The sequence below is a fragment of the Gobio gobio genome (genome assembly GCF_949357685.1).
Source record: "Gobio gobio genome assembly, chromosome: 19".
NCBI classification, from domain to species: domain Eukaryota; kingdom Metazoa; phylum Chordata; class Actinopteri; order Cypriniformes; family Gobionidae; genus Gobio; species Gobio gobio.
In genome coordinates, this window is record NC_137112.1 from 29,458,504 (window position 1) to 29,530,592 (window position 72,089).

At 39.0% G+C, this 72,089-nt stretch overlaps 1 protein-coding gene across 1 annotated transcript; it reads left to right on the top strand.

Moving 5' to 3' along the window:
• Positions 1-4,872: 4,872 nt before the first annotated feature.
• adamts9 (ADAM metallopeptidase with thrombospondin type 1 motif, 9) lies at positions 4,873-44,738 on the top strand (the record flags this gene model as incomplete). Its single annotated transcript, XM_079845304.1, has 28 exons — positions 4,873-4,969; positions 5,663-6,042; positions 9,114-9,273; positions 14,380-14,663; positions 18,346-18,429; positions 18,579-18,703; positions 19,125-19,165; positions 19,298-19,403; positions 22,196-22,342; positions 22,628-22,769; positions 23,031-23,135; positions 24,744-24,889; positions 25,161-25,342; positions 26,206-26,342; positions 26,479-26,596; positions 26,768-26,863; positions 30,458-30,624; positions 31,097-31,226; positions 31,442-31,568; positions 32,747-32,957; positions 33,081-33,242; positions 33,369-33,530; positions 34,581-34,700; positions 38,386-38,493; positions 38,707-38,874; positions 40,940-41,215; positions 42,380-42,541; positions 44,550-44,738. 28 exons carry the CDS (start codon positions 4,873-4,875, stop codon positions 44,736-44,738), a joined length of 4,332 nt encoding a protein of 1,443 aa, XP_079701430.1.
• Positions 44,739-72,089: the final 27,351 nt, after the last annotated feature.

Here is a 72,089-nt window from a genome sequence, read left to right on the forward strand (position 1 = left end):
TGATTAAAGGAATATTCAACACAATACGCTTAACTGACAGCACTTGTGGCATAATGCTGATTACAACTACATCTTTTTACATTGAGGCACTTATAGTTATATTGGAAATAAACGTGACAAATATGTAAATGTTGAAGTCCCGCTGTAGTCAGTCATTTTATCCCTTAAAACTCATCTTTGATCACCAAAATGACACTTTTAAATGTTTTTTCCTGTGGAAAAAACTGTATACCTTGAGCTTGAATGTAACACCCTTGCTTCATTTAGTATACGCGGCCCATGAATATGCAAATTAGCCCTGCCTCCACTCACTCACACCAGCTCAGAGATCCACTCTGTCAACTTAAATGTAAACGCTACACCGTGGTATCGCTCTTTACAACGTCGGACACATAGCAGTAATTAATATGATTAGCATTTTGTTTGACTACATTATCAAACAGCTAATAATGTGTTCAGGGGTGCCGCTAGCAATTTTGGGCCCTATGAAAGAATTTGATGTTGGGCCCTCTACCACACCAACCTAGCTATCCAAAATCTTTGTCTGCAATTTAATAATACTGACCAAATAAGCTCCGCTCGCTCAACCCAGAATGCCCCAATTGGCTGATGAAACATTGATTAAAATTAAGATACAATTTATAGAAAACAAAACTTAATGAAGTGGTCACAATCATGTCTGATCAACTCCATTCATCTTATGATGTGTCCTATCTCATGCTGTTCACTTTTCATAATCGACATAGATTGACAACATAGACATAAAAAAACAAAACATTATAATATTTAAACATAAATATAAAAATAAATACCTTAATGGCTGCAACAATTATAGTGGGATATGAGTGAACGTAGTTTTACCGGTGAGCGTGAGCGGTTCATGAGTGGAGCGTTTTGCTGGATTTTGCCGGAAATGCGGCATCATTTTTTTATATTTGTAACTCTTTGGTAGATTATACATTTATAATACATTACTACTAGTACTGTTACTACTAATAAAACCGATCTCTGGGGGCCCCAAAAGTGTGTGGGCCCTTAGAATCGTCTAAAAAATATCTCTTTTTTTTTATATTGCTATGATAATGTACTGCCTAAAACCCTAAACCAACCATAAAAATGACGAGAACAACTTTAATTCTTGTTATAAGTTTCAGTATTGTATAGTATTGTAGAGCATATAGTTTATTGACCGTGCATTTTCAGTGGCTGTGTTTTTAAATCAAGGCTAAAAACTTACCTTTTTGAACAAGCATATAGCCGATAATGTATTCTTGTATTGTATTATGTGATTATATACATTGTTGTAAAGCACCCTGGTCAACTGGTGTTGTGTTTAGTTGTGCTATAGAAATAAAAGTGACATTGACATATTGTGCTTTTAAATGTATTTGCCTCACTGTAACCTGGAAATGAGTTTTTTTGTTGTTGTGGTAATTAACATTATCCCACAAATACTGTCAATTATGCTTAACTTATGTTAAACCCAGAATATTCCCTTAAGAAGTGGTATCAGTTTATTTGCATTTATGCCAAAACATTTAATAATAAGACATGAAGTTGGCACTGATATGTTATGAGGAACGTTGCATTCAGTATGTTATAATAACCCACAAAGCAGGCTAGTCATGTCTAATCATAAGCATTATGTCATTAAATATCTCCTTATCAATGACTCTCTGCATTTGTCATCCTTGATCATGAGACTAAATGTTTGGTGTAAGGAACAGAACATAAAACACAAGGTGTAGCTAAAAAAATTGTTTGCCTGACATGACAAGTGATTATGCTGTGGGTCCTTCTCATTCATTTGCCCCCCTCCCTTCTCCCTCTTTCTGTCCAGCTGCTTTGTATCAGCGTGGAGGCTTAAGCAGTTTGGGCATTGAGTTATCTTTTTCAATTTCTCTCACAGCTGAGAGTGATTAGGTCACCATGTTGTCTTTATGTTTGACACGAGAAGATATGTGAGGAGATGGGTCAGGCAGTCGTAATGCAATGCCATGAAGGCTCAGATCAACAATATAACCACTTGTCTTAAACCATCTGTCACATTTCATTTTAATCAAAGTTTGTCTGACTCCATCTGGATGCCCGATCCCACACGTTTTCATAAGTTACACAATGAGAATGATTCAGTGCGGCCATTCTTGGTCAAAAGAAAATGTCTAAAAAGTCTAAACAAATTACTTTCTGGAAGAGCAGAGAAGTTTTAGGAACACAGATGTGCTTTGTTATGAAGTGGCACGAAGAAGGTCTTTCTAACCTTAGCAAGTTTAATCAGTCTATCTCTGTTTGCACATCTTGATGGATCCCTGCTTTGCTTAATCTGTAGTGTTCCCATTCCATGGAGCAGTATACAATTTGTAAGAAAGTGTCTGGATTTGGAAAAGACCCCAAGCAGCTGCTCTAGATCTGGGAAAGTGTCCATGTTCAGTTTAGCTGCGTCAGCACTCTGACCTGGCTATGCATTTGATATTTAAAAGCTTATTAAGACAAAACACACACAATTTTCCCCAAGGTAATACAAGACTCAGCAATTATAAGCACTAAATGAAAATCAAGTTAATATAGGCATATTTCTACACCTAAAAATCAGCCCCTATTTTCTATTTTGACAAAGTTCCCAAGAAAGCTTTTTGTAATGCAGTATTGTGGGAATTTATTCTGAGCACACAATCCAGAGACCACTGTGGCAGGAGGGTATGACCTAAACATAATTTAGTTTGAGTTCAACATAAAAGACTTAGCAAGACATTGCTATGGAACCTGTTTCTGCCACTGAGTTAAAAAATTGTGATAAAGTGTCTGCTAAATGAATAAATGTAAATGTTGATATCTCATAAGGTAGCTATATCTCACTATATCACTAATTTGATATTGATGTTTCACACAATTATGACTATTTCTCGCAAAGTGATTTTATCATTTTTTACTCTGAAGGGGAAATAGGTCATATATGTCTAAATGACTGCTGAGTTGCAAATTTATGCAGCATTCTAGAAATCAAATTGTACTTGTGTGTGCAATCTATTAGCAACCTGTCTTCAAATGGAACTCAAAAATTTCTCTCCACCCTATTTTTCTCATCAGAATGCATGCAATACTCTGCCTGAACCGCAAGATGAAGAAAAGAGCAATCCAGAACCTGGGAATTTAGACGTTATATCTTATTGCCAGTTGATGGCGAGGTAAAGTTCAGCATGGTGGTTCAGGGACATTCGGCGTCTCATCTTGACCCTTCTTTGAACACTCAAGCCAACAGCATCCATTCAAGCTTTCTAGTTCTTATCATCTCATCAAAGCCAAGAGGAAGTGAAGTTTACACTGACTTGAGGTCACCCTTGATACACGATAACAAGTCCAACACGCCACAGTCAGCCTCTCTCTCTCTCTCATTCATACTTTCCATTGAGGAGCCCTAGATGGTGCACAGTAAAATCCACATTCACTCCAGGAAATCCTACAGTGTCGATAGAATCTCCAACTCCTTTCATCTAAACCTAAAACATAGCTGTAATGGAAAACCGTTTGTACTCTGCTTTGTCCAAATCTATAAGCCAATGAATCCCATGAAGTGGCAGATTTATAGTCAGTTCAGAGAAGATACTGTAACTGTAAATAGAGAATAGCAACTGTAAAGGTGATGATACATGGGGCAACTTTTTTGAGCAATGTTGCTGGGCAATGTTACAAAGCAATGTTGCTTGGCCACTTTCCCATTGGGAATGGGCAACGAATTTCTATCTGGATACTTTAGATCGGTCATGGGCCCTGTGTCTTACCTGGTTGCCCGTTGACGGCAACATTGCCTATAGTTAACATTGCTCAAAAAGTTGCCCTGTGTATCATCACCATAAGAGTGTGTGGCTGTAAGCAGCAATGTGTATCGACCCAAATATATTTATAGTGCACATGCAGTGATTTAAAAAAATCAGCTCATCAAAGCATTCTTAGATTGTTGCCTAATTAGTGCAAAGTAACATTTGTTATTGATATTTAAGTGAACAGAGGGATGCATCATAATTACTTTAAGTTATAATATCACAGTCTTCGACCACCCTGCTAATCACCGATATCAGCACCGGCCACTGAAAGACACTTGTCAGTCATATAAAGGCTAGTAAATGCATATAAATGCACATTTCTGGTACATAGGTCTTGGGACAGACATAAAAACATAGACTAAAAAGAGGGAAATTACCAAATACAAGGGGTTGTCCTATAGGAAACCTCAGTGGACTTCACTAGTAATGTCATATTCTATTCATTACTATTTAAGGTCAGGTGTTCATATTTGCAACGCTCCTCATTCCTTAAACGTCGAAGTTTACTACTTAATGACTATGTTTTACTTATTTTTAAGGCTGTTTGTATTAACGTGAGCATGAATTAGACTAAGAGCTAACTTCAGTGAGAACTTAAGCAACAGTGTGCTTATCTAACTGACTGTCTGTACATACAAAACTGCACAATCTAAAGTTGGAACAAGAACATAAAGCACGTGTGGATGAACATTATGAGTAATATGTTTAGTGATTTTAAAATGAAGTTTAGTCTGCACGTTACGACACATGGCAGGAGTGGCTTTCTGAGAGAGGGGTGTCTCTTAAGAGTACGCCCAAGTCTCGGCTAAAGTAATCAGCAAACTGGAGACCACCACAGTTGCATCGACCCCCTTTCTAGTATCATGCATGCAAACCAAGAGCTCCGACCGAGCGCTTGTTAGCGACATGGAAGTCAGTTCTGTAAAGTAGAGGAGAAACGCTTTGAATGTGGCAACCGTACGGCAGAAAGCCCGGCTGAACGCGGCTTCAAGGGACAGCGGAATACTGTATTCGGGCTTGCTTGCATTCATTTTTCTTAACGTGGACAATCATGGTTTTGTTCTTCTGGGGACTAAGTTTTTTTGTAGTACTCTCTGATTTCATGAATGCACTAACTTCAACAGGGATACCGCGAGATTCAGAGAAAGGTAAGAGCTGTTTTCATGAACTTTTACTCTCTCGTTCAACTCAGTACACTGAGGCGCGGAGAATGAATGACTTTCCTTGCTTGCTTCAGAGCTCATAGCGCGCAGTCTGAAGAGTCTTCGAGTAATAGTTTGAAACGTCAACTGACTGACACATGATTCATCTTTTGGAGTCTGTTAGAATAAGGCAACAGTTAGCAATTTTTTGTTTTGTTTTTGCATATGAGTGCCTACGTTAATGAATTATTAAAGACTTGAAGTATTGTTAGGTTGTGCATCAACACTGTTACCTAATTCATTGTTTTGAGTAGCCTAACACATAATTCAAAAAAAAAAAAAACGTGTTCTATTTTCCAAGAACAAAAGTATGAAAAAGTACCCTCTTTGAATCCTTTTTATGTTTATCAGTATGGAAGATTGTACGATGTCAACCCTGTTACCATAATTATTGCTAACTAACAAGCATATTTTTATAGAAATATCAACATTAAATTGTATTTCAATGGATTGTAGTTACACTATCTTGTATGTTAAATGAAACTGTACAATTGTCAACCCTATTACATTTCAGTTTACCTGTTAGCATGCGCGATTTACGCTCATTTAGAGCTCATTTATCGACATCGCAAACGACATTCATAGAATAACCCACTGTTACTGAGTTTTACTATTAAATATCTGTTCTCGTCCATACAGCGAAATTACCGCAGTTTGGCGAGTATGATATTGTAACTCCGGCCAGAGTGAATGAAGCCGGTGACAAACTGCCAACGGGCGTGCACTTCAAGAGGAGAAAGCGGAGTACTGACCCAATAACCGGCAATATGTCCCATCATTGGACCTCTCCGCACGTCTATTATCAAATATCTGCCTTTGGGCAGGACTATTACCTTAACCTTACGCTGGAGTCGGGATTTATTGCGCCAGTTTACACTGTCACGATACTCGGAGCATCCAGTGAAGGTCATAATTCAGAAGAGGGGGAGGAGGACACGGAGTATCAGCACTGCTTTTATAAAGGACATGTGAACGCTGGGAAGGAGCATAGTGCATCAATCAGCCTCTGCTCCGGTTTGGTGAGTTTCAAAGATGAAGCTAACACATTATTATTCTCTTTATCATAGGCTAATTTATGCAAGTCAGGTCGCAGTAAGCATTCATAAACGTTGCAAATGTTAGGGCTACTTCAAATCTTTCCTATGTGATTAGGCTACATAATTACTCACAAACTTGAATAGAAATGTTGTGCAAGTTAGTCGGATACATGCGCACCAGTTTTGAGGCTCAAACTTGATAGACCATCGATCGTACAAAATTGCACTGTAAATGAGCCGGGTGACGCACACTCATCAGTGGCATAAGCAGCAGAAGTAGTGCGCTGACGTCAACGGCAGTCCATATATGGGACTCGGATGTCATATACTGATGTGAACATAAGTACGCGTCGTTTAAATGTAACTGTCTCTCACAGATCAAAAGCAGTCCTGGGAACTACTGTAGTTATTCGAATAGTTTGGGTAACACTTTACAATAATGTTATATTAGTAAATGCTTTAGTTAACATGAACTAACCATGAACAACACCTCTGTTCAGCATTAGTTTATCTTTGTTAACGTTAGATCATAAAAATACAGCTGTTCATGGTTTGTTCATTTTAGTCCACAGTGCATTAACTAATGTTTGCAAGATTTTAATAATGCATTAGTACATATTGAAATTAACATTAACAAAGATAAATAAATGGTTTATAAGTGCAGTTCATTATTAGTTCATGTTAAATAATGTTAAAGCGATAGTTCACCCAAAAATGAATTTTTTTATAATAATTTACCATAATTTACTCACCCTCAAGTCATCCTATGTGTATATGACATTCTTCTTTCAGACGAATAAAATCGGAGTTATATTACAAAATTCCAGGCTAATCCAAGCATTAGAATTGCATTAATAGTTGCAAAATAGTTTTTGGAGTCCATAAAAAGTGCATCTGCCCATCAAATAACATGCTCCACGTGGCTCTGGGGTGTTAATAAAGGCCTTCTGAAGTGAATCGATGCATTTGTGTAAGAAAAATATCCATTTTTAAAACTTTATAAAGTAAACTTTCGGCCGACCGCCTTCCCTGTTCAATTTATGGAAGAATTGTTGAAAGTTCCCCTGCTGATCGAAAGACTAACGCGACCAGGTAGGCTCATATCTTGAGTTTCACTTTCAACATTCAACACTTTTCCACGGAAGGTGGTCGGCCGAAAGTTTCCTTTGTAAAGTTTTAAATATGGATATTTTTCTTACACAAACGCATCGATTCGCTTCAGAAGGCCTTTATTAACACCCCGAAGCCGCGTGGAGCACGTTATTTGACGGACAGATGCACTTTTTATGGACTTCAAAAACAGTGCCACTATTACTCCAATTCTAATGCTTGGATTAGCCTGGACTTTTGTAATATAACTCTGATTTTATTCGTCTGAAAGCAGAATGTCATATACACCTAGGATGACTTGAGGGTGAGTAAATTATGGGTTTTTCAAAATTTTCATTTTTGGGTGAACTATCCCTTTAACTAATGAACCTTATTGCAAAGTGATACCATAGTTTGTTTTTCAGCAGTTCTTTCGTCGTCACGTGGTCCCTGACATACCAGCAATGCATGCTCTAAAGTCTAAAACATTTAAATAAAACTAGTTTTTTGAAGTAATTTCATGTGTCACACAGCGATGATTTAGTTCTTTAAGAACCATTACATGTGATAATACTGCGATTAATTTACATCTCTCAGCGGAAATGTTTTAGCACACTTAATAAAAAAGTAGGCTAATAGTTGCCTCACTTCCAGGAGCATTTGTGATTTCACTGATCTTATGTTGCTGCAAACAGAAAATGACAATATTAATAATAGCCTAATAGTAATTTCACAATATTAGGAGCCCTCCAAAACAATTTGTCACTGCTATAACAGAATGAAAAACTTTTGTAAGAGAATGTATGGTTACTTTTGAATGGTCGTTAATGGGGAAACATAACATTTACCATCATAATGGTGGCATTTACCTGCTAATATTCATTGAAAAGATTAAACATTTAAACATTAAAAGAATGAATGTTCACAAATCACTTTAACAATCGAGTGTCGATGGAGGACACAAAAACTCACATAAATTTAGTTAGGCCTATATGTCCCCTCAACAAGCCCCCAATCCTGGCTAGATTTCAGAAAACAATGATCAATATAAATCCATTGTTTTGAAACATGCTGTCATGAGAGCTGTAGATTTTCATTGAAAACATTGAAATAAAGAAGGAACTGTGTCCCTAATTAACTGGATTTTTAATTAGTCTGATGTTTGCAGACTAATTAATATTAGTTCACAGTGCATTAACTAATGTTAAAGGTTTTAATAATTTATTAGTAAATGTTGAAATTAACATCAACAAAGATTCATAAATACTTTATAAGCTAATGTAGTTAACTAATGTTAACTAATGAACCTTACTGTAAAGTGTTACCATTGCAACGCACATTTTGGAGAGATTGTCACAAATCTGACAACATATCATTCATGTATGGCTCCTTTCAGGGTTTGAACCTATGATGTTTGGGTTACCTGTCTAGATAACAACTACACAACCATCTCCATTAGATTACAGTGCCTGTAGCAAATATCATGTATTATATGGTAATTAATGTCATAAACATTTATTGCACAGTCATTCTTATGCATACAATATTTTAAGTAAATTAAGTCAAGCTTGTTTGTGATGGCCTTTTTGTATGCCTTCATACTCAGGTGTATACAAACAATTTGTCTAAAATCTGTTCAGTATGTTTCTTCTGAAAATAAGGGGAGCATTTACCATCTTTTACAACTATTAGAAAAGTCACATTTCAGAACATTATATTTTTTAAGTGTAGCAGAATGTTCTGATAGTTATCAACCACATTCTGCATTCATTACCCCCCAGAGGTCAGAACACTGATTTGCATGCGATGTATGTTTACTTTATCACTCCATCAGCCACTTAGGATTTGTACGTAAATAAAAAATTAGGGGGAAGTTTTAAGGGCAATTTACAGTCACACACAGAATGTGTATATAGATTTCACTGGCCATGGACCAATTTAAACATTGTTGTTGTTTGTTTTAGCTTGGCACTTTCAGGTCACCAGAAGGGGAGTTTTTTGTGGAGCCCCTTCATAGCTACAATAGTGAACATTATGAAGAAGAACACATCAAACCTCATGTTGTGTACAGAAAAGATGCCTCAAAAAAGAGTGCAGATGATCCGACTGTATGTGAAACTTCAGGTAAGCAGGAAGACACCCAAGTCTTACATTTTGACTGGGAAAGTTTTGAGATGACTAACTTTAGATATATTTTAAACATTAAAGCAAACCAATGATGTAATAGTCACAATAACAGAAATTCATCATTAGATACTGTACTGGATCTTGCATTACAGGGGTCCTATTATGCTTTTTTACATCTTCAACTTTCTTTAGTGTGTTATCTTGCAAAAGTCTGCAAAGATACAAAGCAGAAATTTCACTCAAAAGGGAGCTATTCTCTATATCAGTAAGCACATTTTCTGACCTCGCTGAAACGCCTCTATAGTATTCTTTCGCTAATGTACACCCATTTAAAGGGGTCATATGCCACTTTTTACAAGATGTAAAATAAGTCTTTGATGTCCCCAGAGTGTGTATGGGAAGTTTTAGCTCCCACAGATAATTTTTATAGCATGTTAAAATTGTCACTTTTTGAGGGTGTGTCACTTTAAATGCAAATGGGCCAGGCCCCCTTTCTAGAAGAGGGCAGAGCTTTGAGAGCTTACCTCACGCAAACACACACTGAAAGTGTCAGATACTGTTCAGCCTTTTATGTTCAAACCGCAGTCTGACAATGATGGAGAGACTCAAGAAGTGACAACATGTTGAATGAGACAGGATGTTTCTGAATGGTTAGTTGATGAATTTATGTAGCTGCTGTGGAGTTACTATTTACATATGATATGATTATGATAATCTAGAGATCGCTTGTGTGGGAACTGTTGTAAGATGCCTTCAGAGCCAGAGAATATATGCAGCATGAAGATAGAACAGGTGTAGTTTGGTTTAATTATGGTTATAACTTATGTTGTCATTTTGCTTTTATGACATGCTATTGCATTTGTGTTATGTTCGGATGCAACAGCTTGAGCAGACTCCCAAACATACTACAACAACTCTTTCTCTTCTTAACATGGCATCACCCCTTTGTTGTGTGTTCCTGGGGGGCAGGGTTTATGTACATTTTAAGGTTAGTGATGTCACTAACCCATGAAGAAGCTTGTTGTAGTCCATACCAGCCATTTGTTGTAGTCCTTAAAAAGCGATTTCTTTAAAAGAAAATATCTCCCTTTTCTTTGAACATTGAGCATCGTAACTTTGCAGATGTTGTTTCTGCTATGCAACATTACACACTAACTAAAGTTTAAAACACGAAATCGTAATCAACCACCTCTTTAAATAATTTCCGCCCCAAGGCATACAAAAAAAAGGCGAAGCCTGGTTGATGTGCGTTAGTAGTGTGTTGAAACTTGCGGTTATGTTGCCATTGGCATTTCCGAAACATCCTTTAAGTAGTTGACCAATGATAACACCTGCTTTCGATATACGCAATATGCTCTGATTGGTGACCAGCTGACCAATCAGAGCACATTGCGTATATCGAAAGCAGGGGCTTCATAGAAACAGGAACTAAACAGAGTGTTATGACAGTCTGGGAAGAGAGGTGCTTCAACAATGTAAAATATGTGGAAATTAATGGGGGTTTTTTACATTCAAGCATGAAAACCTATTTTAGTAGACCCTAAAATCAGAATTAAAATGTTTAAAAAGGGCATAATAGGTCCATTTTAAAAATAAGAAGCATTAAATTATTACCATATTGTTTTTTGCGTGCTATGCAAATGGTATATGTTAACTCATAACTAACTTAACCAGTTATAATTCTGTAAATCTAAATATGACTATGTTTATGAGTGTGGCACAACCTCACTATGGAAACGCTATCAGTATATGAGCTATGTTTCCATCCACCTATTTGTATGCGCATTTTAGGATATTGCATTAAAAATGCTGGATGGAAACACCAAGATGCACATAAATTCCAAAGATGTGCATAGAAAACTTATGCGCTCAGTTGAGGCATGCACATAAACTATGATAGAAACACATTTACCGAAAAAAATCCCTCAATGCGCTACAAAAACGTTCCCTCAACAGTGGATGTGATTGGATGACTAGACAAACTAGCGGACACATTTTATTGTACAGCATCTCAAATATTGGTTTGGTCATCAGTATGATTTGGAATAATGACCTCCCAGTAGTGTCTCAATTGATTGAATTCACAAACACCAGACATTTATTGTGTTTCTTCTGTGCACTCTGAGATGCAAGTCATTTATGATGTAGAAAAAAAAACACAGTGGCAATACTAATAGTGCTTTTCATGGTATCTTTTACTTCCTTTGCTTTCAAATGTCATTGAGTAGAATTCAGTGGAACAGGAAAAATCATTGGTAGTTCTTGGTATCATTCCAATCTTAGTTTACTGCTGCAAAATCCTGTTGACTCTTGCACTTCCTGTAGCCTGAAGATAAGGAAACGCAAGAGGCACAATACCATAAAAGCCACGTGGTGAGCTGCATTGTAGTAAAGTAATGCCAGTTTAAATTGTTTGGAAACTCAATGTTATAAAAATAAATTTAGAAAGGACTAATGCACACTGCGGCTATGTATCAATAACACTCAATGGCAGCTTTGTTTTTTTAATTTGGTATTGTGTTATATAAAGGAAACGTTTGGCCCCTAAAAGTGCTGCGAGGAGAACTTATTTTAGATTTTTATTGAAAACGTCATTGTGGCATTATTTTTTTCTAGTAAAAGAAATAGGATTCATTTTGATTCCCTACACAATTTTTTTGCATAACCAATACCTATTAATTGATGTTCTAGGTCATTGCCGTGTTGAATTATTGTCCCATTTTAAGCTCAGGAAAATTAAGACTATCCTTTTATTGCTTTTATGTTGTCATCACAATTAAGTTCTATAAGCGTCTAATGCAACCCAAGACTTGAATGTTCATTAATGAAGAGACTTTATTTAACTTTTAGTTTCACCAGGTTGCCTTCGTTCAAAACTGCTGTTCAAAAGTGTCTGAAATATTTTCGTAAGAAAATCTCTTATGCTCAACAAGGCTGCAGTACATTGTACAATAATATTGTGATTATTAAAGTGCAATTTAAAATAATAGTTTTTTAATAGATTTTCAAAAGTAATTTATTTATAAAAGAATTTTCAGCATCATCCAGTCTTCAGTGTCACATGATCCTTCAGAAATCATTCTAATATGCTGATTTTGGGGTTCAAGAAAGATTTCTTATTATCAATATTGAAAACAGTTGTGTTGCTTAATATTTTTGCGGAAACCGCAATGCATTATTTTCAGGAGTCTTTGATGAATAGAAAGTTTAAAAAGAGCCTTGTAAGTTAATTTGATGGAGGCTCACCACTTTCTACAGTCCATCTGATCATCTAATATAGATCATGATAAACCCTCCTTAGATTCATAATCACTTGTTGGTAATCACTGGACATCACCCTGTGATATAGTGATATTATAGTTTTCTCTGGCTTCATTCATTATTTCCTATATATAGAACATATTATACAACCCCAAATCAGAAAAAGTTGGGACAGAATGAAAAAAAAAAAAAAAAAAATGCCCCCCCAAAAAAAGAAGTGATTTCTAAATTTACTTTGACTTGTATTTCATTGCAGACAATATGAACACAAAATATTTCATGCTTTGTCTGGTCAACTTCATGTCATTTGTAAATATGCATCCTTTCCTGTCATTCAGACTTGCAACACATTTAAAAAAAAGTTGGGACAGGAGCAATTTAGGGCTAGTAATGAGGAAAAATGGTTAAATAATGATGTTATTTGAAACAGGTGATGTCAACAGGTGATTGTAATTATGATTTGGTACAAAAGTAGCATCCAAGAAAGGTCTAATCCTTTAGGAGCAAAGATGAGCCGAGGATCGCCAGTTTGCCAACAAATACGTGAGAACATTATTGAAATGTTTAAAAACAATGTTCCTCAAAGAAAGATAGGAAGAGATTTGGATATTTCACATTCAACAGTGCATAACATAATTAAAAGATTCAAGGAATCTGGAGGAATTTCAGTGCGTAAAGGACAAGGGTACAAGCCTAAGCTGAACAACCGCGATCTCCGATCCCTCAGGCGGCACTGCATCAAGAATCGTCATTCATCTATAAGAGATATCACCACATGGGCTCAGGACTACTTTGGCAAACCTTTGTCAAGTACCACAATACGTAGTTACATCCACAAATGCCAGTTAAAACTGTACGGTGCCAAAAGGAAGCCCTATGTTAACAGTGTCCAGAAGCGCCGTCAACTTCTCTGGGCTCGGAGGCATCTGGGATGGACCATCACACAGTGGAAACGTGTACTGTGGTCAGATGAATCAGTATTTGAGGTATTTTTTGGGAGGAATGGACGCCGTGTGCTCCGGACCAAAGAAGAAAAGGATCATCCAGACTGTTACCAGCAACAAGTCCAAAAGCCAGGGTCTGTCATGGTATGGGGTTGTGTCAGTGCCCTTGGCAAAGGTAACTTGCACTTCTGTGAAGGCACCATTAATGCTGAAAAGTACATAGAGATTTTGGAGCATAATATGCTGCCTTCAAGAAGACATCTTTTCCAGGGACGTCCATGCATATTTCAACAAGACAATGCAAAACCACATTCTGCACACATTACAAAGTCCTGGCTGCGGAGGAAGAGGGTACGGGTACTTGACTGGCCTGCCTGCAGTCCCGACCTGTCTCCAATAGAGAATGTGTGGCGCATTTTGAAGCGCAAAATGCGACAACGAAGACCCCGTACTGTTGCCCACCTTAAGACTTGTTTGCAGGAAGAATGGGACAAAATTACACCTGAAACACTTCATCACTTGGTGTCTTCAGTCCCTAAACGTCTTTTAAGTGTTGTGAAAAGGAATGGCAACATTACAAAGTGGTAAATGCTTTACTGTCACAACTTTTTTTGAAATGTGTTGCAGGTCTGAATGACAGGAAAGGATGCATATTTACAAATGACATGAAGTTGACCAGACAAAACATGAAATATTTTGTGTTCATATTGTCTGCAATGAAATACAAGTCAAAGTAAATTTAGAAATCGCTTCTTTTTTATTTTATTTGCGTTTTCCATACTGTCCCAACTTTTTCTGATTTGGGGTTGTATAATAAAATATATAATAAAATGTTTTAAATCGCTACATTTAAGTAATATTTAACATATATTATTTGTATTGTTCTCCTTCATTCCAGGACATTTAGAGCCACACCGCAGACACAGGAACAAACTGAAGAGAAAGTCGCCCTCAAGCATGTTGTCCGACCTGGAGACTCTTAATTCCAGACTCTTCTCTGCCCCCTTCCCCTCAAACAAGCACAACTCTGCTAATGAAAGCAGTGACTCCAAGCCACACCGGAGATCAAAGCGTTTCCTCTCCTACCCCCGTTTTGTTGAAGTCATGGTTGTGGCAGACAGCAAGATGGTGGAACATCATGGAAGCAACCTTCAGCACTACATTCTTACACTGATGTCCATAGTAAGTTACACCCAGTTATCGATAGTCTTCTGCTTTGATGGGTCTGTGTCTGACGCTTTAGGTCTATGTGACAAATCGTCAGCATGGGGTGAATGTGTCTGACAGACTTGATGAATGTGTATATAAAACAAATAAAATCAGGTATGTTGCATGCACAGCATGCTTTAGATGCTTTTTTTGTTGAAACTCACAGGGAGGTTAGATGACCTATATTTTGATCTTGGCAAAGGCTGCATTCTCAGCAGGATCTGGCAGCACAAACTATTTCTCAATGGCCAAGAAACATTTTTCAACAGCCGAGGTTAGCGTCACGTGTTCAGCACTACTTAATAACGGAGATCGAAGAGGTCTGTGTATTTGAGCTCAGAAAAAAAAATCCTACCAAGTACTTTCATATTTTTAGAGTGAGAAATGTGTTCCCTTTTGAGGCAACTCCACACTGCTTCGATGCTATGGGGAATGCCTCAGCGTGACCACATCTGAAGCACATGTGCAACTATTCCAATCCTGATTGGTGCAACGCCACCAAGTGACGTTGCTCCACAGAAACTATAAAGGATACCCGGAACAAAGCAGCGTTAGCAAGTTAGCACTTCAATCAAACTCGGGGCACCCGCTTCTTCACCGAGCCCTCAGGATCAGGAGCATGAAAACTTCTGCAAAATGTGTCTCAATGGGTCCTGCGTACAGTAGAAAAGGGGTACAGAATCCAGTTCTTTCTTGACCACCAAGGTTCAACTGGGTATTATCTATGGTAGTGGGCCCCAAGCAGGCCCAGGAGCTGGAACAGGAAATTCGTATTCCTCCTCCTGTGAGAGTCGGGGTTCTACAGCCGGTACTTCATAGTTCCAAAGAAGGATGGGGGCGGGGTGAGTTGCGTCCCATCATAGATCTAAGTCAGTTAAACCATGCTCTGAGGATATACAGGCTCAAAATGTTGACGATTCCTTTCATTGTGACTCAAATCAGATCCTGGTTTGGTTTGTCACAATAGACTTAAAGAACGCATACTTTCATATTCCCATTTTTCATCAACACAGGAAGTTCCTGAGGTTCGCTTTCGGGGGTGAAGCTTACCAGTATCGGGTTCTTCCGTTCGGTTGTCATTGTCTCCCTGCACCTTCACAAAGTGCATGGATGCAGCTCTGGCTCATTTGAGACTCCAGTGCATCTGGGTAATCAATTACATTGATGACTGGTTAAAGCCGCACTAGGTAACTTTTGCTCTCGGGCTCCCCCTACAGTTGTGAAACAGTATTGTCCTCTACTACTGTCGTAAACGGTCACTCTACATCAGGGGATGCATCGCACGTGCATTTGTTGACATGACAACTATGATAGCCCTGAACTCTGCAGGAGTTCACATGCAGGTGTTCTGCTTGCGTCGCGTGTGAAATGTCTTCATCCCAGGTACAGTGGCATATGTTTCAGCATGTCATATGAATACAATTTCATGGGTTTTATTTTTTTCAAACGCCAAATGATCGCGATGCTCACGTTTACAAGCCAGCGTCATTATAGTAGCCTAGTCTATTGGTTCCCGTTTTACAGAATCTATATGATACTTCAATTCAATGTTTGAGTGGTAGGTAATAACCATATATCGTCAATATTATAATATCAAGCTACCATAGATGAATCTGCAAATTCGAAAAATCGATTTGCATTAAAGCTTGAGGAAAGACAAATGAACCAATATCACAGACATGTTAGGTATCCTAAAATATGATTTTGTATTTATTACGTATTTACTTGCAAGAATGTAGCCCCTCCTCCTCCAGCTCACGTCAACGAGCAAACGCTGCCCAATGTTGATCCTCGTCCTGCCTTTAATCCGATCACTTTCACGTTTTCTCTTTTTGCTTTCCTCAGACAAAACCTTTGCTTTCTTATTTTTCTGTGCTGCTTCGGCCATGACTATAACATTCGGCAAACAAATGATTTGCGAGCGATTTTTTCACGCACGTCCGAATTTAAGGAAGTGGGGATGGTGGTGGAAGTGACGTATATGCCGTAAAGCAGTCTAATTTTGTAGTTCTTTTTGTTCTCGGGTTACTACCCGAAACCCGAAGTTTAAAAGTACGATTAAAAACGATACAGACCCCGTCAGGCTATGGCAGACGTGTCATTCAACCTATTGTAAGTCGATGTATCATCACAAGAGTTTTGAAAATATATTATGAAGGTTGAAAAGTTACCTAGTGCTGCTTTAATACTAGCTAGGCTTGTTAGGAAAGTCGGTATTGACGGAGTTACTGGTGTTCAGACGCAACACCGGTTACATCACTTTCCCACCGTGGCACCACAGTCATTTTTGTTTAGTAATAAATTCATTTAGTTCAGTTAGAGAACACACAATTAAAAACTGAACGCATCTGCTCAATCAGAGTGAGCCGAATGAGAGTCACAGCACAGACCAGCAGCAGGAGTCAGATTTAATTTATCACGAGATACGCAGCGCCTGAAAATAGTCCCCGGCATGCTCTCTGTGCAAGCAGGTTGTCACGTTGGTTATGTTGATGGAAGTTAGCCTATTTTCAGGCGCTGCTTAATATCATTGCACCCATGGTACGGCAGCAAAGTTCCTTTATTATTACACAGGAATGAGAGTATAGTTCCTAGCCATATCGGTATAGAAAATCGCAACTTTTAATTTTTTGTCAGTCTTTGTACACAATGTAACTAAACACATCCCAACATGTAAATAGGAAAATGTTGGCGTTATTTTGTCACTTATTGAGCAGTAGGCTAGATTGAGCCGTTTACCTCCAGTCTTTGTGCTAAGCTAGGCTAGCGGTGGTTGTTTCAGTTATGGCACGCACAGAGATGAGAATGGTATGTATGGACTTGTCTAACTCTGGGGGAAATGGCGAATAAGCTAAAGTCCCAAAAAAGTCGGCGTGTTCCTTTAATCGGAGGGAAATGTCCTCACCGTCACATCCCTAATACTAGCTCAGTCGCAGGAGATGGCAGTTCGGCGTGGCAGTTGTTTCAGAGGACAACTTTTCTAGGAATAGATTGGGACTCGGTTACCATGCAGACATGACTGTCTCCTTGATGAGACACAGACGTGATCGAGTCATTTCTCTCAGACCTTGGTTTCTGTCCCAAGGACTTGTGCTGGGGGCCTTTTATCATCGCAATACGCTTACGACAGACACTTCCCTCACAGGCCGGGGTACGGTCCGAGAGGGCTGCTCGACTTGAGGTCTATGGAGAGGGCATCATCTCTCTTGGCACATAAACTGTTTGGAGATGATGGCTGTATTTCTAGCACTGAAGTACTTCCACCCAAGCTATCATGTCCTTGTCCGTACAGACAAGACATCAGTAGTCTCATTGCAGACTGGCAAACTAAGTCCTCGAGTCTACATCCCTAGGTACCTAAATCAAGGAGCAGACATCCTGTCGAGACAGGGGCTGAGGCCCAGGGAATGGAGACTTCACCCTGAGGTGATGGAGTCAATATGGGGGCTTAGGGCGAGAGTGTATATTTTAATGTCATATATAAAATTACAGTATACTGTAAAACTGTATAATAAGAACTATGGGATAAAGACCAAAACCGGCCAGATGTAAGTATAAACTGTTGAAACTCTTGGGCCGGTAATTTGAGGCCTCTGCTATTAAGTAATTAGAAGATTTGTCAATGAATTTCAATTGTCTGTATTCTCTCACTCAGGTTTCCTCCATCTATAAGGATCACAGCATTGGAAACCTGATTAACATTGTTATTGTGAAATTGGTCATTATAAAGAATGAGCTGGTAAGTTCTTGTGCAGTGTGGTAAATAATGGCTGCATTAAGTGCTTTTTAAATGTGCTTAATCCGTTCTTTACAATCAAGCTCTAATTATTTCTGTAAGGGTAAATGTATTCAAATGTTTCAGTATCATCTGTCTCTATTCTTCTGCAGGATGGTCCCACTATCTCTTTCAATGCTCAAGCCACGTTGAAAAACTTCTGCATATGGCAGCAGAGTCAGAACCACCCAGATGACAACCATCAATCACATCATGACACTGCCATCCTAATCACAAGGTGAGAGACATTTTTTTAATGGGAGGGTTTAGATTTTGTATTTTTATTTACCTAGTCTTATTGCTCACAGTTGTTGTAGAATACATACGTTGTTATGTGATGTTTTGTGTCTTCTCTATATAGTATATGATTTCAGTGCCTTTCATCTGACAACACAGAAACTTTATACTTGGCGGGCCGGGGACACAATTTAACTGAACGTTGGGCAGAAAATGCCAAAAATCTTTGCTTGTATGAGTTACTTGAGTAACAATTTGAGTAACTATTTATGGTGCAACAACTTGGGTTACATTTTTCAAGGCTACAAAGGCAGAAAGTAGAATGCAACTGACAGCAAACACACATGTAGGCCTACTGTAAAATACAATTATATCCAAGTACTTCTTAAATTTGTAAAGCCTTGTCGTATTTTTCTTTTTAGGCAGGACATCTGTCGAGCACGGGACAAGTGTGACACTTTAGGTAAATCTTTGTGTGAAAAGAGTGATTATGATTATACTGAAGCTGACAATGAGGATGATGTTGATGATTGCAATTACAGCAGTAGCTAATATTGATATTCCTTTAGTTTTGTGGTCTCTCATGCATTTTTAGGTCTTGCTGAGCTGGGTACAGTTTGTGATCCCTACAGAAGTTGCAGTATTAATGAGGATAATGGACTCAGTACTGCTTTCACCATCGCTCATGAGCTTGGCCATGTGTGAGTACTACTTTTTCATAAATGTGCTTCACAATGATAGTTTTTAAGTTTTAAATGTGGCTTAAGTGTTCAAATACGTTTTGGGGCTGTAATATCTCCTGCATTATACATTATCTTTGCTTGAGAGGAGCTTTTATTATACCCCAACTAAATTGTCTTTAAAACATTTATTTACTATTGTATTCTACATTTTTTTACTGCTTTTAAAATACTCAGCTTCTTCATGGTCCAACATTCTGCAAGCCCTCTTCACTATGTTTTTTGCTTATTGTTTAGTAGTGTTTCTTTCATTCTTGGATGTTTTGGGGAGATGTCATTGCCTTTTGTACAGTTCGATAACATTGTGTATGTGTGTGATATGCAACTTCTCAAGGTCTTCTGCAGAAATGACTAAACTACTCAGTTATACTCTGTGTTTTTAGCTTAATAGAGTCTTGGGGGTAAATATTAAAGGGGTGGTTGCATGCGATTTCACTTTTTAAACTTTAGTTAGTGTGTAATGTTGCAGCTTGAGCATAAACAGTATCATAAGTTACAGCGCTGAAAGTTCAATGCAAATGGAGATATTGTCTTTTAAAGTTATGGCAGTTTATTGCCTTCAAAAACAGCTGGTTTGGACTACAACAAGCTTCTTCCCGGGTTGGTGACATCATAAACCCTTGCTATTTACATAAACACTGCCCCCGCGAACACGCAACAAAGTGGGCGAGGCCACGTCACAGTCATTACGAAAGAGAGAGAGCTATTGCAGAACTATAAACTACATTTGGCAATCTAACCAATCTAAGACCATTGCGTTTTTCGGAGGGATGGGCTTCATAGAAGCAGGAAGCAAACAAGCCGTTCAAAGGACAGTGGAGGCAGCGGTGTGGAATAAAGATAAAATATAAGAAAAATACAGCGTTTAAAAAAAAAAAGAAGTATTAAGACATGTTATACTGCGCCCCATAAACACAACCAAGCCTAGAAAAACCCCACGGAACCACCCCTTTAAAAAATTCTAAATAAATATCATGGCACATACAGCGGTGTCAACGGTACCTATTTCTGTCATAGCTTGGCTAACATCCTCATTTAAAGGGTTACTTCAGCGATTAGCATTAAACTTTGTATCAGTAGAAACACGGTAGTATATTCGAATTATCGTACTTTCCCCTTGAGATGAGAGAATTATGCATTTTATTTCTGGAAAAAATCCTCCGATGATGCAAATATCGTCATTTTGCGTCATCGGAGGATTTTTTGGCCAGAAGCTAGAGACTACAGCAAGTAATAGGAGCTAGTTCCGCATGTTATCAACCCACCCATAGGGGCGGGATCTCACTCACAGAATGTAAATGCGCGGCCGCACGGCTTGGGCATTAATAACGGAGCAGTGCGGAGCAAAGTGAGTGTTTCAACTTTTCAATGAATTCCTATGAAAGTTAAGCTTCCATTGGCATGATCTGAAAACGCGCCAGACTGGACACGCGACGTGAATGACTGCCGTGCTTACCTCAGCTCTACTCAGCTCTTCACTCTCGTGATGAATAAAATCTGACTCCTGCTGCGTCTGTGCTGTTACTTTCGTTCGGCTCACTCACACTTTATTTAAAAGACACGTTCAGTTTTTAATTGTAGTGTCTATTCTCTTACTGAATGAGATGATTTTATTACTATGCAAAGCAAAATGATGGTAGGGGCGGTCATGGTGGGCAAGTGATAACCAGTGGCCGTGGCTTTGGGAGCGGCCTCGTTGAGCAGCGAAGCAAGTGCATTCTGGGAGTTGTTGTCTTTCATCCACATGAGGCAAAAATAAATTTTCTGTCTTTTCTCAGTCTAGAAGGCACCAAATTAAAAAATAATTTCACATTTCTACTACATAAATGACAGTTTAAATACACATTCATCTTCCCAGCGCTGAAGTACCCCTTTAAAGGCTAAAGTTTATCCCACAGTATTGGCAAATGCATCTACACCAAATTCGCATGTGCAGTCATATGAAAAATTACCTCTAAAAGACCTTTAAATGAACTCCCCTTTTGAATTCCATTCTTATCCGGTGGCAGATGGTGACATCAGTGCCGTGTGCTTGAGTGGGGATTTAGTCCTGGTGCTGTACAGTGTAATGCAGCACGCACCACCTCTCTCCAATATACTTTTACACTATATTTACTAAAGATTTGCTAAAAATATTTCAAATATATATATTTTTTATCCTTTATGGTATTGAATAAATGAATTGTACATGCTCATTTCCTCTATTTTTATATTTAGATTACCCTTGCTGTGATTTAATTTTTTTTATAACTACAGTTAATCTTTAAAAACGCTTACATTTCTAAAAAATGTAATAACACTTAAATGTAATCATTAGCAAATCTCGAAATGAATATCCATTCTTCTTACTGTACATCATAATGTTGTGATGCTTAAATTCACTTGTAGAATTTAAAATGATTGATTTTAGTTTTTAATGGGGTTTTTTTTCCATTTATTTAGAGGAAAATAGTGTTGAGTTTTATTAAATTGATTAATCAGCCATTAATCAGTTATCCGGCATAACATGAAAATAATTTTCGGTTTATTAGTAGCTATATTTTTTATATAGCTCCCCCCCTTGACTGCCAATTAATCAGCTTGGCGAATATATCAGCCTGTCACTACTTTTTCCATAGGATCGTAGTACAAATATGAAAATACCTTTTGGTCAGCCTTACAGATACTGTATGGATCAGAGCACATGTGTCCTGAACCTGCTCATCGTCTTGTTCTGTTTGTGTGTGCATGTGTGTTTTCAATCATGCCCTCAGGTTCAACATGCCTCACGACGACAGTAACAAATGCAAGGAGGATGGAGTCAAGAACCAGCAACATGTGATGGCCCCTACACTCAACTATTACACCAATCCTTGGATGTGGTCCAAATGTAGTCGGAAATACATCACAGAGTTCCTCGAGTATGTAAACCCCTTTTACACTCTGTACAGTGACAGGATGTTATTTAGCCTGTGATGTTGGCTTTGACTCTTGAAGTTGAGCACTACTTAATGATTAATGTCCAGCGTTAGCATGCATTTGTTTTCTTCTAAAAATTCTCAATTACGATAGAAATGACTTCATCTGCAGCAAGCGTAACAAATTCTCTTTTTTTTGTGTTCGGTCACCTACTGAGAACATTTCTGTTGTTTGTCTCTTGTTTGTTTTGTTTTCTTTCAGCTCATTCGTTTATCATTTCTCATTAGCACAGGGTATGGTGAGTGTTTGCTCGATGAGCCGGTTTCTAGGCCATACAGTTTGTCCCAGCAGCTGCCTGGACAGATATATAACGTCAATAAACAATGTGAGCTGATATTTGGTCCTGGAACACAGGTGTGCCCATATATGGTGAGAAGATCCCTCACGGAATTGCATAACATACTGACATGGACATCTTCTAGTGTGTATTATCTGGTCTGAAATTATTTATGGACCTGTTTTTAAATGAAAGACCATGATGAGAATCTGTTTTTTGGTTACATGAAGTAGAGGTTGTTATCCAATTACATTCAAAGCATGTTACACATGCATGAAAACAGGCATCGCTACAAATTTTGTGTGTAAGAGTTAGATGTTAAAACTAACATTAAGTGTTTGGATGTTGTGCAGACACAATGCCGGAGATTGTGGTGCACCAGTCCAGAAGGAGTCCAGCGTGGCTGCCGGACCCAACACATGCCATGGGCTGACGGCACAGAGTGCTCTCCAGGAAAGGCAAGGCAACTTCAGAAAACTACATTTACAGCAAGATTCACAACAACAAATGATATCAGTTGTGTCGAATTTTATTAGAACATCCCCCATTTCCCTGATTCAATGAAACAGAATGAGACCCCAGCAATCCACCCATGTCTACAAAAATCTGTTGTTAAATGACAAACATAAAGATCCGAAATTGACACAGATCCCCTCATTTCTTGGGACACATTTGGTATTATTTTAAGGCATAGTTCACCCAAAAATAAAAACGGCCATAATTTACTGACCATCATCTCATTCCAAACCTGTTTGACCTGTATTTCTTCTGTGGAACATACAAGAAGATATTTAGAAACAAATGCCTCAGTGTTTGTTTTGTCTGTACAATGAAAGTCCAGTGTTGATTGGACCCCATCATTCTCCAAAATATCTTTGAATACCTTCCAAAATATGTTGCTGAAGAAGAAAGAAAGTCATACAGTTTTGGAACAACATGAAGAAATCATTTTAGTTTCTGAAGTTGAATGATTTCATTTTTGGGTGGACTATCCCTCTAGCCTTTTCTATCATGAAACAACAATACACTTGGCTGGTTGCTGTATGTTATAGTTTTCTGTAGTTTTAATACCCTGACAGATACTCATTATGTCTCTTGAAAGAACTCCATGGAGTTAACACATTATATTTCTGCACATGTTGCAGTTGCAAAGTAGATGAAAAGCAGATTCTTCGATGTGACTTCAAGCACATATTTCCTCCAAATAGGGACCAAATCACTTCCACAGTGACACTCGTCCACAGTGATATATTGCTTTGTTTTTGCCCTCGTCTCAATGTTTCCCAGATTGTGAACCCAAGTCAAAATTGTGTAGTGATTATGATTGTGCATTACATCTCTCATGACCTCCATATGAAAAGCATTGCAGATAGCGTCACGAAAGGGCAATTTTCAAGGTTGCTTGGTTTCTCAACACTAACTTGCTGCAAACGCATTGTTTTTTCTCTGAATGTCATATGGCTGAATTCATATGGAATCCCCTTGCTGTGGTATCATGCAACTCAATGCATCTAGATACGCACAAGATCAGTCTCTCGCATCTTGTTTTGATTTTAACAAATGGACCACCCAATATATGTGGATTGTCTGGTAATCATTGGGTGAAATTGTTTTACATCAAAGCATTGCATCACAAAGCTTGACCCACGTGCAACTTGATGCTTCGCTCCGTAAAGTTTGTTGCACCTGAAAATTTTGACATGAATCATGTGAAAGGGATTTGTATGATTCAGAAAAAAGGACTTTTCCTGTAGCTAAAATAGTAGATCACAGTGCTAGAAAAGGGCAAGATCAATGTGTAGCTTGAATACAATGCAAGACTCATTGGTCTGCCAAATGCATAAAGTGTAATAAGTGTAATTTTGTCCCAATTGACCAAACAGTTTGTTGAAATTAAACAACTCTGCTGGACAAGGAGTTTACTCTTTTTGAGTAAAACAAAAGAGACTTTGAATTGAATCATGTTGTCTGTGTATTAACAGCATTCTTCATCATTCTAGTTGGTGTACTTTATAACAAACAGGCAGCAATGATCTCATCTTTCTCTGTTTTCTCCTCACTTTCAGCATTGTAAACATGGCCTGTGCATCCCTAAAGAGCATGATTCTGTTCCAGTAGAGGGGGCCTGGGGCGTGTGGAGTCCCTTTGGCACATGCTCGAGGACCTGCGGAGGGGGAATCAAGATCGCTGTGCGCGAGTGCAACCGACCCGTGTAAGCTGCCGCTCTTTGTAGTCTAGCATCCTCACTGGACTGTGAATTGGCACCAGGTTTCTCAATGTTCCTTGACAAATGGCAGCAGCAAAGCCATCCTAAAGAAGAATATTCTTCAAAAGAAACTGCATTCTCAGTGCACTTGGGTAGACAGGAGGCTTTGCAGTCAGACAGAAACATGATCAGGAAAACAGTAGGGACTTTCTAAGAAAGGATTTTGTAGTTTTCCCAATGTGACCATGTACTTTGTGTGTGTTTTTATGACATTTAGACCCAGAAATGGGGGAAAGTATTGTGTTGGACGAAGGATGAAATTCCGTTCCTGTAACTCTGAGCCATGCTCCAAGCAAAAGAAAGACTTCAGGGAGGAACAGTGTGCCAGCTTTGATGGGTTACACTTCAACATCAATGGTCTACCTCCAAATGTCCGCTGGGTGCCAAAGTATAGCGGAAGTAAGGGATTTAGTCCAATGATTGCAACTGGCACATGGTGGGCTGTATAACAAACAAATGAATGGGAAACAAACAAATTAATCTGTCATTAATTTCTCACCATCATGTCATTACAAAACCTTTCTTCTGTGGAACACAAAATGAAATGTCTTGAAAAATATACATGCAGGTCTTTTCCAAACAATGACAAATTATGATGACTATGTCCGTTAAGCTCCCAGAAAAGACAAACACAAAACGTAGACCATAAAATAATTTTTGTCATATGTAAGCTGTTCAAAAACTCTAAGAATGATTTGTTCAGTGATCTGGTTTATACGTTCAACTCACTGATTCAATCAGTTCACTGGAGAAGAAGACTTTCAGTGAATAATATTGGTCTGTTCACAAGTAGTTATGAAATGCATTTATGGCACTTTTTTTTGTAATTTGGGAGCATAACAGACATGGTCATTACAAGTTGTAAGAGTCACGTGAAGATTATTCAACAATTTCTCCTTTTGTGTTCTACTTTTGTGTCTCTGCTCATTTGGCCTTAGAATTTGTTGAGGGTGTCCCTATAGAATAAGTTTCTTCATTTTGTTTTGTTTTGTTTAAACATAGTGTTAAACCAGTACATAATTGCCTTCGGTACGTATAACCCATATTAAACAATTCCCCGGGATTCCCTCATGATTTGAGACATGATGATTTCAAAGGTTCCATACTTTCAAAATCAAATTACCAAACACAATTAAATTTCAATTAACGTGATAATTGCGTGGTACAAAGCTGTGATGAGAAACATATTATCATGTCCTAAATACAGTAGAGCTGATGTCAGACTATATTAACTCTCTCTCTCATGGCTCTGTGTGCTGTAGTTCTGATGAAGGATCGCTGTAAACTATTCTGTCGTGTGGCGGGCAGCACAGCTTATTATCAACTCAGGGACAGAGTTATTGATGGCACACAGTGTGGGCCTGACACCAACGACATCTGTGTTCAGGGCCTGTGCAGGGTGGGTGCATTTGTGTGTGTATGTGGTGTTAAAAATGCAATTTAAATCAATGAATATCCTGCATAATCTGAAGCAATATTTCTGTATAATCCTGTTCAAGTGTCCTCTGAATTATTTCCCCATCCTGTTTCTACAGCAAGCAGGATGTGACCACGTGTTGAACTCCAAGGCCAGGAGAGATAAGTGTGGGGTGTGCGGTGGGGACAACTCATCTTGCAAGACTGTTGCAGGAACATTCAACATAGTGCAATATGGTAGGTGACAGGCTGTAAGTTTAGTACAGTTGAAAACAGCTGCTTATGTCAGTCACAGTAACCCAGAGTAGTTTGATTCACTTGAGTTCCATGCAGTTCAGCCCAATTTCAGACCAAAAGAACAATCGTATTTTAGGAAGAATATTTTATTGATTTCTGCTTTGTTTACAGGTTACAATGTTGTGGTGCGAATTCCCAGTGGTGCAACAAACATAGATGTGAGACAACACAGCTACTCAGGGAAACCAGAGGATGATAACTACCTTGGTGAGGCAAAACAAAATAGACATTAAATAGAATAGCATATGACTTTTTTCATTTCTGTAACAGTAATATGTTGGAGATGCACCGAGCTGCACAATTCTAGCCAATACAGATGCTCATAATTATTTTCATATTATCTATGAAATTAAAACTACTATTTATCTAATTAATTTTTTTCCACAACATTACAATGTACAGCATGAAAAATGGATATTCATAACGAGATTCCATTTAAAAGTGTTTCTAAATTATTTTAAGATGAACTTTAAATGAGCGTTAGATGACAGCAAAGGTAATCTAAATGCAAAAATAAGAGAAATGAGCATACAATTAAATATCCAACATTGGCCGATACAATGGCCCTCATTTATCAAAAGTGCGTACACCAATTTTCCAGCGTACACCTGGCGTACACCCAAAACCACGGTGACTTTGAGATTTATCAATATGGACGTTGGCGTACGGCGAAAACAATTCCTAACACCACAAAACGCACTGACAAAGATATGCTATATTATGACCCACTGTAAAAAACAACAACAACAACAACAAATAAAGCCCTATTCGCACGGGATAAATATTATCTGGGGACCTCGTGTGATTTAGAAATTACTCCCCACATCTGAATTTTGCTTAGCGCATTCGCACGGGATAAGCTGTGATTTTACTCGAATTTACTGATTAATCTCCCGGATATGATGTTACTTGAAAATGTTTTTTCGTTATATAGCTGTATGAAATTATAAACAGTCGTATCGATATCATTTTGATTGTTTTATAGTAATACAAATAATTTCGTTCAGTTAGAGAACAGACGCAATTAAAAACGTAACTGAGCAATATAATAACAATAGGTATACGACGGAAGATTCAGTTTCAAAGCTAATGTAAAAGTGCCCATTTAAGCGAGTTGTCATTGTACTGTTCTGTTTTTGTGTTTTTCATTAAGAATAATATTAAACACACCATTCAAGCAATTTACTCCCAAATTGTGCTCATTCTAAAGTGAAAGTAGTAGCCTATAATCCGCGTGGCCGCACGGGAAGTCATAACGGTGTGCATTATATGCAGCCTAGCTCCATTCTTCGTGAAAGATAAAGATAGAAATGCGCACAGGACACAAAAGCCTTGCAAAAATTATATACGATCCGCCTAATCCCGGCCAAATAGATGCCGATTCGCACGGGACTAATATTATCACAGGACCTCGGTGTTTGGCGAAATATGGTAGGTCATTTGCGGGGGAATTTTTACTTTACATATTACAGACATGGCCGATTTGCACGGGATTAAGATCACAGACATTCTCTGCGATTATTACAAATCACCAGAGCTCCCCACATATAGGCTACTAATCCCGTGCGAATAGGGAAGTAATTATAAACTTCAGTGTTTATTTTTGTGCAACATGGACTTCAATGTTTAATTTGTGTGATTTTACCAAAGCATTTGATATGTATTCCTCCAGTTGCGAGTCTGTGCGCTTTACCTGACGTTGGTTAGGCCCGGTGTGGTGCCGAATTCTGACCCCCTGCCAGATTATTACCCCCTAGTATTGGAAGGTTTAGGAGTAGGTGTGGGGGAGGGGTTAGGATTAGGGGTGGGGTTAGGATTAGGCAATCAGGTAGCGACTTCAACGAGGGGGGTAATAATTTGGCAGGGGGTCGAAATTCGGCACAACACCGGCAGCTGCGCACGAACTGGGACTGAACATAATTCAGACTGACAAAATAATAAAAATGACATTCTTCTTCTTTTAAATAATAATAAAATAAATAATAATAACGACATTCTTCTTCTAAATAACAATAAGCGTCATTAATAATACAAATAATAATAAGAAGAATCTAACAAATTGTCATGCAATTATATTAATGTGAATGAATGGTACTCCACATCACATCATCATCACTATTGTACACCCCAATACATGTGACGTGATACGAAATTAAATGCATATTATTTCAAAACACGTGCTGTAAAATAATGAATTGTGATAGGTAATTTCACATCCAAAAAGCTATTTAAACTGGATTTCCACCGTACACCTTTTTGTGGGCGCCTTTAATCCCACTCTTTAAACTCCCAAATAAAACAATTTAGTTTTTTTTCCACTTCCCTGGTGATGGTCTCGATCTCCACGTCAGAGAAGTTTCGCTTCATTGCCATCTTCCGAGTGTCCATGGCGTAAAATGAGGGCGTGGGGGAGGCAGAGACTTGAATATATAGGGGCGTGTTATTCTAATGACGATCGTTTTCAGCCGCGGCATTTATCAAGGGCAGGTTCTGCGTACGCCTGGATTTCAGAGGTGCGCACAGCTTCATAAATCAGGCGGTGAGAGGAGTGTAAGCATAATCTTACGCCAACATATACGCCCGTTTCTACGCAAGATTGATAAATGAGGGCCATTATCTCAAAAATCATCAGATAGCAAAACCGTAACAAAATATTGTGCATTCCTAGTAAAAATTTTATATTTAAGTTAAGAGTTTATAGAGAACTCTGTAATTCAGTTGGTGTTGATGCTTTATCATCATTACATCAGACATCCCAACCTGCAAAAACTCATTTATGGGAGATGGCGAACACACACGCACACACACAAATGCAAACTAATGAATGCAGGCAATTGCATAATATTATACTATATTATATTACATTATATTCATATTTACTCGTAAGCCAGGTTCTTTCCATAGTCAAATTAATGTAGAGTGTGGCAAAATAAGAGGGGAGGGTCTCAACGAAATCCGAATGCAAGTGGTCACAGATTTCCGGGACAATTTGCAGGCGTCAGGGAGCTGCTATTAATATGCGGGAGAGAAGTGGGATGTCTGTGACATTTTTCAAATTGATTTGCATATTCATAAACAATGCTCATTTAAAATTAATCCAATGTCATTCTACACTAGAGTAGAGCCTACTCCTAGGTAATGTGTTATAGGTGAATTGATGTCAAAACTTACTGCAAGCTTTCATAAACTTTTTTCGTGCTAAGGAAATATGTGCTGTTTTCAACAGATTAGTGAGCTGTGCATGTGTGTGTGCGTGTTTATTGATATCTTTGCATGTCTCTGTGTATTTGGCGTATATGTGTGTGTTTATGTATGTTTATCTATCTACAGTGTATGTGTGGTTTAGGCCAAGACAGGAATGTAGACGTTTTGGAAAAGGTTTGTTTGAATGTGTGTAGGTGGTGGAGAGGGGGAACAGGGGTTGGCCGTTGTAATGTGTGAAGTAGTGAGGAAAGTATCTCAGGAAATTAGCTGCATAATCACATTAGTGTGCATTTTTGAAGCATACTGACTTCAGTAGAGCAAGACGTGGCCTCTTCATGGAATACTGGATTTCTTTACCCCGATTAGCCTAATCTGCCCTGACTGTTGCTAAATCTGACGTTGTAAATGAAAACGTTTTATTTCTTAGGTCATGCCGGTCTTGTAGTGAGACAAATTTGTGTTTAAAACAAATGGACTCTACTTTAGTTGTTTATCCTGTGGCATGCCTGGCTGAATATATATTTGCTTTGACTATTTGAGCTTTAACATAAGGAAAATAAAGCAAGCATGCATGTTGTTTCCTTTTTTGTTTTGCAGCCTTGTCCAACAGCCGTGGAGAATATTTACTCAATGGAGATTTTGTGGTCAGTATGTTTAAAAGGGAAGTCAGAGTAGGGAATGCTGTTATTGAATACAGTGGCTCTGACCATGTCGTTGAGAGAATCAACTGCACTGAACGGATAGAAGAGGAGATTATTATCCAGGTAATATGGCTTTACTGAATTTAATTTGAAGTTATATGTGACCCTGGACCACAAAACCAGTCATAAGTCGCACAGGTCTATTTGTGGCAATAGCCAAAATCATTAGGATATTAAGTAAAGATCATGTTCCATGAAGATATTTTGTAAATTTCCTACCGTAAATTTATATAAAAATGTATTATTAGGAGTAATATGCATTGCTAAGGACTTCATTTGGACAACTTTAAAGGGAATTTTCTCAATATTTAGATTTTTTTTACATCCTCAGATTCCAGCCAGACTTTCAAATAGTTGTATATCGGCCAAATTTCAGATGATGTATAAATCTCAATTTCAAAAATTTGACCCTTATGGTTTTGTGGTCCAGGGTCACATATGTTGTTTAACATTGTGAAATCTCACAATGTCAGTAATTTTTTAACTCTTTTATAGCTCGATATTTTTGGTCTAATTGTGACTTTTTACCAACTAGGTGCTATCCGTAGGAAACCTCTACAACCCTGATGTCAGGTATTCCTACAACTTTCCCATAGAGGACAAACCTCAGCAGTTTTTCTGGGATGCATACGGCCCGTGGCAGGATTGCAGTCTTTTGTGCCAAGGTGGGTGTAAGCAACAAATATTTTTTGTGAAATGTTTGCCAGAAACGTCAGTTTAGAATTTGGTAAACGTGAACCAGACGTATGATGCTGTCGGGTCATCCAGTTCAGTATTTCTTGGAAATTTGGAAAATGCAACGGGGAACTTTCTTTCTTCCTAGATCACAAACATGTGTTTGAACTTGTGTATGCCTTGTGCTGTATGTTATGTATATCAGGAGAGCGCAAGAGGAAGATCTTGTGTAATCGTGAGTCGGATCGAGTGGTGGTGTCTGATCAGCGGTGCCATGGCTCTCCTAAACCAGCTGCGATCACAGAGCCATGCAACACAGACTGTGAACTCAGGTATATATGTCCACATTCACTTGTTCAATAAACATTTAGGGGCAGATTTACTTGAATCTTTTAGCGTTAAAAAACTACTGTCAGGATTTACTAGAGACACGTAGTGAAAAATTAGCGGTGAAAGGGCATGGGCACAGTTATTTTTGTGGCAGACTTATTGAATATGCATTTGCAAGAGTTTCCATTTCAGATGCAAAAAAATATGAGTATTTAAATGAAACATGCAAGGTGATTTACTAAGGTTTGCGCAAGTCAATTTACAGGTGTTTGCATCGTCATTTGCCGCCCAAAAAAAGTCTTAAACCAGACGTTGATTTTCACTGCTCTTGGTAGATTGCATTGGTCATTATTGAAATGATCTGACTGCGCATGTGTTCTTTAATCTGCACGTCGTCAGTAGATCATGCACAAAACCTTCCACTCTCATCTGTGCTTATTTGGAATTGTGCTCACACACTAATTTGTCCTTTTTAGTAAATCTGGCCCTTAGTGTTTTATTCAACACTTGAAGGTGGGTAAGTTTCATTTAAAAAGCAACATTTTGAGCAAAAAGCTGAGAAAATCTTGTTTTTGTCAAAGACTAGGCCTACTTCTGGATCAGATTCAGAACGATGATCAAAACATAGATGCAGTAGATTGAGTCCATCAAACCCCCCAAAGCTTCACAGTCCTATAGCTCGTCCTAGGTCGACATTTCATTCAGTAGCATCAGGCAGTTTAAATGTATATGCTGTTGATGTTGATGATAACGTTACTGTACTTATGCATCTGCTTACATATGCTATCGCTTGTTTCTGCTTCTTTTTGCCTGGTTTTTGATCCAGAGATTCCATACTCTTTCAGAAGGTGTGTCATAGTGCCCCCTACCTTATAACAGTCAAAACACAGAAAGCCTGAAAATTCCGTCAAAGGCAGGGAAGAGTTGTCTCACAAATAACGGAAAATTCCGTCAATGGCGGGGAAAGAGCTACAATAGAAATAATGTATTTTAAATTTTAATAATATTTCACAGTATTATTGTTTTACTGTATTTTTGCTCAAATACATGCAGCCCTTGTGAGCATGACATACTTCTTTCAAAAACCGACCCCAAACTTCTAAACAGTTTTTTTTTTTTGTAATGAAACCAGAATTGAACTAAATGAGGTTTATCCTGGTGGCTTTTTGTTAATTTACAGGTGGCACATTGCTCGCAAAAGTGAGTGCTCAGCCACATGTGGTCTGGGCTTCCGGACTTTGGACTTTTACTGCACCAAACAGAGCAGGTTGAATGGAAAGACCCAAAAGGTCGATGATCGGTATTGCAGCAGTCAGCGCAAGCCTGTTGACAAGGAAGTGTGCCATGGAGACTGTAACCCTGGTGGATGGGAGTACTCCTCTTGGTCTGAGGTGCAAGAACTTTACTGCTCTCAAATCAACCCTTGTTAAATGGTATCGATGTACTTGGAAAAATCGGGACTCTATGTATGTGACATATAACTTACTATGAGGATTTTTTTCTTGGTTATTTAGTGCTCCAGTAGCTGTGGAGGGGGAACGCGTCGTAGGCGTGCAGTATGTGGAAAGTCAGCAGAGGCTGATGACGAAAGCAAGTGCAACCCACAAGAAAAGCTCACAGTCCAACCCTGTAATGAGTTCCTATGTCCTCAATGGAAAACTGGAGACTGGTCAGAGGTAAACACCAACATGGGCAGCATCAAATGTAATCTGGATTTATGCAGACTATGTATAAGTAAAAATCTAGTCGTCCATCTTGGCTTATACCACTGCTAATATGTTCCTTTTGGATTCATTTGGCAGTGTCTGGTGACATGTGGCAAAGGCTACAAGCACCGCCAGACCTGGTGTCAGTTTGGAGAGGAGCGTTTGGATGACCGTTTCTGTGACTCATCCAAACCAGAGTTTGTACAGGCCTGCCAACAGCAAGAATGTGCTTCCTGGCAGGTGGGACCCTGGGGACAGGTGAGAAAAACGATTTATTGATTTATTGTATTGCTGCGAATAAAACATTGTTTTGGTTCATGTCATGTTTAGTTATGACAGGTATTACATTGAGTATATTTGATGCTTATTCCAGTAAAATCGAAATTCTAGCACATATTGATGAATACAATGTAATTTCTAGGAGTGCAGGCGTTGCTGGTGGATATTGTAAACAGATTATCACAGCTGCCGAGTGGGCGGAAAGCGACCACAAAAATGATTAGAGACTAGACAAAGAACAATATTTGGTATTGTTGCGCTGATGGTGAGCACATCCAAAATAAGGTGTCTGTGGATCCTTGAAAAGAATGAAAATATCGGAGATTTACTCAAAATGTAAGGCCCTAACAAGTCTTAAATGTTGTCTTACATATTTTTGTATTGAAGGGTGTATGATATGTTTGTTGACTGCAACAGAAGAATATAGAATATTTACAATACTGTTGAAATGTTTGGGGCTGGTAATTTTTTAATCTTTAGTTTTGACATGTCTAAAAAAAATATATATTACATAAAATGTAAGAGTTTTAAATTTTTTCACAGCCCTGTGAATATCATCCATTCATGGATAATGTGTTTTCTGCCCATTTGAGCAGTTTATGCTTAACTTTAGAAAAGCAAATAGGGGAATATCTTCAGGGGAATCACAGAATTTGTGTGGGCAAACTATCTTTAAGTCCTAAAGTATGATAGAGATTAGACATCACTCTTGCATAGATTAAGCAATCATGATAAATGCATGTTTGAGGTGCTTTACTGAAGCATATGCGTTCTAGCTGCAAATTCTGCAACACAAGCTTGACCTTGTTGCAGTTAAGGCAGCGATGAGGAAAAGAGAAAAAGAAAAGGAGAAAGGTGGACAAATTACTGGCCCTTGTCCCAGGTTGCCCATGCGGGTGCTTATCACATCAGTGCTGGACTGACGCCAGCGGGCCATTAGTGGACAGTCTCAAATCTGAACTTATTCTCCAGGATAAAGCATAGGCATTACTGTCACTAACTGAACGCCCTCTTTATTTGTGCATGTAGTGTACCACCACATGCGGCCCAGGCTATCAGATGAGAGCTGTAAAGTGTGTGGTTGGCTCATACCGCTCTGTCATGGATGACACTGAATGTAATGCAGCAACACGTCCAACAGACACGCAGGTAGGAGTATTGATCAGTCACATTGACTCTCATTCATTTCTCACTACTGATTGCAAATTAATAACTGTGTTAGTTTTTAATAGCATGACTTTTGTAAACCATAAAGGGGTCAATCCGTCTATTAGAACAACTTTTCTTGGTTCAAATTGCTGTATTCTTGGTGAAATGAAAGAACAAGAAGCCAGGGTGCATGTTAAACATTGCTTTTATGAACTGAAGCCACACCCCAATTAAAGGGAGAGTTCGCCCAAAAATGAACATTTGCTGTTAATTTACTCACCCTCAGGCCATCCAAGATGTTGGTGACTTTTTTTCTTCAGTTGAACAGTAAAGAAGATTTTTAGCTGAAACCATGGTCCTTGGTGATTCGTATAATGCAAGTCAATGGCTACTGTCACTTTGAGTCAAAAACATATTACAGGCAAAACAAAATTAATATCTGTGGTTCCTGACAATACATTGAGGTCTGTGCAAGAAATTATTATTTCTTGTTAAATTATATTATTAGAACATTATTTACAATATATTACCTGTAATCCACAGCCTCTGCTAACAGTCCTGAGCTCATTCACTACAGTCTTATGCGCGAGCTTCCTGTCGCATAATGATGTATGCGTGAAAGCTCAAACTGTGAAAAGTCAATCTTCCCAATTGAGATCATGCATATATAGTTCTGCATCTAGGATAAGCACAAGTAAGTAAGATTTTGATGAACAATACAACACATGCATGCTCCCTCTGTGTTATAAACAAACACAGCGCCAGATCACATGTGAGTTTGCTCCCGCGCATGCGTCATTTTGCAACAGGAAGCTCATGTTTCTGACTGTCGTGAATGCGCTCAGGACCATCGTCAGGAGCCACGGTTATTCATTTTATGTTTTTTTGACCCTCAAGGTGATGGTAGCTATTGACTTGCATTATATGTATCACCAAGGACCATGGTTTTAGATAAACCATTTTCTTTCCTGTTCTACTGAACAAAAAACCTACATGTTGGATGGCCTGAGTAAATTAACAGCAAATTCATTTCAGGGTGAACTATCACTTTAAAACTCCATTGCAAACACTGTTTTGCCTTGAAATGGATATGATTTGTTACACTACTATATTAAAGGCACAATATGTAATTTGTGCAACTAGAAGTCAATTATTCAAAACAAAGTCATAACTTGATGACACCTTGATTTTTCTCGGAATCATGGGAGTTGTTGTCTTCACCGCTCTGGAAAAGAATCCGACGGGACTCGGGCAGAAATCATATTCATGGATGAGCGAATGTATTAAAGATTTATTAATGTTACTGTAGTATGAAGCAGGGTGGGGCTGAAAGCCTTTGGAGCGGAACGTGGCTAATGAGAGACAAGCGCAAAATCTGGCTTGAGAGCAGTGGAGCTTTTATTTATTCTTCCGGTCATGCGTATGTGGGATGCAGCGCTGTTTTATCATATTGGATACATTTGAGTGTGCTGAAAGTTATGTTATAATGCTACTCTGTACATTCGCTCGGCGGCTGCTATGAGACACTAATATCAGATTGATATTAGGCATGGTAAAACATGATACTTGCGGTAAATCAAGAAAACAAGATTTAAACAATTAGACTAACTGTGTTGAGCTATATAACCATGATTCGTTTTCTGTCGATGAATGCATCCTAACAGTTGATCACCTGTCTAATAAAACGCATAATATATTAAAGCGTCTTTGGTGTTTCCATGGTTTCTACAAAATAAAACCAGAAATCAAGGGTAACGCATGTATGATGTCATTTATTGGCGATACACGGACATGGTCGTGATAAAATAGCTAATTTCTCTGGATTTAAACATTCTTGGAAACATTTTGGGATAATGTGAGTGCACAAGTCAACAAAATATACAACAGTGTTCTAGTGGTTTTTGGATATTTTAATCCAAAGATCTTATTTATTGTGCCTTTAAATTATTAATTTCCATTTTGTTATTAATTTAGTTTGCAAGTATTTTTTTGAGGTATTGTATGAATGAATATACAATAAAAGAGGTGTTGTCGCTTGGGTATTACGAGTATTATGATAAATATCATTATTAATATTAATAAGTAGTTTTATGCCATACTGGAATGGGAAGCTGGAAAAGAGAAAAGTGGGTGCCGGTACAGGCTAAAAGGCAGGAAGGAAGTTTCCCACCCAGCATATTTATCACCTGCACTCAATATGGTCTTGTCTGAAGGAAAAGCATGGGTTTACACACACACACACACACACACACACACACACACACACACACACACACACACACACACACACACACACACACTGGCTTCCCACAGTCTTGGAATATCTAGAAATTTCAGGGAATTTTAAATTTGTGTTTATTAAGGCCAGTAAAAGTCATCATAATAATAAAATCTTAAAAGTCATATTTTAAGGGAATAATTATTATATTTTGAAATAATTTTGTGAGTGTTTTGAATCAGTTCATTTAAATTAATATCTGAATGATTCATTAATGACTCTAAATTTGTATTAATCTTTGACCAGTAATCATAAATGATTGGAAAGATAGAAAAGTTAATTAAAAAAGAAATGTATTGGTTAGTGTTGTAACCCTGTATGTGTGTGAACCTTTAATTTGCATGTGTAGTTTTTTTCATGATAAGCTGCCATGGTTATAATGTCGATGTCTATACAGTTCCAGTACAGATTTATGTTTAATGCTCATTTAAGTTAATCTGCAGTATGATTTCAACTTTCACAATCTGCACATACCTGTAAAATTAAATTTACCCCTCCGCCCTCCTCCGGTGTAATTGTGCTGCATAGCCGAGTGGCTGAACGCTGTGTTTCACAGACTATTTTATGAACTTTCCCGAGGCATTGCTTTTATAGAGCTTCATTTTCACAAGGCTTTTAGGAGATGAAAGAAAGAACCCTTTTTCCCACCATCAAGCCAAACAGGCTGATCTGATAAAAATCTAGGAACACACATATATATGTATGTATGTGTATGTATATATCGTAATATACACTATAAGTGACAGAGAGAGTAAAGAATTTAATAAATAAGGGATATTGTACAAGCAGACGGATTATCGCAAAATAAGCCCAGACAGGATGATCAGGACCTGGACGCAAAGCGGAAAGATCTTGTATCACCCTGAAGGGGTTTATTTTTTCAGATAATACAAAGAATGGCTGTACATTATCCCACATATTAGACAGCTACTTACCAAAGTATAAATGTACATGAAATTTCAACTTAAGCTCAAATTATTCAGTTATATAAAACATAAGCAGAAAGAACAAGCATAGCTATGCAGTAAATCGGTTGCTATGTAGGAAAATGGTGAACTACACTATATAGTCCTCATACAAAACTATCTGACCAATCAGTATTCTCAAGGATTCCAGAAAGACATGTAAAATGATTGGTGAAGGCAGAATCAGAGGGCCGAGAGTGTGGTAGGCGGGAGTGTGAGAAAGTCAGGAACTGAAAGGAGGGATACAACAGACAGAATGAGAAAGCGGGAGCCCCCCTGGTTTAAAATCCTCTACTGTAAGGCGCAGTGACCCAGAACAAGTGATTCCAGCCAGTCATGCATAAATCAAGCACACTGGCTCCAGCCATGAAGCCCTACTGGCCTCAACCCTAGTCACGGATCTTCATTACTGAAAATAGATTGTCCTTCTCTACTTCCATAGGACTGTGAACTCTCGCAGTGCCCTGTGACTCATCCTGTTGCCCCAGAGACCAAAGGGATGTCACATCCTGGTCATAAAACACAGTGGCGCTTTGGATCATGGACACAGGTACATCCCTGAAAATGTGATGTATATGAATGTGGCGAGGTTGGTGAGGGACATGGGAGGAGCGAGCGGGACCGATGGGTGATTGAGAATGAGCACCACCTGTCCCGCTCGCTCCTCCCATGTCCCTCGCCACAATGAATTACTAAATAAGTATTATGCTAGTCTCTGTAGTATGTTCTGTAGTTATTGTAAAATGGTTGTTCTTTACAATAGTGCAGCGCCACCTGTGGAAAGGGCACCCGGATGCGCTATGTAAGTTGCCGTGACCAGCAGGGTGGAGTAGCAGAGGAATCAGCCTGCGCTCATCTTACAAAACCTCCTGCTAGTGAGGTGTGCTCCATAGTGGCGTGTGGGCAATGGAAGGTTCTGGAATGGACTCCGGTAAAATTCATTAATATATCTTTTTCTATTAAAGCTTAAAGGAGTAGTTCAGCCAAAAATGAAAATTATATTTACTCACCCTCAGTGTATATGACTTTCTTTTTTCAGCCGAACACAATCAGAGTTATATTAAAAAATATCCTGGCTTTTCCCAGTTTTGTAATAGCAGTGAGTAGTCTCTGAGTTTTTGAAGCTCAGAAATGCGCATTCATCCATCATAAAAGTAATCCATACGACTCAGATGTCAGAGGTCACCCTTCCTCCGGAACTTGACTCTCTTGTGAACGCGTGTATGACCGTTGCCAGAAGCCAGTGATTAAAGTTTATAAAGTTTTAAATATGGATATTTTTCTTACACTGAAAAAAATGATTAATTGAATTTACTAAAAAAAATTATCGTAAGTGGTCGCAATCAATTTATTTGATCTCAATTTAAACAAAAACACATGCAATTCCCATAAAACCAATTATTTTTTTTAAATTAAAATCAAAAAACTAAATTTAAATTATTTAAACGAGCACAATTTAATTATGCTTAATTTAATCAGGCCATAATAATTTTTTTCAGTGTACAAAAACACATCACTTTGCTTCAAAAGGCATTTATTAACCCACTGGGGTCATACAGATTTCTTTTATGATGGATGGATGGATGGATGGATGGATGGATGGATGGATGCTTTTGGAGCTTCAAAACTCGGATACTACACTCAAAAAAATAAAAAAATAGTGCTATATGGCACTGAAAGTGGTTCTTGGTCGTAATCATAGGGGAACCACTTTTGGTGCTATATAGCACCATATCTTAACATGTTCTGTATATGATAGCGGTGCTATATAGCACCTCAGCCAAAGAACCAGTGAAGAACTGCTGAAGAACCACTGAAGCACCAAGATTGGTGATTACGAGCCAAGAACCACTTTTAGTGTCATATAGCACCATTTTTTTTTTAGAGTTTATTTAATGCAACTATAATGCTGGGAAAGCCAGGATATATTACTTTTTATTTAATTACTTTAGCTATTTTATTACTGAAATATTTTATTTTATTTTAACCAAACTTTTTATCTAATTTTGTTTTATTTTATTTTATCATAACTATTTGAGTTGAAAAATTATCAGGTTATCCAGCATAATTTAAGAATGTTCTTGTGTTTCAGTGGAAGCAGGAAAATCAGATTTTTTTTCACAATGTGACTTATTTGAATTGTGACCTAGAAAAAGTGCGGAATCTTAAATATACTTAAACATTTCAGTTTATTTTCAAGTTGAAATTACGTTTTGTACATTTGGACCCCACTGTATTATTCAGTAAATGTCCAATATTAACATGCCACTGTGTTAGCCAGCATTCTTTCAACACTGCAAGTATTTGTATTTTCATTCACAGCTGCTCTGCAGCCTAACATTATAGACAAATGACCTTGATCATTCTGTTCTCATTCTGGTGTTTAGAGCTCAGTTGTAATTGGAAACTGATGAGAGTTCATTTTGTGTGGATCTTGTGTGCAGATGGGGTTCAGTGTGCATCCTGTTCACATTTATACAGGAAGACAAGAATTACTATGGAGTAGCTGGATTGCTTTAGTCAATGGCCTCCTGCTTTTCACTGGTTTAAAATTGAGACAAACCAGTAAATCAACATTACATAATCCATGTTGCAGTATATGAAAAAAGTCAAACAAACTAAATTAAAGGGACTATTATTCTTTATTAATTTAAATTTCATACATAAATGTAAATCCTGCCATTACGTAGCTTGACAGTCAGTGTAGGTTAAAACTGTAGTAGATTATCATCTTAAAGTCGGCATGAAACGGAAGTTGCGATTCTTCCCTATTGTGACATTATATCTGAGTGATATGAACAGCTTCTCGAACAAGAAAAAATGTAGTGCTTGACTTGATTTTGTCCAATCAGGATGGTTAGTTCGTTGTGGTTTGCTTTTAGTCGACAGTGACAGGTTGTTAGGCACATGTATATAAAAAAATAATCATGTGCACAGATTTAAAATAAACACTGACTGCAATATTCCATAAAAAATCTATCTGTCTATATTTACAGTGCTCCGTATCCTGTGGTCAGGGTACAACTACACGGCAAGTAGTATGTATGAACATCAGCGATCAACTTGTGGAAATGAGTGAGTGTGACCCAGATGATCAACCAGCAACAGAGCAGGAGTGTGCCATGCCTCAGTGTCCGTCTCGCTCCAGCGACCACGGGGGGTTTTCACCTAACCCTGATCCTCGGAAAAAAAATGCTCCCACCGGACGAAGTGACCGCAACAGAGCTGGCAGACCCCAGTCGCATCAATGGAGAACTGGACCATGGGGGGCGGTAAGTACCTCTAAAAATCTTAGAATGATTACATCTCTGCATGCCCTGCCATGTATGTCTCTGATATTTTACATAGTCCAAAGACTATTCCAGTTAGAGACCTTTTGCCAAACCAGGAACAGAATGACATCCAAGGTGTTGCACATGAACTCTCCAAGTCAACCAGACAGCAGCATTTCCTCTGTCTGATAAATGATGCTGTTTCCTTCATGATATCAATGCTTTAAATAGTCTGTAGAATTCAAAGAGCTAAATATTGTGCCGTATTTGGGAAGCTCTTCCTCTGTGTCTTAAAGTAGGTATTAGTAGACCTTTTGAACAGTGTTTCCTTTAGCTATATATAATCTGTATCCTTCCGAGTGATAGTAATCATGAGAAATGTAATGATTTTTGTTCCGACTCCACATAATAATTCAGGTTTTTTTAAGGATTGCGATCCATTACCAAACATCACAGTAATTTCAGACCGATTCAAGCAAGTTCAAGAAAGTTGTTAAACGCATTTAAACGGATAATTCAAGATGTGACACCGATTCCTGAGTCTTTATGACAGATTCATAAAAACAAATAATAAAAAAACCCCTCAAAAAGCACAAGTCATTTTCTCAGTCTGTGATAACATGCACAATATATATATAAACGGCTTAAAAGTTAGGGGTCAGTACGTTTTTTTGGTTGTTTGAAACAAATTAATATTTTTACCCGGCATTGATAATAATAATAATCAATCTGCAACATGAAGACGCATTTATTTATTGTCTGTGTATTATTTTTGTCGTTCAGTCCATCTCTCTTATTACATTTAATTCAGACTGCAAGTTCTACTTAGTTAAAACGATATTTATTTTGCCAGACCATCAAAAGTATTTTATATGCTAAACTATTTCTGAAACAAAATGTAATTCGGGTCCATTCTTAAGAAAAAAGAAAAAGGAAAAAAAGGAGAAGAAAAAGCCACTTCTTGATTCCTAGTGCTAATCTTTCTCATCAAAGAAATCTGTGTTGGTCAGTGTTTGTGCATTGACGTATATTTTCCGTCAAAGCTAATGGGATGTGAAATTGGTCCAGTGAGAATGTGCTTGCTTGTGTTTTTGATTGTGTGGAAGGCGTGTGTGTGGGCCTTCTCTCATTATGTAGTTTCTGTTCCTATTTTACACCTCTCAGTGTTCAAGTACCTGTGCCGGAGGATTCCAGAGGCGTGTGGTGGTGTGTCAGGATGAGAATGGCTACCCTGCCAACAGCTGTGATGAAAGCACACAACCCATAGAGCAACGCTCCTGTGAGTCTGGCCCCTGCCCTCAGTGGTTCTATGGCAGCTGGGGTGAGGTAAGATGCTCTGAATTGAATTGAACTTAATCAAATATAATCACTATTGTTCAAATGTTTGGGGTCTCTTTTTAGGAAAGAAAAGAATACTTTTATTTAGAAAGGACACATTAATTAAATTGATTAAAAGTGACAGTAAAGACCATTGTCACAGAAGAATGGCTCTTAACTTTCTATTCATCATAGAATCCTGAAAAAATAAATAAATCATTAAGTAGCACAACTGTTTTCACATTGATAATATAAAGAAATGTTTCTTTAGCACCAAATCAGCATATTTGAATGATTTCTGAAAGATCATGTGACACTGGAGACTGGAGTAAAGGCTGCTGAAAATTCAGCTTTGCCATCACAGGGATAAATTACATTCTGCAGTATTAATAATATTACATGTTTTGTCTTAGAAATGCACATTTGACAGTGAGTTGACAGTAGTAGTAGCTTGAGTTAGGAGGATGCAGATGTACATTTATGTTCATTAACAAAAACACAGACATCAGTAAAAATTGTATCAACCTCATTTTTATAGTTTTATTCAAATTAACCATTGGTCTTCCATAGTCTCATACATTTAGATCATGATAGCCACAGTTAAAAACGCATATAGCTCTTGACTACCATGGTAAACTGTATATAGGGTGAATTCAGGGTGATTGGGAGACTTTTTGCCATTGAGATGGCTTGGAAAAAGTGTCCCAATCAACCTAAATTCACCCTATGGTTTCTATGGTATTTGTATGAAAAACAGTAGACCTAGCCTAAAAACATCTAGTAAAATGCACAAATTCTATAGCTCAATCACAAAAAGTACTGTAATAATATTCCCTTTAACATCCCACTTTAAAACATGTCTACATTAATAATATAATACAATTCTATATGAATGTCGCAACAGTAAATCCATGGTAAATTATGGATAAGATCGAAAAGCCTTCTGACTGTTTCATTGCGCACAGTGTTTCGCTTGTTTGTTCCATGTTTTGCAAGCGCTGTTCCATCTGGCTTTAAACTAGTTTACACTGAGATATTTTTTTGTTTTTCGCTGAATTCACGCTCTTCTCATTGGATCTCACAGCGCTGTTTAGTGTTGCGTGATCGAGACCGATCAGAGTGATCCGAGCGGATCTGCTAGAGCAGATAAATGGTCTGTCTGTGTGACGCGGTTCAAATGAGTAACAATTCGTGCTACCTTTTATCAACAAATTCGTCGCCTTTGGATGATAACTCAAGGTTAGTTTCACTTTTGATTTAACGTTCGTCGCTGCTTCCACTAAATTTTTCCTTCTCGTGTCGTTTTCTTTTCGAACCAGAGCAAATACTTTACATTGTTTCGGCATTTTATATAGAATCAATACAGAAACAAACTATCTGTGAAATGAGATACTAGTAACACTTCCGCGTATCTGTTCTGTATCATAACAAGCAAAGAGTCTCAGCTGAAAAAAACGATGCGCTGCCAAAACGCTCTCAAGCACCCACGGCTAGATGTTTTCAGCAGAACGCATAGCATTTTCGGCCAGCTAAAAACGGTTTGGTGGACACGCGGCCATAAGTAGGCCTAGCCTACGGAATGGGAGTAATCTATATCGAGTAAAAATGTCCAGAGCTTATCATCGTTATCGACATGAATTTTATCGCGATTCGATATGATATTGATTATCGGCCCAGCCCTAATATACAGTATATATATATATATATATATATATATATATATATATATATATAATATATATATAGGCTACTCAAAAGTGTAATAGCAAATAGTAAGGCATTGACCACATTACATACAATTTACATTTTAATCATGCATTTAAATTTTTTATTACATTTACAACTTCATATAAATGAGTTTTGTATATGATTTCTGAACAAAGCCTTAGAACGGTCCCTACTTAGCAAAACATTGTGGACATCTGGTCCAAGCTATCTTATGAAAATGTAGTCTTGACAAAGATTATATATGTTTATTGAAACTTTTTTTTCTCTCACCCATACTCTGCCTCCCTAGTGTTCAAAATCCTGCGGAGGAGGGATAAAGACCCGGTTGGTCGCTTGTCAGCGGCCCAACGGGGAGCGCTTTAACGATCTGAGCTGTGAAATGCTTGACAAACCACCCAACCACGAACAGTGCAATACTCAGTCCTGCTCTATTAACCCTGACTGGAGCACAGACCAATGGAGCTCGGTACGCTCGTAACTAATTTAACTTCTTCCCTTCATAGGTTCTCATTCTCGCAACATGCTGAGCTTTATTTACACTCAAGGCATGAAGAAAACAAACTGAAACTCAATTGGTTTGATCTTTAAGTAAGCAAATATCTGGTTTTAACATTTGCTGCTTATTAGCGAGTTTCGCACTTAAAGACCTATCAAACGTGCAGTTAAAGGTCCCATGGCATGAAATTTTCATTTTATGAGGTATTTCAACATTAATATGAGTTCCCCTAGCCTGAATATTGTCCCCAAGTGGATAGAAATGTTGATCGGTGTAAACCCGAGTTCTGGCTGTCTCTCTCTGCCTTTGAGAAAATGACAGGCCAGACTAGCCAATCCTGAAGCCTCCTGGTTTGACGTCCAAGCAGGAACGGTTTCCTCCCTTTCCCCCGCCCAGAGAATCTGCCACGCCCATGCAAACACTCGAGATCATTAACGTTACTTGTGAACGAGTGAACTGGCAGTTTCTCAGTGTTTGGATGTACAAATGAAAACAGAAGTCTTTCTTCAGTTCCTTCTGATCTGTGATCATTGATTTCTGATGTGTAGCTAATTATTTATTATTCGTGCACACGCTGCGGCTTCTCTCTCTCCCGACAGAACGGTGTTTTCGTGTTTTCTATCTTGTGAGTCAGTGTTTTGTACGTCCTCGTCGCGTCTATCTGTTCTAAAATGTGCATACAGTCTTTTCTGTTTAACATCAGCAGTAACATCTTTAGAGATAAACCTCACACACGCCGAAGCTCGGCCTTCAACATCCCCGACCCCCAGTACTGCATCTGGCCCACAGCGGAGGCACCAAACGCGGCGTGAGATTAAGCAGAAGGGGGGTAAGCGTGAGGGTATCTGGGCTAGGCTAGCCAGCTTTCCCCACAATAAACTGGATTACATTCGATTACTGCTGTTGTGTCTTTGTTTGCGCTGTGTAAGTTACTCAATGCGCATCACTGACGCTATTCATATGATTGGAACATATCTAGAAATAATGCTTTAATCAAACTTACTAACTCGTTCATCTCGCTGTAATGGTACATTGCATGTGTTACAAAGTTGGTAGAATAATGATGAAGAGGACTCGGTGTGACTGGGACTCGTGTTTATTCAGAACTCTCAGATACAAACACAATAAACTCGCGCTGACAGACAACGCTCTCATAACTCAGTAGTTACTATAAATAACTTTGTTAGCAATCGCTCCGTCTCCGTGATGTCCTGTTCGCGAACGAATCATTCTTTTGAATCGGTTCTTTTTAGTGAACCGAACCAGTTCACCAAATCGGACTGAATCGTTCTAAACGGTTCGCGTCTCGAGTCAGCGCTGATCCATAATTTACTAACTTTCTGACATGAGTGACAGCCCCTCTGACTAGAAATAAACTAATAACCTGAAGTATATGCTAGTAACTACAACAGTTCACCCTGAACTGAGACATGCTGAGAGAACTGATGTGAAGTGAACACAGGTCCATCTGTCTCTGGCAGACTCGTGCCTGCTCGTGCCTCGTTAAACCACGCCCCCTCCGCTCATTTAAAATGCAAAGATGTCAGCCAATCACAACAGTGGGCGTTTTTCCTGAAGTCTCACAGCAGACACGCCTCTTGAAGCAGGGCATTCAGCCACAGGGCAAACAGCAGTATAGAAAAAAATGCCTTTTATTTCTAAATTATGACATTTTATGATGTAAAAATCATACTAACAATATAAGTACACCTCAGGAAACACTATAAAATAATAGAAAAATGCCATGCCATGGGACCTTTAAAAATTGTTTTCGAGTGGTGTTTCCTGGCTGAAAAAGCGAGCATCTCTTTGGTCGATGTGTTTATGTTTGAATGCTGTTTCTAGCCCCATTTAATTATCTTTTCCCCCAATGCAGCTGTACTTTTGATAAATACAAATCATGGTGCGGCCCTTTGTTGTGGCTTGTTTTCAAAACAGTACAGTTGTATATATGGTAGTGTTTAGAATACATGGGAAGTAACACTTGTATTGCTCCACTGCAGATCTGAAACATCTGGCCACAGGCAGTTTACTGTATTATATTGAAACCATTGAAATCACTCTGTGCTTTTTCGGTTGCTCTTCATAATTAATTTCTGATGGAAACTGACTTTTTCAACCATACCTCACATGAACTCAGCTAGCCATTGACCTTTTTTCAATTCATGATGGTGCTTTTTCAGTATAAGGGAGACTTTATGTGAATTTCTGTCTATAGTTGCTATATTTTTGTATATTTAAGATAACTTACAGAAGTACATTTTTAAAAGTAAATACAAATAATTGTGATGTAATCAAAAATCAAATGTAGCGTTGTTCATTTTATATATGTTGATTTGTTGTAATATTTTACTGGGTTATTTACAAAATCAGTATTATTTCAGTTTTGTGTATAAAGTAACAAAAACATGTTCTAGTCTAGTGTGTAAAATTCCTCATTGCATTTCCCTCAGACCCAGGGAAGGCCAGGTTTTTTTTTCAATATTATTATTCTGCTTGTTGGCCAGTTACTTGTGTCTACCTCATTCTCAATGAAGAGACCCATATCCATCTTCCGTCCACTTTATATTTGTGGATAGGGATAACGAGTGCTAAGATATCCTATAACATCCATAATCTCATATGGATGCAATTATACATTTGAAGAAACATACAGTGTTGTGAAAACGTTTTTCCCCTCGCAAAAAATTATACAATTATGTGCATTCCAAATGTGATTTACTATAATACCTTTTATCTAGTAATATTGAGGAAATGCCAGTCCAGCATCTTAATGTCCTAAAAAAATTAAAAAAAAAATCATAGGGTGTACTTACTTTTTCACAGCACTGTATCAATACAAATGTGTTTTTTCCAAATACGCCATGGTGCTATAGTTTCTGTGGTGCAATTCCCTTTCATGACATGGTCTGTTAATGTCACCAGACTGAAAATTAAGTGGTTTAAGTCAAAAGTGGCAGTATTGATGAAGGTGTGCATGAACATTTCTGTATATTATTGTATGTATTTGTATTTATTTTTTGCTGCCATATGTCTGTCCTTATTTGTTTGAACCTGTTATTGATGATGGTCAAATTAAACAATTGCAAGGTTTTATTTTACAAATGTTATTTTTTTATTATTATTGGTGATGTTTTAAAAAGTAGGCAAAAATGTGTAATTAATGAATATTACTAGTTGATTTGTGAATTAGTTAACTAGAAAAGAGACTTTGAATGTCTTGTATTATTCTGATGTATTTTTTAAAAAGGACAACATTTTAACTGCCAATTGAGCATATATTTTCAATATGTAATGAATGAAAGAAGGTACACAATCACTGAGCTTAATATCTGATGTTTTGTGGTGTCGGACCTTTTATTCTGTATGATATTTTTTTTGTGTGTTATCCTGCTGCTTTTTTTTTTTTCATTGCTCATCTGAATGGGACATCTGTATTACCTGTTTTTATGATTGTTGGATGGGGGTCTTTTTTTGGTGCTCACTCACCTCAGTACCTGTAGAGGAAGTCTACTACCACTGGCTATTCCCTTTTGGACGCCACAGGATATTAACCAGCCCTGATGGTGGTGATATGGTCACAGTCAACCGAGTGAGCATACATCAAAATAACAATGGAAAGGGCTTTTGGGGTAAAGGACGGCCTTTGATCTATGGGAAGGTCTTTACCGGCCTTCCCAGCTCATCTAATCTGAATGGACGTGCTTCGCAGAAAGAGTTTGATTCTTATGGGGAAAATGAGCGGCAAAAGCGAAGGCTCTTACGGAGCACGGGGGCCTCTGCGGCCTGGATATCTGTGTGCAGTTCTCACGTTGGAATGTAGGCACGTAGCCAAGCATTTTGCCAGGCCTGGACTGATCATTTTTGGCAACAATTTAAAAGAAAAACATGGCAATTTTGCATGGTCCAAAAAAGTACATTTAGTCTGATCAATGACCTGAAGAGTTACTGCAATCGCACTTATCTGTTTTAAATTTTGATTGCATTTAGATTGGAATCTCTTGAGCGTGTTTTATTAGTATCACAAGCATGCTGATATTTTGTTGTTTACTTTTGACCATACATGTTTATAATTTTATTTTTTATTGTCAATTTGATTAAATATGGCAATCCACTCTGGGATGTGAGTTCAAGCTTGAGCATTTTAAGATCATGGGTGGTTTTTGAATGAAGGTATCATTTTGTGTGTAAAAGTTGGTGATTTGTCCTCATTAAATCAAGTGGCGCATTCTGTACTTTTTAACAAAGTACATAAACTCTGAACTAGAGTATGGCAGCTTTCCTCACCCTAACATGACCGAAATAAATGCCTTCCCATATAAAAACAAACTAAATGATTGATATGGCCCCTTAATTTTTACACATATTATTATTGTATGTAAAAGCGTGCCAAGTTTTTAAAATGTAAATGTAACCAACTTAAAACGCTTTACATCTGATGAGAGAAATTAGCCACCAAGATTGCAATACAGTTGATTACAAATAAGTTTATTGATGTTTAATATCATATGCAGTAAACATGCACCTGCATAAACATTGGAAATTGCATAGACATAATGCATAGAATTCCTAAAAGAAAAAACTTGTTCATGGTTAAATATTCTCACACTTAAACATACACTGTAAAATTCTGAGTGAGCAAATATATGGTTTATTATGAATCACTATCTAAGGCTTTGGATGAATTATTAAAGTGGTACATAATGTTCTTGCTTTAAATATAAACGTGCATTTTTATATTATTTTACGTAAAGTTTCTTTGATTTTGTCATTTTGTTGCAGCTGTCCATGTTGTTGGTATTGATTTTTGTATAATATGTATTCAGTTGAACCAATTGTATATATGTTGGTACTGTAAATATTTATAAAAGCAAATATATATTTGAATGGTAAACTGATTGCTCAATACCTTTTTTGTCCTGGTTTCAAAATAAATTCCATCAACTTAAATGCAAATGTGACACACTGACTTGCTAGACTCTTTTGAAAAAGTATCCCCAGGAACACATTATCCAATTGGAGAGTTACTGTTCTCTTAATTCCTGTATTTGGTGTATGCATGCTGGGAATGGACTCGTTCAACTTCAGACTTGTCACATCATATCCATCCTCCCTCTACAAGGCCCTTTGATTAATCCGTTTCTCTCCCATCCTGGATTCGGGAAAGCCTCTCTCTCCTTTCCCTTCAGCTCCCCTCGTGGTTCATTCGCTCAGTGAAGCTGGTGCCAGAAAATATGTCACTGTTTCTTTGGCTCAACAAGCAGATGTAGCAATCGCCATTCGTTATGATTCAGAGACGCACTTTCCTCCTTTTATATTGTAAATAATATTTGAGGCGAAAAGCGAAACAAATGAATAGAAAGTCTCATGTACAAATGATTACCTGTTTATGCTGCTCCCATTGTCTATCATGTATTATGTTGTTGGCATTGTATACTGCATGCCCGTATACTAATTCTTCACGTGAATATCATATGCTGTCAAAATGGTAATACATTTGAAATAGTAATTACAATAATTAACACAAGATTGGTCTATTCTTTTGTTTACTTTGACATACCCATCAATTCGTATATTTAGACATAATCAGCTTCATAATCAGGCATAATCACGTCAAATGACACTAATTAAGCTTGTGTTTATCAAGCAGTTGGACTGCACAGCAGCTTTCCCCCCTTTTTGCAGTGCTCTACATCCTTTGGGAGTGGATAGAAATACCGTAATGTGACTTGTGTTAGTCACTCTGAGTCTGTCCAGCCAATCGCAGGAGAGAACTGATTGCACCAGCCCCTCCCACAAAAAACAAAGGCGTTGCAGATGTGGGAGGTGCCCCATAGAAGACTGGGAGCTGGAAAGTAGTAAAATTGATCCTTTAATATACACCGCTCCAAAAAATTGAGGGAACTCTTAATCATTACAGTAAAACACCAAGTAGGGATATCAGTCTGTCAAATTAAGAAGCATAAGTGATTGTGAATCAGTTGAAAAAGATTTTGCAGGTGGTGGCCATATACAATTGTTCTCTCCTTATTCTTCAAGGTTGATTTGTCTTACATTTTGTGTTTTGTTGGGGTCCTTGTCACTGTCTGTAGCATGAGGCAGTACCTGCAACCCAATCAGGTTGCACAGGCAGTCCTGCTCCTCCAGGATGGCACATCCATACGTGCTTTTGCAAGGTTGTTTGGTGTGTCTACCAGCACAGTTTCAAGAGCATGGAGGAGATACTGGGAGACAGGCCATTACACGAGGATAGCTGTAAAAGAATTTGTCAGAGAACACCAGAATTCAAGTCTGGACATTGGCACCCCGTTCTCTTGACGGATGAGAGCCGGTTTACACTGAGCACATGTGACAGATGTGAAAGAGTCTGGAGATGCCATCATCCAGCATGACCGGTTTGGTGGTGGGTCAGTAATGGTCTTGGGAGGAATATCCTTGGAGGGTCGCACAGACCTCCACGTGCTAGCCAATGGTTCCCTTATTGCTGTTAGGTACTGGGATGAAATCCCCAGAGCCATTGTCAGACCTTATGCTGGTGCAGTGGGCCCTGGGTTCCTCGTGGTGCATGATAATACCCAGCCTCATGTGGCTAGAGTGTATAGGCAGTTTTTAGATGACGAAGTCATTGATGCCATTGACTGGCCCTCATGTTCCTCACTGAACCCAATTGACCTCGGGGACAATGTGTATTGGAGCATCTGAAGCTGCCAAGTAGCACCACAGACTGTCCAGGAGCTCACCGATGCCCTGATCCAGGTCTGGGAGGAGATCCTCCAGGACACCATCCGCCATCTCATAAGGGGCATTGTCGTGAGTGCATACAGGCACATGGGGGCCATACACACTACTGACTTACATTACAAGTTGCTGTTATGAACTTCATGCACGCTGATCAGCCTGTAACTCTTTTTACATTGATTTTTGGTTTTAAATCCAGCCCTCAGTGAGTTGATGATTTTGGTTTCCATTGACTGTTTTGTTCTTAAAGGGTTAGTTCACCCAAAAATGAAAATTCTGTCATTAATTACTTACCCTCATGTCGTCCAACACCCGTAAGACCTCCGTTCATCTTCGGAACACAAATGAAGATATTTTAGTTGAAATCTGATGGCTCTGAAAGGCCTCCATTGGCACAATGCACGGTACACTCTCAAGACCCTTAAAAGGTACTAAAGACGTCGTTACAAAGTCCATCTCACTACAGTGGTTCTACAATAACTTTATGGAGTGACGAGAATAGTTTTTGTGCGCAAAAAACCCCTAAATAACGACTTATATAGTGATGACGATTTCAAAACACGGCATCATGAAGCTTCGAAGCGTTATGAATCAGTGAGTCGAATCATGATTCGGATCGCGTGTCAAACCGCCAAACTGCTGAAATTTGGCGATCCAAACTGCTGAATCGACTCACTGATTCATAACGCTTCGAAGCTTCATGATGCCGTGTTTTGAAATTGTCATCACTATATAAGTCGTTATTTAGGGTTTTTTTGCGCACAAAAACTATTCTCGTCACTCCATAAAGTTATTGTAGAACCACTGTAGTGAGATGGACTTTGTAACGACGTCTTTAGTACCTTTTAAGGGTCTTGAGAGTGTACCGTGCATTGTGCCAATGGAGGCCTTTCAGAGCCATCAGATTTCAACTAAAATATCTTCATTTGTGTTCCGAAGATGAACGGAGGTCTTACGGGTGTCGAACGACATGAGGGTAAGTAATTAATGACAGAATTTTCATTTTTGGGTGAACTAACCCTTTAACAAATTATAGAATGTATATAAAGATTTTCAAATTGAATATTTCATTAATTGAGATCCAATGAGCGATTTAAGTGTTCCCTTAATATTTCTGAGCAGTGTATATTACAATGTGTTATAGGGACAAAATGTCCCCACAAAGATGGCAATATCCAAAATCCTTGTCCTTGTGGGGCATTTTTGGTCCCCATGAGGAAAACAGCTTATACAGTAAATCATACAAGTGATGTTTTTTGAAAATCTAAAAATGCAGAAAGTTTTCCTCATAGTACAGAATATATACTGACATCTGATATCTGTGATATACTGATATATACCGACTGAGCCTGGTCTCTCCCAAGGTTTATTTTTCTCCATTAGGTCACCTGATGGGGTTTTGGTTTCCTTGCCACTGTTGCCTCTGACTTGGCGTGCTCAGTTGGGGACACTACATTTTTCTAAATTTTTCAACTAAATATCAAAATAAATCTAATTAATAAACTAAATTAACCATATAAACTAAATTACTGATCAAAAGCCCACACTGTCACTGTATGATAACTGAAATGAACTGAAGACATCACCGTTTTCTCCAGAAAGGCTAGACGGCTGAATAAAATTATGCTGCATTATTTTCCTGTTTAACACTGTAAAGCTGCTTTGAAACAATCTGCATTGTTAAAAGCGCTATATAAATAAAGTTGACTTGACTTGATATAGTACAGTATAAAAATCATTATGTCTATGGAATGCCCCGATAAAACATAATAAACCCAAGCATCATTACTCCAGTCTTCAGTGTCACATGATCCTTCATTAATCATTCTAATATGCTGATTTGGTGCTCAAGAAACATTTCTCATTATTATCAATGTTGACAACAGTTGTGTTGCTTAATATTTTTGTTGAAACCATGATACATTTTTTCTTTGATGAATAGAAAGTTCTAAATAAAGCATTTATTTGAAATAGAAATCTTGTGTAACAATGTAAAAGTCTTTACTGTCACTTCTGATCTATTTAATGCATCCTTCCTTTTTCAAAATAAATCTTACTGACACCATATTCTAGGTCATCAACCGAATCAAGATTCCGTCACAGCTGTACAGGAGCAGAGAATGTAGTAGATTTGTGACTTTTACTGGAAGTAATAAGTATATGAACAAACTAGAGGACAGCTCTGATTTGTTTACTGTATGTAAACAGAAGACAGAAATACAGAATTGATGGACAGAGTTCCATTAACCTACCAGTGTCGCTCTCTGTAGTGTTCATCATGGACTGAAGCATCGAGAGGTTTCTTGTGTCAGTGGTGACGTGCGCAGGATGCAGGAGTCTAAATGTTCCCATCTCCTTCGCCCGCCCTCTACCCAGACTTGTCGAGTCACTGATTGTGTCTTCTGCTACAGGTGGGGAAAAGGAGATTTGCAAGGGGATGAATTTTTTAGAAAGAGCTAAAGGAGTGTGCACAAGAATGCATCTCAAACCCTTCTTCCTAAGATGACATAAGGGAATTGCAATACAACACAACAGCGACCACCCACTTTTTAGTATCCACATTTCTTTCTTCTATTTTGAAGAATGTTGGTGACCAAACCAAACTCACAGAAGAAAGAAAGTAATACAGTTTTGGAACAACACGAGTGATAAAAGGAAGAAAATCTTCATTTTTAAGTGAACTACCCCATTACATTTTCTCCACAAGGATTTCAGAATTTTTTTTTTTTAAAAAGGTGCTTAAAAGTGATTTCTGAGAAACAAAAACACTCCTACCCCTCCCTTCATTGCTCTGCCCCCAAAATAATGAACGCAGACAACGACCAATTCCTTCTACAGACTAGTGGTAAACAAATAGAGCAAGATGAATCGCACTTTGGCAATTGTGGTTTTTATGTGTGCTGAAAAAAAGAGGAGGAAGCGAAAGAGAATATGATTGCGGTCATGGCAAGGGAAAAGAGGTCAACTTGGTATGCCAATTTTTCAAATGGAGCGTGAGGTGCCTTGATCAATCCGCCATTTCATGTTGCACTTTTATTAGCTTATAGGTAGACGTAGATCGTAGCAGCAAACACACTGTGAGATGATCATGCTAAATTTCTGATACGGTTAGAAAAAGATTGCAGGCTATCTTTGGTCGCAAGCCCATGACAACAGTCGTCTTTGAACCTCTCTCACTGTACGATGTAGGACCACCGTTTAGGAGCCACGGCCACAGAAATCGTCATGATTGGTCATCTTTCACCTGGGACAAGCCAAAATCGTACAATGTGTACCAGGCATAAAAGCTGGTGCATCAGAGAGCTTTCGCAAGTATGAATGAATCAGCTGTGATTCAATAACAACAACAGCAACTTAAAACAACATATCTTGGTTCTGTGAAACAGCAAAACCAATGTTAACCAATGCAGCCTCAGCGACGTTGTGCTTTTTCAGGCCTTCACACTATCTAATGTCTCTCCAGTGCTGTAAAGCTTATTAACCCTTTCATGCATAGTGGCCACTACAGTGGACAGCTATTCAAAAATAATTTTCTTGCATATGCATCCCTAATAGGGATGCTACAATTCTCAATATAATATTGAACTGTTCGGTACGGCATTCCCGGTTCAATACGCGCTTGTGAATTGCCTTTTTGCATTTAAATAATTATTTTTCTACACATTCTATCATTTGCCTCCATCCCAATACTGAACGACGCGACATACATTCACATCACACGTTAGTGGTAGAGTTATACTCACGGAACACTATACAGGGAGTGCAGAATTATTAGGCACGTTGATTTTCTGATCATATTTTTTTTCCAGGCACATTTGACCAATTCCAAACCACAGTAATCCTAATAACTAATATTGATTTAGTATTCAATAATGTATAAGTGATATATAATTGTTCATGAAGGCTGGAAATGAAAAACACCTTATATTCAGGTGTGCAGAATTATTAGGCATGTTTTCTTTTACAGATAAATTGAGCCAAAAAAGAGATTTAACTCGGACTGAAAAGTCAAAAAGTATTAAATGCCCATGAGAAGGATGCAATACTAATGCAATACTAGACATTGCAGTTAAGGCATGACCCTTGGACAGTGAAATGCTCGTTGGGTCAGCAGGGTCACACAAAAACATGTGGCGGAGAAATGACACCTGTTAACTGCAAAAGAATTAAGAATTAAGGTGAAGAATTAAGGGTGAAACCATCAGGAACCCTTTAGTCTCCAGCGCCACCATTTTCCAAAGCTGCAACCTACCTGGAGTCTCCATAAGTGCAAGGTGTCAGGATCTCAGAGACTTCAGTTAGGTAAAGAATCCTAAAAAATGACCCCCACTAGATAAGAATCACAAGCTGAAGTGTTGTAAAATACATGAAGAAGGTTTTTTTATAGGCTTTATGGACAGATAGGTTGAGAGTGACTCTTGAAGGACCAGCACCACATCCTCTAGTACCACTGTTTGAAGAATTCATCTTCCAGAATCTGGCAGTACGTTTTGGGAGTTCATTTTTAGTCCATCTCTGCAAAACGGACTTCAGGATGGACTAAAATTAAATCTCTTTTTTGGCTCAATTTATCTGTAAAAGAAAACATGCCTAATAATTCTGCACACCTGAATATAAGGTGATTTTCATTTCCAGCCTTCATGAACAATTATATATCACTTATACATTATTAAATACTAAATCAATAGTAGTTATTAGGATTACTGTGGTTTGGAATTGGTCAAATGTGCCTGGAAAAAAAATATGATCAGAAAATCAACGTGCCTAATAATTCTGCACTCCCTGTAGTTATTCACAATCACGAAAGTTCATTATTTGCATGCGTTTTAAAGCCTTGCCGGTTAAACATTTCATTCACGTGCTTATGCACATGTGCTTTTCCGAGCGCGTACACTAAAAGCCTGTCAAACACGTGATAACTGGACTAAGTAGTGTTACTGCGCTAATACTGTCAAATACACACAAGGTTTACATAAACACAGTCGGTTCCCTTTCGAGGGAACTCGCACTGCATCGAAACAACACTTTGGGGATGCTCCCTTAGCATCAGCGAATCTGAAACCAGAATGCCAACTAGGCCAATCCGATTGGCGTGCGTGATGACGTAACCGTGACGGCATACCCGGAAGTATAAAAGGGGAGCTGGAACGTAATGTCGGCAGTTATCGCTCTTCAGCAATAGCGCTCTGTGTCAAAAACTGTCTGTCTATTTATTGTTGTACGTCAGTAAGAAAGTGTGTGAATGATGGAAATGGAGAAAATGAGAGAGTTTAAGCAGTGTGTGCATCCTTGCCCTCGTTATATGTCGGGCTCGGATACACACCTGCTGTGTGTGCACTGTCTGGGCGTTCAGCATGCTCGAGCGGCTCTCGAGGGAGCCGCTTGTGAGCATTGCGAAAAGCTGACGCTCAGAGTACTCCGCTCTCGGCTGGCCGTGTTTGATGAGGCCGGCCAGCCTCGTGAGCCCCATGGTTCTGGACCTGCGGTCGCTGAGGCGGCTCGGCGTCGCAGATCATGGGGTTCACAGCAGGACTTGTCAGAGGGTTTCGGGACTGCTGCGGCACTTTCCCGATCCTCCTCTGACAGTTCCGAGGATCTTCCTCCCCGTTTGGAAGCCCGCTCTGCGGCTTCTTCCCCCGGGGTGGGAGGTCCGTTGCTTGTTCTCTCCGGTTCCGAGGAGCCGGAGGAAATAGGCACCGAGGCGGGGGATGAAGCAGAAATTGTTTCAGCGCTTCATCCGCCCGCCCAAGAGGAGTTGGTAGAGGTGTTGACCCGGGCTGTGGCCAAATTAAAGGTAAATTGGCCACAAGAGGCTCTGGAAATTCAGCCACCCAGTAGGCTGGATGACCGGTTCCTCTCGCACCGGGTTCAAACACCTCGCCGGGGCCTGCCTTTTTTCCCGGATCTACACACTGAGGTGTGCAGATCCTGGAAGAAGCCCTATTCTTCGCGTGTGTCAAATCCTCCGGTGTTGGATTATTCCAATGTTCTGGGGGCACGCGAGGCGGGCTATGGGGCGATGCCTCGGGTGGAGGAGGCTCTCGCGAGCTATCTTTCACCCGATTCTGCATCGTCCCTTAAGGCTCCGGTTTTGCCCACCAAGCCCTGTCGGGACACCTCATCACTGGTGGGCAAGGCTTATATGGCGGCTGGTCGGGCTGGTAGTTCCCTGCACACACTCTCCATTCTGCAGGCCTACCAGGCCGATCTCCTTAAAGAGTTAGACGAGGGAGATGGTCCCTCTCCGGAGGATATTCTGGAACTTAGGAAGGCTGCAGATTTGTCTCTCCGCGTCACCAAGGAGACGGCCCGTGCTATCGGCCGCTCCATGGCTTCAATGGTGACTGTGGAGAGGCATCTCTGGCTGAATCTGTCGGGGATAAAGGAGAAGGATAGATCCTTCCTCCTGGACTCCCCGGTTTCGCCTTCTGGGTTGTTTGGAGACGCGGTTAACGCCGTCGTCTCCAGACACCAGGAGGCGAAGAAGCAGTCAGCAGCCTTCCACCAGTATCTCCCTCGTCGCTCAAAACCTGGGAAGGCTGGCCCTAGCGGACAGCCTCAGCCGTCATCCAGCTCCTCGCACCGAAAGGTGCAAAAAGAGAGCGTCGCATCTAGAGCCCCTCCTCCGGGAGCCTGGCAACAGAGGCGACGCTCTCAGCAGCAGTCTTCCGCTCCTAAGGGCGATCTACGGAACGTCCTTCAGGCGCGGAAGGCTGCTGGGAAGAAGTCCTAGCTGCGGCAGGGCTTCTAAGAGCGGTCCCTCCCGCAGAGGAACAACCGAGGTTGTTCCCTCTGTGGCGCTCTGGGGAATGGATGTGTTCCCGCCGTCTATGACGCTTCGGGCCACATCGATTTCCCGCGAACGCATGCTGCACCAGCCGCCTCTGGAAAGACCTGCGGCTGGGCAGCTCACGCGTCCGCACACGGTGAACCGTGTAACACCCGACGCCAGCCTCGAGAGGCTGGTTCCCTTAGTAGATTATCTCGGTGCATGGAAATGCCTTCCGAATATTTCTACATGGGTCCTGCGTACTGTAGAAAAGGGTTACAGACTGCAGTTCGGTCATCCTCCTCCAAAGTTCAGGGGTTTGTACTGGACTACAGTGGTGCCCGAGCGGGTTCGGGTAATGGAACTAGAAGTAAAAACCTTATTAGCGAAGGAAGCCATAGAGCGTGTTCCTCCGCTGGAAAGGGAGTCCGGGTTCTACAGCCGTTACTTTATAGTTCCCAAAAAGGATGGAGGGTTGCGTCCGATAATAGATCTGAGGTTTTTAAATCTGTCTCTGAGGAGCTTCAGATTCAAAATGCTCACCATTCCCATGATCGTGAGTCAGATCCAGTCCGAGGACTGGTTCGTCACGATAGATCTGAAGGACGCATACTTCCACATCTCCATCCTTCCATGTCAGAGGAAGTATCTGAGGTTCGCTTTCGGGGGCGAAGCGTACCAATATCGAGTGCTTCCCTTCGGCCTAGCCCTCTCCCCACGCACCTTCACGAAGTGCATGGATGCAGCTCTGGCTCCAATGAGACTTCAGGGCATCCGTGTACTGAATTATATCGACGACTGGCTCATACTGGCCCAGTCGTACGATATGGCGGTCCGGCATCGAGATGTCGTTCTGGCCCACATAAGGTGCTTGGGGCTGAGACTCAACACGAAAAAGAGCGTATTGACGCCGTCCCAGAGGACAACGTTCCTCGGGGTCGTATGGGATTCGACGACGATGCGGGCACAATTGTCTCCCGCGCGAGTCGAGACCATACTGGCGATGGTCTCAGGAATAAGGCTAGGCCACAACATCCCTGTGAGGCACTTTCAGAGGGTGCTGGGGCACATGGCAGCAGCATCCAGCGTAATACCTTCTGGCCTGCTGAACATGAGACCCCTCCAGTGGTGGCTGAAAACCAAGGGGTTTTCCCCCAGAGGGAATCCTTTTCGTATGATCAGGGTAACGCGCAAATGCCTTCGTTCCCTAGTCATATGGAAGAAACCTTGGTTTCTGTCCCAGGGGCCAGTGTTGGGAGCGTCTTGTTGCCGGATATCCGTTTCAACAGACGCCTCCCTCACTGGCTGGGGCGCGGTCATGGGAGGCCGCTTTTCGAGGGGCCCGTGGGAGGGCTGTCATTCCTCCTGGCACATAAATTGCCTGGAGATGATGGCGGTCTACAAAGCTCTCAGGAGCTTTTTCCCGGACCTTCGCGGCCAACATGTCCTGGTACGGACAGACAATATGTCTGTCGTAGCGTACATCAACCACCAGGGGGGTTTGAGTTCGCGCCCTCTTTACAGACTGCCGCGTCAAATCCTCCTGTGGTCCCAAGGGAAACTGTTGTCCATCAGGGCAATGCATGTCCCGGGGGCCCAAAATCAGGGAGCAGACATCCTGTCGAGGCAGGGGCTGGATGCCATGGTTCAGACGTGGCCGAGGCTGCGTCTGTACGCATTTCCCCCGATTGCTCTGCTCCCGGGAGTCCTGGAAAGGGTCCGTCGACAGGGGGTCAGTCTACTTCTGGTAGCACCCCGTTGGCCGACTCGAGTTTGGTTCTCGGATATCATAGCTCTGCTAGCAGGTCAGCCGTGGGATCAGCCGTGGGATCAGCCGTGGGATCGTGAGATCTCCTATCTCAGGCGGCGGGTACGATATTTTACCCCCGCCCGGAGATTTGGAACCTATGGGTCTGGCCCCTGAGGGGGCCAGGTACATAGAGGCTGGCCTATCGGCAGAGGTGGTAGAGACCTTGCTCAGTTCTAGGGCTCCGTCTACGAGGAGACTGTACAGCCTCAAGTGGAATGTATTTTCCACTTGGTGCAGGGAGCGTGAGATGGACCCAGTTAACTGCCCAGTGGCTTCAGTGCTGGAGTTCCTCCAAGATCGCTTCTCTGCAGGACTTACCCCGTCCACACTCAAGGTGTACGTGGCTGCCATTGCGGCTTTCCACGCTCCTATGGGTGATGGGCCTCTGGGTAGGCACCATCTGGTTGTACAATTCCTCCGTGGGGCTCGGAGGATGAGGCCAGCGGCTCATTCCAGAGTTCCAACCTGGGACCTGGCAGTGGTTCTCGAAGGTTTGGCTGAGGCCCCCTTCGAGCCATTGGAGTTGGCCGAACCTAAGAACCTGACCCTTAAGGCGGCTTTTCTCCTCGCCATTACCTCTCTTAGGAGAGTGGGAGATCTCCAGGCCTTGGCGGTAACGCCAACCTGCCTGGAGTTTGCCCCGGGAGGAGTAAAAGCCATCCTACACCCTAGGCCGGGCTACGTGCCTAAGGTGCCATCAAGGGTGGTCAGGTCTTTGGTTCTGCAGGCATTTCATCCTCCGCCTCACGTCACGTACTCTGCCCGGTTAGGGCGCTTAGAGTTTATTTGGTGAAGTCTGCGCAGTGGAGGAGATCGCAACAACTGTTGGTGTGTTTTGGTTCACCTAAGAAGGGATTGCTTGCGTCTACTCAGACAATCAGTAATTGGATTGTCCAGGCAATTACCATGGCCTACCAGGTGCGCAGTTTGCCTTCACCTGTGGCCGTGAGGGCTCATTCCACCAGAGGCATGGCCTCTTCGGTGGCCCTTCTTTCGGGGGTCCCCTTGCAGGATATCTGCGAGGCGGCCGGGTGGGCTACCCCACACACATTTATCAGGTTCTATAGCCTGGATCTAGTAAAAAAAGTAAAATCGCGTGTGTCTGTAAAATGACAGCAGCGCAGCCTAGTGAACACGCTGCAGCGTGTCCTTAAAGGGACAGTTCCCCTCTAAAATTGTGTATTTATTTACTCACTCTAATGTTGTTCCAAACCTGTATTAATTTCTTCTGTTGAACACACAGTTGAATACCAGACAAATGATGGTAGCCATTGACTTCCATATTATTATTTCCTAAAATGGGGACCAGCAACTGTTTGTGCAACTTCACAATATATTTTATGTCCAACGGAAGAAAGAACTTTATTCAGGTTTAAAACAACTTGAGCGCGAGTAATCGATGACAGAATTTTAATTTGAGTGAGACAAAGAGAAAAACACTCACTGCTCTTGACTAAAAAAACTTTAATACAGTAGCTTTAATAAGAATCAATGTATATTTTATAGTGAAGTCTATTTAGTGTTTTATTTTTACATTTATTCATTCAATTTCATACTTAAAAGGTCCCATGGCATGACATTTTCACTTTATGAGGTTTTTTAACATTAATATGAGTTCCCCTAGCCTGTATATGGTCCTCAAGTGGCTAGAAATTTCAATAGGTGTAAACCGAGTTCTGAGTGTCCTGCTCTGCCTTTGAGAAAATGAGAGCTCAGACGAGCCGATCTGGAATCTTCCCTGTATGTCGTCATACGGGAAAAGTTACCTCCCCTTCCTCTGCTTTGCCCGCCCAGAGAATTTGGAGAAAATGGATTCCGTTTTGCAATGTCAGCACAGGCTTTTATGATATGGATTCGACAGCACGGCCACAGACAGTGAGTAACAGTGTTCATTAATGCCTGATCTGTGATCAGTGATTTCTGATGTGTAGCTAATTATTCAAGTTCACACAGACTTTCTTTCTAAATCGTTTAATACTCTTTATGTATCAGTGAATCAAGCCAGTGACTAAACGATCAACTTCACATCGTTTCTGTTAGTAGCATGAAACAAATCTGATATTTAAATTTTGATTAGACGCTAGATTAGTGATCAAAAAACACTCTCTTTATAATGTTCGGAGCTGTGAATCACACGTCACGAGTGTATCTGCACACTTGCTCAAACTGACATTATAATGAATGATGCTGTTATACTGCACAACAAAGCTCTTACTGTATTCATGTCGATATTGTGTTTGCTGTTAGTTGTGGTGAAAGCATTTTGTGAGAGAAATAGTACTGCAATGCCGAGATCACTGCATTCACGAAATCACAGACTGTGTACTCAATGCTCATCACTGCAACCTTTCATGTGATGGGAAAATATATAAAAATAATGCTCGACATCTGTAATGGTAAAAAAAAAAACGTAGTAAAAGTATTCGAGAGGGTTCCACATGTTACAAAGTTCGTAGAATAAGGAGGAAGAGGACAGGGTCGGCGTGACTGGGACTCGTGTTTATTCAGAACTCTCAGATACAAACAAAATAAACATGCGCAGTATATAACAAAATAAACTCTCACAGTGCTCTCAACAACTCAGTACAATAAAACTTTCTCATCAATCTTTCTCCAGCTCTCTGTCTCTCTGGTCCACTAGTGCCCAGTCCATCTCTCTTTGGCAGTGCTGCTTGCAGACCTCGCTAAACCACGCCCCCTCAGCTACATAATCTAATACTCATTTCAAATGCAAAGATATCAGCCAATCACAACAGTGGGCATTTTCACTGAAGTCTCACAGCAGACACGCCCCTTGAAACAGAGCATTCAAGCCAGAGGGCTAATATCAGGATAGAACAAATGCCTTTTATTTCTAAATTATGACATTTTGTGATGTAAAAATCCTACTAACAATATAAGTACACCTCAGGAAACATAAAATAATAAAGAAAAATCCATGCCATGGGACCTTTAAATGCTGCTGTACAGCTCTGAGCTGCCAGTGTAAATCTTTATATATATATATATATATATATATATATATATATATATATATATATATATATATATATATATATATATATATATATATATATATATATATATATATATATATATATATATATATATATATATATATATATATATATATATTCTACAATACACTACACTCTAAAAAAAAAAGGTTCTATATGGCACCGAAAATGGTTCTTGGATCATAATCATAGGGGAACCTTTTTAAGTGCTGTATAGTACCAATTTTGGTGCTTCAGTGGTTCTTCAGCGGTTGTTCAGTGGTTCTTCACCGGTTCTTTGACTAAGGTGCTATATAGCACCGGTAGCTAAGGTGCTATATAGCACCGCTACCATATACAGAACATGTTAAGATATGGTGCTATATAGCACCAAAAGTGGTTCCTCTATGATTACGACGAAGAACCGTTTTTGGTGCCATTTAGAACCTTTTTTTTTTTAGAGTGTAGGAAATGTGTACAATGTTTTTTAAGTACAGTTTTAAGTTTAAGTAAGGGTTTTCAAGTCTTTTAAGTAAAATAAAGAAAGATAAAAAAAAAAATATTTTTCTCCTTAACCTCTTGCTGTTCCTGTCGCCTAAGAACAGAACCGAAAACGTGGTTAAAAAACTGAGGTATGTATTGAACCGTGGACTAATATATATATATATATATATATATATATATATATATATATATATATATATATATATATATATATATTTCATTTTATTTTTTATTTTTTAATGAGAACATACACTGTAAAAAATTTCAGGTCTCCAATTTAAAATTTTCTAGTGACTGGTCACATCTAATTTTTTTAGTTTGTTCAAATTGAATTTTTGTGAATTAAATTGTATCGATTCACAGAAATTCAATTTGGCATTCAATTCTAATTTTTTACAGTGCACAGTTTTTGAAACTTCACAAAAATAAGTTTGTTAATTAATTTACCTATATCAACACTCCCAGTTTCAGCCAATAAAATATTATACTTATGTTAATATTATATTGTATAGGGGGCCTTTGAATATTGTGTTGGACAGTGGGGGGCCTTTGAGTAAAAAAGACTGAGAACCACAGGTCTACAGAAAAAAAAATGTTCCGTAAAACTCAAATCTGGGTCATCTAGCAGCATGAAATCGCAGCACCTAAAAGAAGTGTAATTAGTTGAGTGCACTGCTCTAGAGAACACCTCCACTTCTCCCCCCACCACAGCAGACGCAGGCAGCTGGAGCCTATTAGAGTAGCTCACTTTGCCTGTCGGATGCTTGAGGGGCCACGCACAAAGCTTGGTGCTGCTCACTGTCAAAAATGTACAGCACATGCCAGGATTCCCAGAAACAGGTACCTCTCTTCCCACTTCCTTTACTCTCTCTGCATTTGAAGTTAACCCTATTGCAGGGTTCCAGACCAGGTTACTTGGATTCATCATACCTTCTATTAATAGCTAAACTTGAACTCTACTCTACTAAAGAACACCAATGCAGAGTGTATCTCAAATGATTCGTTTTTTTAAAGACAGGTGCAACACATACAGGACCCTAAAGTTGTAAAATCAGCTTGTATCCTGCTTGCTAGAGAGTTTAGTGATCACTTTTCTGGATAGTCCTTATTTTATCAAAACATGCGGTAAAGGCTCAAGCAGTGGTGTGTTTGGATAAGGATGAAGATGAGTTGCATGAAATGTACCATACTTGGCTTTCACGTCAGAGTATCTTTCCATCAACAGGGGCGAGATAAGCAACTTTAAAAACCTTGTTTCCGCCCGGTCTCGAACCGGGGACCTTTCGCGTGTTAGGCGAACGTGATAACCACTACACTACGGAAACACCTGTTACAGCTACTGTCACTGCCAATGGGGTTTTGTGGGGCAACTGAGGGGGCTTTGTGAGTTGTGTTGAATGATGATTCAAATATTACACTGCAATACTTACTTACTCTGCAAGCTGTGGAAGGGGCAGGACAGAGAGAAGAGTCCAGTGTATATCAGCAGAGGGCAAGGTTTCTGAAAAATATCCCTACTCTTCTAAACCTGAGGAACGGAAAATCCTGTCTTTCTTGTGTGTAGTAGCACAGTGATAACAATTAATGTCCTTGTAGTTGGATTTAAAAAAAAAATTGATTGTGGAAAGAGGATTGCAGTATAGAATCGTTTTTGTTATGTGGTGTAGTGTTTCTGTAGTGTAGTGGTTATTACGTTTGCCTCACACGCGAAAAAGCTGTGTTGGGGAAGTTACTCAAAAAATGTTATGTGAATTTTGTGTTTACATAATATATGTGTGTGTACTCTGTTTAATTATTATATATATATAAATAAACACACATTCATGTATATATTTAAGAAATATTTGCATGTATATACTGTATATACATTTATATAAGTTATAATATATATATAAATATAAAACATTTTTCTTAAATATACACATGGCTGTGTGTGTATTTATATATAAATAATAATTATACAGAGTACACACACATATATTATGTAAACACAAACTTTTATTATGGATGCGATTAATCGCGATTAATCTTTTGACAGCCCTACTTATTACTAATTACTTTCTAAATCCTAGATCAACCTCAACTAGTTATAGCTAAGTAATTTCAACGATTGACATGAAACGACTCTTTTAATTCATTCAAATAAATTATATAAAACTACATCAATTATTCGTATTAACTGACCACAGTATTACAAATGTGAAAAGGTTACATAAAAACAAATTTTTTATGTTAATTCCCCCATCGTATTTATATATATATATATATATATATATATATATATATATATATATATATATATATATATATATATATATATATATATATATATATATATATATATATATATATATATATATATATATATATTAGGGGTGTAACGATTCATCTACTACATCGATGTATCGATTTATTTTCCTATGATCTAACTACATCGATCTGTGCTCGGCAAGTTGGCCTTCCGGACGACATATATCGATCTAACATCGTTTTAAAAGGTAATCAATCGATTGTATCGATCATAGGAAATAACGCATTGGATTTAAGCACGTCAGACTTTATATGGATGTTTTTTCTTAGCACTTTTAATGATAAAGGCGTTAAACGTTACTCGATTCAGTCTGCCTATCTGTGACATCATCGCAACAAACCAGCAGCAGCGCTCATTGAAATGAATGGGATTGTGTCGCTTTGTCGCTGCGTGTCGCTGGCGGTGTGAACGGGGCTTGAGAAAACAAAACATAGCATGGCGCATGGCAGAGGAGAAGCCAACGAGCGAGAAATTATCAAGCCACCAAGAGAAAGCGCTACCTGTACTTTCAACCCTTGCTTGTTACCTGTGCATTCCTGACACCAGTGTGCCAGCAGAGCGAGTTTTAGTACAGCTGGCGAAATAGTGAACGCACAGAGAAGTGTTCTGCGGTCAGATCATGTTGATATTTTTGAAAAAGAAATCTGTAGAGTCATTGAAGAGTAGTTGGTTACATTTTATCTTTTGTTAAATATTGTTTGTTTATTAAACTGAGAGTAGTAGCAGGTTCAGCCAGTTTATTCAACCTGAAGAAATGTTGGTTGCACTTTATTTTTGATATTAATATTGTATTTGTATTATTTAATGTTGAAAAACAACAGCAAAAGTAGCAGGTAAACCTACAATTAATTAAACCTGAAGAGAAGTTAGTTGCACTTTATTTTTGATATTAATATTGTAATATTATTATGTTGGATAACAAAAGCAGAAGTAGCAGGTTAACCTACTGTTGAAATGTTGGTTGCACTTACTGTGCTTTTATTGAAAATGTATTGAATATTGAAAATGAGAGCAGAAAAGGTTAACTTCCTGTTAATTCAACCTAAACTGTTGGTTGCACTTTATTCAAATAAAATTTGAATGCATTTGCCATTAATTGTTGTTTACTTGTTTGTTTATATCCATAATTAATTGATATACCGGATTCCCTTACAAGAAACAACAGGAATCTTGGAAACTTCACCTGCACTGACCAGTATCCAGATATTTATTTCAGTCACACAATTTTTGGCTAAAAAGTTACTGAATCGATTTCAAGTCACTGAATCGTTTCGGATCGTATCGTTCTAAATGAACCAATATCGTCCTTGAATCGTATCGACAACCTCAAATCGTGATATGAATCGTATTGTTGTTAAAACGAATCGTTACACCCCTAATATATATATAAAATAAATACGATGGGGGAATTAACATACATATATATATATATATATATAAATAATTGTTCTACAGTCTATACCCATTATTTAGTTCAATTACATCAAAAGTAACTAAAAAGTACTAAAGAAATTACATTACAGAAAAAATAAGAGTAATCCCTTACTTTACTTTTTCAACGGAAAAGTAATTAAATTACAGTAACTAATTACTTGGTTACTAGTTACACCCAACACTGGCGAAAGGTCCCCGGTTCGAAACCGGGCGGAAACAGTGTGTGGCTTGTAACCAGTGCCTCACTGAAAATAGTTCTTCAAACTTTTTTAAATTAATGGTTTAGCTCACTGGTTCCCAACCTTTTTTTTCAGGAGACCCCTATTTTAAACGGTCATGAAACTTAAAAACACAATAATTAAGTTTTGTCGCTAGAGGTCGCTTATTCAAAACAAAGGCGTAGCTTGATGACGACATGAATGAGCGTGGGATCATGGGAGTTTTAGTCTTGACTCTTCACCTGAAATCATGCTACTAACTGCGCCATGGGTATTTGTGGGACAACTGAAGGGGCTTTGTGAGTTTAAATGAATGATGATTAAAATATTAAACTGTAATACTAACCATTGTATTGTGGTTTACTGTCAAACCAGTAAACCTTTCACACTCAAACTAGAGTATTCTTGGCGACCCCTCGTAAATCTTTAGAGAACCTAGATGAACTTTGGCCACCTTGAGAAGTGCTTCTAACATGTATTTGATTTTGTTTTGATTTTCTATCATGGATTCTACTGAATTGACCAGATTTGGGATTGCAGTGAGCTTGTGGTTTCCGTAGTGTAGTGGTTATCACGTTCGCCTCACACGCGAAAGGTCCCCGGTTCGAAACCGGGCGGAAACAGAGTGTGTGTTTTTTTTTTTTTTTTAAATCAGAGCCTCACTGAAAACTCAAAGTGAGTTTAGCCTCCAGACTTTTGTAGGCGGAAACAATGTGCACAATACACACATATAATACACACACACACACACACACACACACACACACACACACACACACACACACACACACACACACACACACACACACACACACACACACACACACACACACACACACACACACACACACACACACACACACACACACACACACACACTTAACATTTGCAGTTCAATGAACAAGCATTTAGCTGTACCTAAAGATAGTCTTATTAAATATAATCGTATTTTCTATGGTTTATTGTCATTTGTATTCATTTAATTTTGCTAACAGAGTCATATTTGTTTTTATTTATATATTAAGCTTCAAAAACCATTCAAACCAATTAACACAATTATATGATGATGAAGACAACAACAACAAATAATTATTTTTCCAAAATATTAAAGAATTCATCTTACCTGCTTGGTTTATCAGCTTATTGCACTGATCTCTGAGGTAAAACTGATGTCAACCGAGGTAAAATCTGAAGACTTCTTGCGGAAAAACAATAGGACAGTTACATGATGATTTAGTTAAATAAATCTGTATGTTGCATAGAACAAAACAATGTGAACTTTTAAGTAAGTAAACAATATGCGATTGTAATATGCCTCCCTTCTACAGCGAATGATTGACACCTCACTATTCAAATGCTGCAGCATGGAAAAAGCGAAACAGCGCCATGAAATTTACCTGTGGTCAAAAATATATAGATTCCATAGTGTTAAGAACTACCATAGAGAATGAATGGGAAAAGTAAAGCTTAGCCATTTTCGGCTCCCGCGCGGGAGGTCTCTGGTTCGAAACCGTGCGGAAACAATATGTGGCATTTTGAAACCAGTGCCTCACTGAAAATAGTCAAACTCTTCAAACATTTTAAGTGAATGACTGAATGAGCGTGGGATCATGGGGGTTGTAGTCTTGACTCCTCACCTCCACAATGGCAAAAAAAAATTTTTATTTAAAGAGTGCGTTAGCAATATGCGCCTATAGGAGGGTGCACAACGCGCATACACTCTGCTTATTACACACACAGGGACACGCAGCACCACACACAAATTTTTACATTTGAAAAATGTAAACCAGTGCCTCACTGAAAATAGTTAAACTCTTCAAACTTTTTAAAATGTGAATGACCGTGAGATCATTGAAGTTGTAGTCTTGACCCTTCACCTCCACAGCTGATGGAAAGGAATCAAGTGACCCGTGAGTGTTTCCGTAGTGTAGTGGTTATCACATTCGCCTCACACGCGAAAGGTCCCCGGTTCGAAACCGGGCGGAAACAATGTGTGTTTTTTTTTTTTTTTTTTAACGAGAGCCTCACTGAAAATAGTTCAAGCAAAATGAGGCTTTTTGACAGTGTACAAATGGTGAGAAGTATCACATTGAAAGATTTTTGAAAAGGTCAAGAAAAGTTTAGCCTCCAGCCTTAATCTGTAGGGCGGAAACCATGTGTGTTGCTTTTTTTCAAATAAGCACCTGACTGAAAATAGTATTGGGATTTTTTTCAGTTAAAAGTGCATGTTATGCCTTGTTCAGACTGCACGATTTTCAAACTCGTCGGATCACTGCTCTTTTCACACTGCATGACTATCTGGGGTAGCATTCAGTCACTGCTGTGTTCACACTGCACGATGGATCAGCGGCAGGGGGTTTCACACTGCATGCCTGTACAAGAGGAAGAATCGGCGACAGCTCTGTCCCGTGCGCAAATTACGTTTCACAACAAAACACACGCGAGAAGTGAGAAGGAAACAACGTGAGATCACACGTGCGTCAGACCGGAGTTCTCGCGCGAGACTGGAATTGTTATTAAAAATATAGACTGCAGTGCAGAAACTTGCGGTCTAAATTGTCTGTGTGCTGATTTGCAGCAAAAGGGAGAAAAAGAAAAAAGATTAAGGCGGAGGAAATGGTTGGAGAGACAGGGAGCAATGATTGTGTTCTGCAAAGAGAGTTGGAGGTGCATAAATAGTTTTGCAATGTACTAGCCTACTGTTGTGGCTGGTCAAGCAAATGTTTGTGCTTTGTTTCTGTTTGATATAATTGTAAATATATCTATTAAAATACTGATATTCTGGTCTATAACTCCTCCCTGAACCTCCCGCTGTCCTGTATCTCACTCTCTCATTGGCTGTCGGTCATCGCCGATGTATTTTTCAGTCAGAAAACAGTTCACACAGCAGGAGTTTGAATCGCTGACAGGTCCAGATATTTAGCATGCCAAATATCATGCGGCCGTCGGCGACTCATCTGCGATTCTCTAGGCACGAGCACCGATTTGCCTATGATTTCGGGCATTTGTCGGCGATTTAGCGAAACCTGTCGGCGACTCAAAATCGGGCAGTCTGAACTAGCCATTAGTCTGGGACTAGGCTTAAGACTTGTCTGTGAAACCAAGGGTGTGTTATCTACAAACATGTACTACATGTTCAAATAAAGTTTTATAAAATGATAGGCCTCACATTTTAGACTTTTTAAGAATCAGGATGTGTCAAAATAATTAATTATTATAGATATTTAATCAGCTCCATGAATAATTATTAGATTATTAAATATATAGATTTTTAGAATGCACTTTAAAACACACTCTAAAATTCTACAGCATTCAGCATTCTAAGCACATTAATTACATCTAATTAAAAAAAGATTTTTGTAAAAGATTGGACAAGCAGATCCTTTTTTTCGCTAGAGAATCATTCAGTTTTTCCGGTTGCAAATTATTATATGGCTTTTTGAAAGAGGTGCCGGCCTATCATGTTGAAATATTTTTTTGAAAAAGACAAGACAAATTTTGCATCCAGGTTTCAATAGGTGGAAACAATGTGTTGCTTTTTCAAATGAGCACCTGACTGAAAACAGTTCTTCAAACAGAGAGTCAATATGAGTTTCAGGGTCCAAAACAACAACCTTGCCTGGATTAGGACTCACCATGTATCCAAATCAATTCACCAACTGGAGAGAGTTATGCAACTTCAAAAATTTTGTTTCCGCCCGGTCTCGAACCGGGGACCTTTCGCGTGTTAGGCGAACGTGATAACCACTACACTACGGAAACACCTGTTACTGCCACTGTCGCTGCCATAGGGATTTGTGGGGCAATTGAAGGGGCTTTGTGAATTTACAAAATTAAAAGTTAAACACTTACTAAAAAAACACATTGTGAGAAATGTCCACATTGTTAACTAATTGAAATAATACTGGTACTTTAATAAATCACTGATTCTTGAGATAAGGGACAAAACATGGGACAACTATTTATGTTAAAAAGTAAGACTATCAACACAATAAAAATAAAAATTTACATCTAAGGGAAATGTGTATACTCAGGACATTTATTGCTTATACTTTTAAATAATTTCTTTAGTATTATTTTAGAAAGCACACTCTATACTTGGAAAGGCATGTAATATAACCTGTCCTCAGCATTAGGTCACAATGTAAAACTGCCAAAAACAAACAACAAATAAAAAAATACAGTTACATTAAAAGGTGGAGCTCTTTAAGATATCAAACAATACAAAAAGTAAACATTGAATTATATTTTCCATTAAAAATAGCTATAAAAGTTGTGTACTCACTTTGCGTCAACTTAATTTTGTTTTATAATTCTGAATAAATCAGGCAGTGTCATGGGCAGCTTTAACTCTGAGGAGCACTTAATATTTCCTGTTTATTTGTGGATCTCACAGTAGGACAAAGTCCTGGAAGTTATATATTTTTTTATATTTTAAACAAACAATATTGAAGTCTCTGCAATCACAGCCTTAACATGTCAACTCTGTCATTGCAGTGTAATAGTTTCTGTAAATAGTTGTGGGATAAACCTTGCCATTTTAATAAGTTTAT